At 32.4% G+C, this 61,018-nt stretch overlaps 6 protein-coding genes across 9 annotated transcripts; 2 read left to right on the forward strand and 4 right to left on the reverse strand.

Moving 5' to 3' along the window:
• Positions 1-5,073: 5,073 nt before the first annotated feature.
• Positions 5,074-8,412, forward strand: LOC118042860 (uncharacterized). The gene is made up of 6 exons (XM_035050589.2): positions 5,074-5,210; positions 5,355-5,460; positions 6,252-6,323; positions 6,679-6,845; positions 7,278-7,389; positions 7,949-8,412. The coding sequence occupies exons 2-6, from the start codon at positions 5,416-5,418 to the stop codon at positions 8,168-8,170; spliced, it is 618 nt and encodes a 205-aa protein (XP_034906480.1). The 5' UTR covers positions 5,074-5,210; positions 5,355-5,415; the 3' UTR covers positions 8,171-8,412.
• A 1,374-nt stretch (positions 8,413-9,786) lies between these two features.
• Positions 9,787-11,978, reverse strand: LOC118042859 (uncharacterized). The gene is made up of 3 exons (XM_035050588.2): positions 11,626-11,978; positions 10,958-11,307; positions 9,787-10,182 (listed from the first exon to the last, which is right to left on the reverse strand). The coding sequence occupies exons 1-3, from the start codon at positions 11,871-11,873 to the stop codon at positions 10,025-10,027; spliced, it is 756 nt and encodes a 251-aa protein (XP_034906479.1). The 5' UTR covers positions 11,874-11,978; the 3' UTR covers positions 9,787-10,024.
• Positions 11,979-17,478: 5,500 nt separating this feature from the next.
• LOC118042858 (COP9 signalosome complex subunit 3) lies at positions 17,479-22,210 on the forward strand. Of its 2 annotated transcripts, none has more exons than XM_035050586.2 (11): positions 17,479-17,719; positions 18,090-18,205; positions 18,324-18,567; positions 19,306-19,363; positions 19,466-19,555; positions 19,829-19,897; positions 20,500-20,589; positions 20,681-20,839; positions 21,035-21,156; positions 21,825-21,897; positions 21,991-22,210. In XM_035050586.2, the coding sequence occupies exons 1-11, from the start codon at positions 17,535-17,537 to the stop codon at positions 22,057-22,059; spliced, it is 1,275 nt and encodes a 424-aa protein (XP_034906477.1). In that variant the 5' UTR covers positions 17,479-17,534; the 3' UTR covers positions 22,060-22,210. The 2 variants fall into 2 exon arrangements, with proteins under 2 accessions (XP_034906477.1, XP_034906478.1); XM_035050587.2 differs by having other exon boundaries at positions 19,832-19,897.
• Positions 22,211-22,547: 337 nt separating this feature from the next.
• LOC118042857 (protein TPLATE) lies at positions 22,548-30,225 on the reverse strand. The gene is made up of 7 exons (XM_035050584.2): positions 28,922-30,225; positions 27,989-28,585; positions 26,836-27,197; positions 25,429-25,732; positions 24,629-24,751; positions 23,621-24,070; positions 22,548-23,368 (listed from the first exon to the last, which is right to left on the reverse strand). Exons 1-7 carry the CDS (start codon positions 30,050-30,052, stop codon positions 22,835-22,837), a joined length of 3,501 nt encoding a protein of 1,166 aa, XP_034906475.1. The 5' UTR covers positions 30,053-30,225; the 3' UTR covers positions 22,548-22,834.
• Positions 30,226-30,807: 582 nt separating this feature from the next.
• On the reverse strand, positions 30,808-32,674 carry LOC118042856 (4-coumarate--CoA ligase-like 5). Its single transcript, XM_035050583.2, has 5 exons — positions 32,357-32,674; positions 32,092-32,186; positions 31,911-31,978; positions 31,615-31,717; positions 30,808-31,189 (listed from the first exon to the last, which is right to left on the reverse strand). The coding sequence occupies exons 1-5, from the start codon at positions 32,361-32,363 to the stop codon at positions 31,061-31,063; spliced, it is 402 nt and encodes a 133-aa protein (XP_034906474.1). The 5' UTR covers positions 32,364-32,674; the 3' UTR covers positions 30,808-31,060.
• A 16,865-nt stretch (positions 32,675-49,539) lies between these two features.
• On the reverse strand, positions 49,540-53,237 carry LOC118042854 (uncharacterized). Of its 3 annotated transcripts, none has more exons than XM_073409281.1 (2): positions 52,043-53,237; positions 49,540-49,894 (listed from the first exon to the last, which is right to left on the reverse strand). In XM_073409281.1, exon 1 carries the CDS (start codon positions 53,143-53,145, stop codon positions 52,078-52,080), a length of 1,068 nt encoding a protein of 355 aa, XP_073265382.1. In that variant the 5' UTR covers positions 53,146-53,237; the 3' UTR covers positions 49,540-49,894; positions 52,043-52,077. The 3 variants fall into 3 exon arrangements, with proteins under 3 accessions (XP_073265382.1, XP_034906472.1, XP_034906473.1); XM_035050581.2 differs by having other exon boundaries at positions 49,540-49,939; positions 52,043-53,236; XM_035050582.2 differs by lacking the exon at positions 49,540-49,894 and adding an exon at positions 51,449-51,614 and having other exon boundaries at positions 52,043-53,236.
• Positions 53,238-61,018: the final 7,781 nt, after the last annotated feature.

Below are 61,018 nucleotides of genomic sequence, written 5' to 3' on the forward strand. Positions count from 1 at the left end.
TGAAACATTTTGTTGACACCTTGAGATCCCTATACGCACATATGGAAAAAAAAATCCATTAAGACCAATTACAAATCAAAGCAATGTTAAAGGAAAAAAAAAGAAAAAAAAAATTTAAGGACCAAAGAGCAAAAAGTCTTAGGTACCACAAAAAAAATAAAATCAATGTTTGAAAGAATAATGAATCTCTTCATAGGCTACATTGTTTCATTGATGCCTAATAGTTTTTTTTTTTATATATAATATAGTTAATGGTAAGAACTATACATTAACTTGTCTAGAATTCAATTTTTATAGATTAGGGATAACCACATCAATGCAGACTATAAAGCTATGAAGGTTATTGGTTGCTATGGTGATACTATTGATAGGCTTTTTTTAGGTTAAAGTTTACAACTTGAAGTCTAGTTCATGGATAAAAAATTAAGGGTTGTCCTTGTTATCATGGGTTCTAAACCTAGTTTGATGATCAACTAAAAAAGAACTTGAATTATTGGATCATTAAGTCAACTTGCTAGTCACTCAATCAACATGGATCAATTATTTTCTTAAAATAATATCATTTTGATTTATTTTTTCAAAAAAAAATGGCATTGACCCGACCAAGTCAACTAGTTCATGGCTTAACTCGGCTGGGTCAACTAGGTTTAGTTAAGTCAATGTCATTTTCAATTCAACTAGAAACTTAACTTAAGTCAAGCTTCTAATTGTGGGGTTTTTAGATTAATTTATCGAGACAAGTTTAACATATATGCTCTTTACTCTATTTTTTAGCCTGAGTATCACTGTTTTAATGAAAAGAATATGGTGTGTCTTCTAATTATATGGTTTATTATGCAGCAAGTGATACGATAAATGAAAGTATTTTTTTATTATTATTTTAGAGTTTAAGGGTTTAAGATAATACCTCAACAAAACATGATTATTTGGACAATGACCATGATTATTTTTATGTGGGAGTTTTAAGAGTGTCTATGTTTCTTTGTACTAAGAAAGGTTTACATATATAATTATAGGTTATGAAGGAATATGTTGAGAAGGATTCCTGGGCTAGGTTATGTAATGTTATTTTAGAGATTGCTAGCAATTGATCCATTTTGTTTTTTATGTTAGACCTTTAGTATTTGTAACAATTCAACTTTGTTTCTCTTTATGGTCTTCTTTTTCACTTGTATCTCTTTTTCTTATCAAGTCTCACCACATCATAGTTTATTGTAATGAGGATTCCTACAAAAATTTTAATGGTAAGCAACTATAGAGCCTTATAAATTTTCAAAATTTTGGATTTTTTCATTCTCACATCATACTAAACAAAAAGCTATTATCCAATTCCAACAGAACTTCATCCTCAAAGACCATTTGAACCAGTAAGTTGAACTTTGATGAAGTCTTATAAAAAAATCAGAAAAAAGTAGGGCTTTCGATGGTTGCATCATAGGATGTTGGTATGAATACGCTAGTCCTTGGTTGATGGGCTATACCTGAGCTTTATCTAATGGCTAGATGTTTGTCTGGAAAAAAAATCTCCTAAGAAACAAGAAACTCTTTGATGGTTAAATCAGTAAAACACAAGGGAGAGAAAATATAGAAAAAGAAAAGTATGATGAAAGTGAAAGGAATATGTATCTAAATGTAGTATAGAAGTGATTATATAGTCTAGAGTTGTTTATGTGGATGTGAATAATTCTAGCCTAGAATGGCCTGTATGTTGCTGGCTTTCAGTAGAGTTGCATGGCTTTTAATGGATAAGTGTAGCTTTATCTATAAAAATGGATAGCTTTGTATGGCGAAATTTTATAGAAGATTGTACGCCTAGACTTAGATTTCTTCCCCAATATCTAGGTGTGTTTATACACCCAGTTTTTAAAATTTCTTCATAGAGAAAAAGGTATGTGGAGAAGTTTGTTCTCACTATTTGTTGTGGAGCTAACAATCAATTGAAAAAAAATAATGTTCGTTAGTGTTATCCAATGCTTTTCACATAACAAGAAAATATTGGCTAGCCATGGTGGTCTTTGATTATTTTACCATGATGTTGTTGTTATGTCATGCGCTATTGAAACAAATTTTGTTGATGTTCAATGCCTTGGCATGGAAGATGATGTTGCACTACATAGAAAAAATTGTATACGTATAAAAAAATATTATGTGCATGAAAAGTTTGTAAGTTGAAATACATTAAGGTGTATGCCAAGCATAAAACTGAGGTGAGGTGTCAAGTTAGGCCAAAGGTTGAAATTTTAGTGGCCAAACAATGACTATAAAACAAGCTAGCCCCATTTGTTTATGTCAAGCTTGTTTGTGTGTGTGTGTTCAATATAACCAAACCCTAAACATGTTAACCCTTAGGTAGCTTCTATTATGAGATATCTCATTGTGACCCAAAACTACAACATTAAAATTATTTAATAAAACATACTATTAAAAGAGAGAGAAAGAGAGAAATGATTCATTTTTATATATTTAAAATGATATAAGTTTCCAATTGGTCTTTATATCATTAACTAGAAATATTTTATCTTTATAAAATGACTTAGTTTTCAATCTATCATTTTCTTAACTTTTTTTTTCCAACATAATATAATCAATCATGTTGATGACTCAATGTTATACCAAAAAAGACAACATCGGTGGAAAAGAAGGGGTTCATTAAAAAAAAAAAAGTATGGATAAAGAGGTTTCTAAAAAAAAAGGGGTATCGATTGTGTGTATTAAAAAAAACTCTTTTATTTGTTATGTATTTTGCATATGATTAAAATATTTATAAAACTCAAGGCCATTTATAGTGTAATATTAAGTTATATGTATGACAAAGTTCAGTTAATTTAGACAAATTTTTTAATAAAAGAATAGATTGGAAAATTGATTCAATCAAGGTTATAAAGACATATTAAAAAAATTGATTTAATAACATTTTTAGCCCTAAACTATTGGGTTGTGGTACATTGAGGTTCAATTTGGTCAATTGCCTCTTATAACTATCATGTTTTAGCCAAATACTATATTATTTTCTTGTGTTACATTGTAGATCATATAAAAAATAATTGAACATAAAAAAAATATCTAGGTGTTGCTAATATTTTTTTTTTTTAGAAAAAAATAATTGTGTGAGGATTGATACAATATAAATCAGTTGACTTGGCAAATCCAAAGACAACTGAGATGACTATAAAAATATAATCTATCTAAAAAATACATTCAAGACGATATATATATTTTTTTTAAAAAAAAATATCAAGATGAAAATATATTGAATTGACCTTAATCAATCCAAGTTAACCTGGCATATCTACAGTCATGGTTTTGATATCATGATAACCTCATAATAAAAATCAAAATAAATTATGAAAGCTTATTTTTCAATCAATCTAATGTTAAATGATGAAAAAAAAAAGAATAAAAAAAATAAAATAATCAATCTAGGTTAACCTATCAAACCACTACCTAAATCATGAGACTGAAATAACCTTATAGAAAATAAATCAAAACAAAATCAATTCTCAATAAATCTAATATTAAAGAATAAAATTGAAATAAAATATACAAATAAAAAACACAAAAAAAATGATTCAATTTAACCTAGGTTAACATATTAGGTTACAAGATTGATATAACCTTGTAAAAATCAAATTACAAAAATATGAGATAATCTAGATTAACCTACCAAACAACTATTCATGTTACAAGGCTTGGATGACCCCATAAAAAAGTAAATTGAAATAAATTTTGAAAGCATAATTCCAATCAACTCAATATCAAAGGGTGAAATTAAAAAAACAAATTAATAAAAAAGAACTAAAAATGACTTGAGTAAACTTGGGTTAACTCACTAAACCTGTATTTTAGGTCATAAGACGAGGATAACCTTATAAAAAGTAAACAAAAAAAAAACTATTGAACCTAATTCCTAATCAATAAATATTGAAAGATGAAATTTAAAAAAAAGGTAATCAAGAAAGGAAAAAAAAAAACTCGAGTCAACTAAGTTAACTCACTAAATTCGCAACTTGGATCACAATGTTGGGAAAACTCTAGAGAAAAAAAATTGAAACAAATTATGAAATTTTATCCCCAACAAACAAAATATAGAGGAATGAAATTAAAATTTTTTTTTTTTTAAAAAAAAAAGAGCAAAACAATATTGAATAGAGTCTTGTGAGATGATGCATAATAAAAGCATCACATCTTTTAATATTTTGTGAATTTTTCTCCATGTTGATCGTTATTATTAATAAAAAAAATCATTAAAATTTTTGATTTTTGGTATTTTTGAGTTGAAAATTGTCACATATGCTAATAAAATTTAAACTATTTTTAAAAATAATTTTTGTTTTTTTAGATCAAACAATATATTTTTTTAATTTTTCTTAAAAAAATAAATATTTATAAGTTTAGAAATATAGAAAATGATTTGGAATGATCCCAAACATTTTTGGAAGCAAAAAGAATCATATACATTTATTTTTAGTATTCGAAATAGTTGTGTTGTCAAATGCATAGCAACAACTTAAAATAGATTAATTTTAGAAACTCGTATATAAATATTTTGAAAACCATAATAAAGTTATATAAGTAAATTAATATAACCTATTTATATATTTTTAATAATTTATAGATAATTTTATTTTTACTTTTATGTTTTTATAATGTTATTATTTTTTTGTTTCTCAAAAAAAAAAAAAAAATAATACCAGACTTTTTAAAAAAATTAAATTTCTTATAAAAAAGGTACTACTTTTTTTTATTCATTTATAAAAAAAATTCATCTCAAAATACTAAAAAATAATTTTTTTAAAAGTGGTTTTTGATCAATGATAAAAATTAAACAAGACGAAGGGAACAATATTTATCCAAAATAAGATAATTTACAGATCAAATATATCAATTTGATAGTAAAGGCATTAATGTGCTATAACCTCAATAATTTAGTGACAAAAATTTCCAATAAACCCATAGGAAACTCAAATAAGAACTAACTAAACTATTTCTAAAAAAAACAAAAGAAAAAGAAAAAGAAACAAAGTTTGAAACAACGTTAATGAAAACATGAGTTCAAGACTGTTCTAAACTTGGGCTTTCTCTAAGCCTAGGAGGCCCTTACTTATGTAGAAAAATAAGCCGAAGCTGAAGGCCCGAAAACATTTTGCCCTGCTCAATCGCTAAGCGAGCTTCTTTCTTCTTCCACCAAACAAACCCTTCTCGTTTTCAAGGTTTCCATCTTAAACCCTTTTCTAGTTTCCTCTTTTTTTTTTTTTTTTTTTTTTTATAAGAGAAATTCACTGTTTTTGTTTCTATGTATAATTGGGTAGATCATGTATTTTGTTTTCGTACTAATACTGGAGAATGATTTGCAGTTGAGAAACGAGAAATCATCTACTTAAATAGAAAAAAAGAAAAAGAAAGAAGAACAGAGAAATGGCAAGCCAAGCTGCAGCTAGCGCTTTTAATGGCAGCATGAAGGTGCTTACTTTGATCTTTAGTGAGCCTTTTCTCTTTATGTTCCATTCCTTCATTTTCCATGGAAAATGAAGGTTCTTTTGTCACAAACTAGTTGAGAAATTAGACTTTCCTTTTCAGCACACCAAGTGTTGTAAAATGTACTATATGGATTTTAAATGCCTTTTTTTTTTTTTGTTACGATTTGATGCATATATGTTCCGCCCGCGAATGTTTTTTATGCTTGGTTTCTTTAGAGCTGCATAGTTAATCATTCAATACAGTGTATGAAAATTAGATTTTCTAGTTTATGTGTTCAATTTTTTGTTTTTTGTGGAGTGTTTTCCTGTGGAATTATTTTGACCCCTTGTTATTACCAGAACTACACTCACTATTCACTCTCCACCTCTAAATCATCTCCATAATGTGTGGCCACTCCTAATTGAGGTTGTCTTCCAAATGGATTTAGGTGGGCTGCATAGTGTTTGCATTCAATCTTAGCCTCCAAGTATATATGCCTGGCCACAAAATATTTCAATGCTGTGATGTGCGCTTCATGTCCCTAACATCTGGCCTTAGTAGATGCAGAAATGCCTTAATATGACTAAAGTTGGTACTTTAGACTTAGGATTTCGCTAATAAGAGATAAAGGAGAGGAACATTCACTTCATATACATGCTTGATGGATTCTTTGTGATGTACTTTTAGGGCGAATGACAATGCATGTGTTTAACATCTATACCTGTTGTTTTATGACTTGATAATTGGCATTGGAAATGGTAACAGAAACTGTTGTTCTGCATGTGCACTTTCAGAAAGCACATGCTGGCCTCAAACGTATCAATCTGGAAGGTCTACGGTGGAGAGTATTTGATGCCAAAGGCCAGGTGGGATCTCCCTTTTTTTCCAATATGTGTTCCAAGATATTATAGATTTATTATGGTAGGAATGTTTTCCTTGTTAGGCAACTTGTAAGGGGAAATAAGATAATACTTGGATTTCAATGCCAATACTTCTCTTTCTTCCTACCCTCATCTGGGAAATAAAAAAAGGGCCCATGAGTTAATTGTTTGTGAAACAAGTTGGGCAGGGGGAAGTTGTAGGATTTAGTGAAGGAAATGGTCCACCGATTCTTTTTTCATGAAGATGCATTATCATGCTGGATTTGAACTGGTTTATACTGCCTTTCTTATTTTTTAGTTCTCTAAGTTTGAAATTGTGACAGTACCCCCTTTTTTATAGGTTCTTGGAAGATTAGCATCTCAAATATCAACAGTTATTCAAGGCAAGGATAAGCCAACTTATGCTCCTTATCGTGATGATGGTGATATGTGCGTTGTGCTTAATGCAAAGGATGTCTGTGTTACGGGGAGAAAAATGACGGATAAGTTTTACCGCTGGCATACAGGGTATCATAACATTTTCCTATTTCTGACTTCCAAGTTAATGTAGAATGTGGGATTTCAAGAGGACAAGTGATCAACTGTCATCTTTTCTGATTTTCACACTCTGAAAACCAAAGTTTTCATGTAATATAAAATAGCATAAGAAAATAAATGATCTCATGGTGGTCCCTTAATAGCTGGGAAATTATTTATCAGTCACTCTAATTAAATCTCCTTGTAATCGAAGATGAGTAAACATTTTTAAAGAGTAATATGAAGTCTTCATGCACATCTTTTTAACTGACAATGAAACAAAGATAGTTTTGTGTTCCAATTTTGATATGTAGAGAGGGACCAAATGCAATTTCTGATATAGTCTATAGTCTTGCAATGCTGCTAAGCTTATCCCATTCTTGCATTGAAGTCCTGTGTTGATTGATTATATGTTTTCTGTAGGTATATAGGCCACCTCAAGGAAAGGAGTTTAAAAGACCAGATGGCCAAGGACCCTACAGAAGTCATCCGAAAAGCTGTTTTGCGTATGCTTCCAAGAAACAAATTGCGTGATGTGCGTGTTATACCAGCCACATTATATTTGTTTGAAACATTACTCTTTTCAGTTTTTTGACATTTTTTCTTCTGTTGAAATGTTTGATTCTCAATATTTTTCCTTCTTTCCTCTCACGTACAGCCCCCCCTCCCCCCCCCCAAAAAAAAAAAAAATAATATATATATATAAAAGAAAAAAAAAAAACTAAAGTGCATCTATAGGGATACTTGTTTTAGTAAGGATAGCATTTGTCGTACGTGATTTGAGTGTAGTTGATGATTCTCTTTTGTGGTTCTGAAATGCAGTTACACAGGAGGATTAAGACACCTTTGATGCTTTTCTTCCATCTAGAAAAATTATTGTATGTGATTTGGCCCACGATGGAATGAAACGAAAATAATAATAATAATAATGAATTTTCTCACTGCTGTAAGCACTGCCAATAAAAGTAGAGTTTCAACCTTGCCTTTATTTATTTGTTTGAGCAGGCATTGGCTTTATTAATTTTAAGCATTTATCCTGAAATATCTGTTACCTGTGATAAAACTGTCTTGACAGTATTAATTTTTGCATGCAGGATAGAGATAGGAAACTGAGGATTTTTCCTGACAGTGAGCACCCCTTTGGTGATCAGCCAGTTGAAGCATATGTGATGCCTCCCAGAAAAGTGCGAGAAATGCGACCTCGTGCTCGAAGAGCCATGATTCGAGCTCAGAAAAAGGAAGAGCAACTGGAACAGGCCGGTAATGATAAGAGAAAAGGCAAGAAGAGAGAAGTTGAAGCAGATTTGACCGAGTGAAAAGTGGGCAGAGCTTATTTCCATATCTGACAGTTAAAGCGTTCTTATTTTGCATCTAACAACCCTAATGTGGTCAACTGGTCATGGATCACCAGCTGCTTCAGCATTTCTTGCCTGGCTCTTGTCATTCCTTTTAGGTTTACAGACATTGTGAACCCATTTTAGTTTCCGCTGTCTAAAGTTTCTCAATGGGAAATGAAGATGAAGCTAATGGACCCTTTGGCCTGTTGGAAGTCCTCAAATTTTCTTTTTGTTGCTTCATAACTCTTGACCATTGTGCGATGAAAAGATGAATGTTACAAGGTTAGCCAATAAGAGCATGGTGGGAAATGAGCAAATGAACAAGAAATTAGAGTGGATATTACACATCATTTAGGTCACGTAGACATTCATGCAGTATAGGCGGGGGCAACAGCAGGAAGGTCTCAGTAATTAGCCATCCTTGTGCATTGTCGGTGAAGCTTGAAAACTTATGGAAGCCCCGTACTGACCAAAGCAATGACTGTCCTTGTAACGAGTATACATACATAAATGTCGACACACACGGAGAATCCAATAGCTGCGATGACACAATTGCACTTGTAAGAGTCTTTGGTTGAGATCAGTGCTCTGTGGACAATTCCACAGCCATCTCAAAGCACCTAGAATATCAGCAAATAAACTCTGAAATCAGTTCCTCTGACTCCTAAGAGAAATCAGGAAAAAAAAAAAAAAGGAAAAAAAAAAACAGCAACAGGGAAAACCATTGCAGCTACAAATTTCAACCGCAACAAACCCAATGGCTAAAAAACAAAACAACAAACCGATCAGTTCAACTAAACGCAACCAGAAAACCAGCACCTTAGGGCCGCCACAGACGATAGTTTTCATCTGCATAGGCTGGAGTCCAATATGAGCAAAACAATCAAGGCAGCCTCATAATTACAACCGGCAGAATTTCTTGAATAGAGGATAGCCATAACTAATACGATAACCACTGGCATATGAGATGTTCAACCACAACTTGCTCAAAACTCAGATAGCAGAAACAGAGCACCAATGAAGTCCAAACACACAGGAGGGCACTGTGGCAGGACTTCTATAATGCAGGATCACCTGTCACAAAAGCATCCATCAAGTCAGCAGCTCTAACATAGCATTTCACTGTTGTTTTGCCTTGGTCTGTATTTATGCTTTTGAATACGTACATTCAACTTCCTGCACAATATACAACCCCGCGCTAGAGCGAGAAGTTTCATGCAATTGTCTGCGGATTTTTCTCAACCTTTCCATGCATGCATCATTGGCATTCAAGGCCTCCCAATTCTTTATTGTTGACAATACGTGACTTTAAATTATATAACGGGAAAATTACTCATCCCCTTCGAAGGTTGGGGCATTGAGGTGATATTATATGAGAAGGTAATTTTTTTTATTTTTATCAAAATTTAAAATTATGCAGACCTGCTATGTAAAGTATAATTTCAGAAACTACAAGGGAAAAGGGAAATTGCGTGGATAGTCAAGGTAATTTTCCCTTGTATAAATAAGAAAACTCTCCTAGAAAGGACTGAAACCAATGAAAACGGCGAGGAGCAATATTTTTAAACTAAGCTTAAAGCTTGAATGAAAATTGATTGCAGACAATTAAATAAATACTTTCAAACAAAATTCTTACAGAGTAATAAATATCTTCAAACTAAATTTTCAATATCAACACATCTTGGTTTCAGAAGACTGACAAACCAACAAGCTTGATTGTGAAACAACAAATATCCAAAAAGCAAAGAAGTTACACTGCTTGCATACAACACAACTTTCTTTCTCTCCCTCGCAGAAACACAAAAGAGGAGGGGAGAGGAAAAGCTAAAAGTCCTAATCACTTGATGATCCATCATCATCTTCATGCTCCTTCACAACCTTCTCAATGAGCTTCCTCCGAACTCCTTCAATCACAGAATCTCTTGATCTATCAGTTCCACCCTGACCATCATTTAGTACAGGATCTGATTGGCAGAGAACTAAGGCAACACCTAGTTTGAAAGAAAAAGAAGAAAAATTGGCAGTATCAGGATAACAGGTGGGATAATAATAATAAAAGGGGGGGGGGGGATAGTCATCTGTTGCTACATGTCCTGCCAAGAGAATCCTCTCATGATCTTAAATCTAACAACGCTTTCATCCAGGAATTTTTTTTTATAAAAAAAGATTTTACACTGAAAGAGGAACTTTGATTTCTACCTTCTATACTATTTCGACCTCAGGCATTTTGTGACGTAATCATCATTGCAAGACCAGATAGAAATATGTATTGTATTATGCTTATCTCTATTTAGTACAAAGCATGGAAAACAAGGTCAAAAATCAATCATGCCACTTACTAGGGGTGCTCACAAAAATTAAATATTCAGAAATGGCATCGCTCAAACATCCATAGCTTAGATTTAAAAATGCATTTTGCATAAAAACTGCAAAATCTATTAAGTCTCATAAAAATGTTTCATTCATTTTGGTTCACTAGAAAGTTCATTGTCGATCTTCCAGAATTTCCTTTCCTAGACAAATCAGTATATGACATCATGGAGAATTACAATCACTAGACCACATAAGATTTTATAAATACAGGATATTCTCGCAGAACATGCCTGAAAACTTTATTCGTAAACACTCATGAAATAATTTTTAGATTTAGGGGATACAGGTGTTATAACAAAAGCTGATAAAATGAAAAGGAAGCACCAAACAACAGAAAGCACAGATCTTAAGCACTCAAAAACAACAGATCAGAGGCCAAACATGAGAAATTACCTTCAGGCGTGCATCTCCGTCCAAAACTCCTTAATCCGGCATAGTTAGCTTTCACAGCACCATTATTATAAACCAACAAAGTAGGAAGATTATGATCAGGATAATTCGGTATACAATCAGTAGACACAATCTTAACAAACTTTGTCCCTGGATATTTCACTGCCAATTCTTCCAAACATTTCATAAGCACACCACATTCCGCATACCCATCCTTATACAAAAGCACCACAACCCAAACATCCGGACCTGCCTGCGACACTTCCCTCACAAAATCCGAACCCGATATCGGCACCACTGATCCAAACCTCACAGTCTTTGTAGCCTCCCTCATTTCTGTCAATCTCTTCTTCCTATTAGGAAAAAAAAAAACTTTGTATTAAATTTCAGCGACAATCAGTCAAAATCAAAGTTTTTTTCCCCTAGAAAAATCAAAAACAACTTAGCTTGCAGACACATTCTTACAATAGCAAGAGTAGATCTTTTGCCAATCTTCTGTCTTTTAACAACAAAAAAAAACATAAATAAAAAAATCTTCTAGTCCGAATTACCCACTCAGCATAGAGTAATCCTAAATCCCAATGCATGTAATTTTTTTTTTTCAATGATTCGAAACCCTAGACAGAAACAGCAAGAAAAACTTAGTTGAATGAATTGATAAAAAAAGGGACCTGTATTCTTGGAGGAAGCGGTCGTCATCGAGATCGAGATCATCTTCAAGGAACTCAAGTTCCTCTTCAGTTTTGGAATCAATAAAGGATTTGTCTTTAGGGATAGAATCTTGATCAGAAGCTGGAGTGAAAGGCGGTGGCTTAAAAGCAGGTGGTTTTTCTGGCAAGTTTCCAAGCTTTCTCTGTATATCATCCCATTGTGTTGAAGCTCCTTCTACATCCTTGTACACAAAATGATAATCTCCCATTTTCTCTCGATCTCCTCTCCTCTCTTCTCTTCTCTAATAAACACAATCCCTTTTTATTTTCTCCGGTTTAAAGCCGTAAATAACTGTCTCTATCCCTTCGATTCCTTTTAATTTTGTTACTTGAATTTAATATTCTTACAAGACCTAAATTCGAAGCTTTTAGTCCTCAATTTCTCAAAACAAACATCTTTAGTCCTTATATTAAATCGTTCTATCAACCAGATCCCTACATGTCAAAAGGTAACCATCCCCCAATTGAGATCACAAAACTACCCATTCCCCCCCCCACACACACACACACATATATATTAATTGTTATTTCAAAATAAATTTATTTAATTATGTTTTATATTGATTTAATATTTTATTAATATATAACTCCCAAAGTCATCATGTTCCAAACTTGATTGACATTAGGCGGAGACGAGAGCTGCGTTGTCATGCATCAAAGGAGAAACAATGTTCCTTTTTCAGGATAAAGGTAATTTACTGGTACCCATACTATTTTGGGTATCAATTATTAGGCTCAATTCTAGCCCAAAATGTTTAGTTGTATTTATATTAGCAATAGCACGCGATACGGGCGGGGTGAGATTTCAAGGTATTTTTAAATCAAGAAAAGAATGTATTGGTATTGTAAATGTATCTTCTTTTACCGCAATTAAATTTAATTAAGAATTGGCAAGTTGATAAACGAAATACAATGAGAATTAAAAAAAAAAAAACTAATACACTGTAAAATAAGTTGTGAATATCAATTAAATACAATAACAAAAATGTTAAAAAATAGATGCATGTTCCATCTCATGATGTAGAGTTCTCTTCAGATTTATATTTTATTTAATTATGTGTCTATAAAATGGATTCTCATCACAAATGTAATATTTAAATCTTGTAGAGAAATGATAATTGTTATTATAAATTTTTTATTTTTATTTTTATTATTAATATTAATATTAATATCTTTTTAATTTATCTTTCTCTATCCATGTTGTTTATTGTATATAACGATGAGTAATTAAAACCAACGTTGAAAAGAAAATAACAAATTTAAATAGCTCTAAAAGTATCATTTTAATCCAATCCACTTTTCTTAATGCGTGCTTTTTTATAAAATAAATTTTTATTAGAAGTTTTGTCTTTTAAATAAAAAAATTATTATAATATTAAAAAAACAAGCTTTAATAAAATAAAATAATAAATAATAAATTCATAATTATGATGTGAATGTACTAAAAAGATATAAAAAAAAACTAATATCAAGAAAAACCGCCAACATTTTAAATTTTGATTTTTAAATTTTTTTAAAAAAATTTCAAGCTTTGAAAAAATAACCACCAACATTTTAAATTTTAAAATTTTAAATTTAAAAAAACAATGACCGCCAATATTCTAAGATTTCAAAATTAAAAAAAAAAAAAAAACAATCCATCTATAAATATTTTCATATAAACATTTTTTCTCATCATTTTCTTCTCTTCAATATTTTTTATATTTCATTAAAATTCATCATGAATTATTCTAATTTTAATTTTTATGATGCTTTTGATTTTGATGATGACACTCCCATGTTCGCCTTTCAAGTTGCTATCGTTGTGGTTACTGAAGAAGAATCGAATAATCAAGAGCAGAGAACAGGGTATTGTGGCTCTATTCTTGGTCACAATATTGTCAATCGTAATAGAAAGGAAGGTGAGTTAAGTCTATATAATGATTATTTTACTGAAAATCCTAAATTCATTGAAAGTCAATTTTGAAAAAGATTTAGGATGAGTCGTCGTCTTTTTCTTCGGATCGCAAATGCAGTGGAAGCTCACAATCCATATTTCAAACAAAGGACAAATGTTCTTGGTGTTCTTGGTTTATCTTGCTTTCAAAAGGTAACTGCAGCTCACAAGATACTTGCATATTGTATTCCTGCAGATCTTATTGATGAATATTTTCGAATTGGCAAAATCACTGCGATAGAAAGTCTTAGAGCTTTTGTCAAAGCAATCGTAGAAGTTTTTGATGATTGGTATCTAAGGGCACCAAATGAGGTTGATATCTGTCGATTATTATCAATTGGAGAGTAGTGTGAATTTCCAAAGATGTTAGAGAGCATTGGCTATATGTATTAGAAATGAGAGAAATGCCCAATTGCATGGCATGCGATGTATACTGGTCATTGTCGTGAACCAACTATAATTCTAAAGGTGGTGGCTTCACAAGATCTTTGAATATGGCATGCCTTTTTTGGAATGCTTAAATCATTAAATGATATTAATGTTCTTGATCGGTCACCTATCATCGCTGCACTTGCTAAAGGTTGTACTGCTCTTGTCAATTATACAATTAATGGGTATGAATATACAATGGGATACTATTTAGCATATGAGATTTATCTTAATTGGTTAACCTTTGTTAAGACAATCCCAAGACCATTATAAGCAAAGAGAAAATATTTTGTAAGCAAGCAATAGTCTGCAAGAAAGGATGTGAAGCGGGCATTTGGGGTGCTCCAATCTCGTTTTGCAATTTTACGTGGACCTGTTCGATACTGGGATGAAGAAACGCTTGCAAATATTATGAAAAGCTTGCATAAGAATGTATAATATTATTATTAAAGATGAAGAAGCAATGAATCTTGGATTTGACCATGAACGTGAAGTCAATTCTTTTATATCAATGTTACATGGTGAAGTATCAGAACTACATGATTTTCTTCAAACTCATAATCGAATCAGGGATAGAGCAACTAGCTCTCAACTACAATAAAATTTGATTGAATAATTGAGGGAACTATATGGCAACGAGTAGAATCATTAGATTTGACTTCTTATGTTATCATAATTTTCAAGTTTTTAAATTTTTTTCATTATTGTTGTTATCTTTTAAGTTAATTAATCATACTTATTATTGTTAAGTGTTACAAGAAATTCAAAAAAGTATTATGAATTGATATCAATTTTATAACAATATATTTAAAATAACCAAGAAGTTTATACATATTTAATTAAAAATACATTACGTTACAATAAATCAATCAAGTTAATTAAAAAGTAAACCTCCTCTTTTGCATAATTTCTAACTTTCTATTTTGAAAATACGCTACAGAAATTGGATCCAAATTAGAAATATCCATTTTCATAATTGTTCTTCTTTCCCATTCCTGTCCAATTATTGTTTCTTTTGACTTTGTTGAATCATCATGGCTTGTTGCTCTAAAATAAGTTTCCTATCTTGTTTCTTCCAATCCTTAATTTCAATTAGAGTATCCCTGAATTGTTATAAGAGATTTGTTATAGTTACCTCCCCAACTTTATCTTTTCCATGTCTACGTTTAAGTCATTTCTTTGCAGTCTTTTGACCAATTGGTCTATCTTGATAAATTAATGGTTCACTATCTTCTCCTAAACTAACAGAATCAGGGGTAGATGGAGTTGATGAAGTCGGACTTGCATTGACATGACTTTTTTGTTTCTGCTTGACCTTTGATGTTGACTTACACGCTCAAATTGTCATTTGGATTCTTTTATTAAGATAACACAACAATGTTCTAGTTGAAATCGTTTGCCAATACAAGAAGTATACATTTGCCGAGCATCATTAATCTGATAAAAAACTAAAGAAATTCAATAATGTTAAAATATGTGTTAAATAATTTAACATGAAAATGAATATTAAAATTATCCTTGATCTTTGATCATTCCACTTTGCTGACGATTTTCAATTTGAGTAACAAATCCAACAAATTTACCGACTTCTCTATTTATTTCTTGCCATCTACTTGAGATACTTATTTGGGAACGATTATTCAAGTTTCCTCCATTATCTACAAAGTATGCATATACTCGAGCCCATAATTGTTTTGTTTGTTGTTCAACTCTTGTAATTGGATCATTTCTTGTATTTAATAATGTAGAGACAAGTAAATAATCTTCTTCTAGTGAGAAATTTTTACTTCTTTGTGATTTTTTTTTATTGTATGGACATTTAAATTTGAGTATGTTAAGTCATTAATTAATTGATTAGAATCACTTAGTTGAGAGAGAATATCTTCTAACTCGCTCATAAGAAAGTTGGTAAAAAAGCTTGGAAAATTTGAATCCATCTACATTAAAAAACTAAAGTTAAAACCTTATAAAAGAATGTAAAGGAAGTTCACATTCAATGTCTAGCAATTTTGTAGTTTCCATACATATGAATTAATAATAAGAATTGCTTTCTACTTGTTCCAATATTAATCTAGTCATACAACCATTATAATTTGATCATTTTTTGGAACTAAAAAAGGATTGATATACTGGTTTAGTTACATTTTTAGCAAGATAAAATATAATTGACCTTAAATTAAAATAGGCAATCAAAAATAAATTTAAGATATGTCACTCCATGTCTTTATCAATATCAGCTACCATCATTACTTTCTTTCAATTTTGTCAAAGATAACAATATAAATAAAAATTGTCTTCCTTAACCCATATCAAAAACATAAAATAACAAAAAAATAAAAATCATCACAAATAGCAAATTAACAACAAAAAGGTCTCAAGAATCAAGAGATGCAAAAGAAAAAAAAATATAAAAAGTCTTTAAGCAAACATACCTTTTGATTTCAGCTAATTAACACAATCGATGTTATTAATTAACCGGGGGATAATTGATTCTTGTTTTTCTAAATTAAAAAAAAAAGGGTGAGGCATAATGCAGGTTTTGAATTTTGCAGGTAAGTTTTCTAAATTATGTTATGCTTTTAAAAGAAAAAATTAAACGTTGTTTTCTTCCTTTTGTTCGTTCTGCTTTTAAAAGAAAAAAAATTAACGTTGGCAAACATATACAAAATAAAAACGTTGACCAACAAATATAAATCAACTGAAAAAAACAGTAATCAATACTGTTATTTACTTTTGTTTTTTGCTATAAAAAAATGTAGAAATGACAATTATTGAGTTCAACATCTATTTTTAGCTATCTATTTAGCTAACCGGTTGGAGTGTATAAAAACAAACATAAAAAGCTAAAAATACAACATTTTCCTTTTACCTGTTCTTTTAGTTGCCTCGTTCGAGATGCTCTTACCTAGATATTCAATGTGCCAATCGTTTGCCTTCTTCTCCGATCACCCAATATGGCTTTATAAAATGAAAAAATAGTATTTAAATTTTTGGTCTAAAAACTTAGATCTCAACTATTTTTTTTACCAAAAATATATATATATATATCCAACGAACCAGTATAATATCATTTCTAACAGCAAAAACATATTATAACAAGTGTAAAAACTCAAAATCAAATAATTTTATTTTAAAATCTTGATTTACTTTTCAATATATCAATGAAGGGGGAATCATACATTAAGATTGATGTATTGGGAAATAGGAACGCACCGAGCTTGTTCAAATTTTTCAAGAAACTTTCTCCAGTCAATCTTATCTCAAGATCCAAAAATCAAAATGTAGAAAGAGTGAAGTCTGGGACCAGAATAAAAAATCAATACATAAGAGAGACCAAATATAAAAATACTTAAACTTGAGGGCTCAAAGTGTAGATTTACAGGGCGTATCGAACAGTAAACATGGGAAAAAGATTGTGAAGTATTATAAATATCAAATTATCTTTATGTTTGGTTTATTTAATTATTTAATTAACTGATTGAAAACGAAGAAATAGATAGAGACGATGGCTACGCTAGAATCGCTGGTGGCGCAAATCCAAGGGCTATCAAGCAGCGCTGGGGATTTAAGTTTGTTGTTGACTCACTTGAAACAAGCAGATGAGTTTCTGCACAATGAGTCTACTCGGCTTTTGCCTTTTCTAGAACAGCTCGACCCGACTCTTCACTCTCTTGGTTATCTTTATATTTTGTGAGTAGCAGCATTATTCTTTCCTTTCCTTTCTGTTTTTTTTTTCCTTTTAAATTTGTGCAATCTGATATGCTTAGGGTTTTAGTTTGTTAAATTATTATTATTATTATTAGGGTTTTGTGGGTATGTAATATTGTTGTGTGTTTTTGAGATATTTTTACTGCTTGGAAAAGGGAAATTTAGGAAGTATTGTGTCTTCGTTGCGATAGAATTGGATGATTGTTGAAATTTAAGAAAGATGAGGTTCTTTATTCAAATTGATACGGTTAGGAAAAAAAAAAAAAAAGGGTGTGATATTATGTTGATTTAGTGTAGAGAATGGGTTACTCTTGTGGGATTTTTTGTTTGAACTTGTGTATGTGGGTGGCAGAGAGGCATGCACTTCTTGGCCAGTTACCAACGAGCAAGCGAGAAGACTGGTTTTGATCCTTTCCAGGTTTCTCACATCTTGTGTTGCAGATCAGATTCGTTTGGCGCCTGAAAAGTGTACCAATCTTTCTTCACTCTGGATTAAATTTAAAATGTGTTTGATTTGTGTGTATTATCTTGTAGTATTGTTTTTCAATGCACTTAATTGATGCTAGTTATCTTTTTGAGTTGGTAGTCATCGCTGTCTGTAAGAGTTTCAAAGACCAAGTGCTGATGCTTGAGGCACCTATCCGTGGTGTGGTACCTTTGCTGGAAGCTGTGAAAAAGCTACGCTCCTCCGAACATTTGACTACTCTGCATCCAGATTTTCTTCAACTTTGTTTGTTGGCAAAGTGCTATAAAACTGGTCTTTCCATTCTGGAGGATGATATTTTTGAAGTTGATCAACCAAGGGATTTTTATCTCTATTGTTATTATGGGTGACTTGCTCTCCTTGCTGCTAGACCTTCTGTGTACTGTTTCATTTGATGTCATTGTTACTTTCATTATGCTAAGCTGCTTTGCTTGTGATCTCCTGCTGTTCAGTTAATTATTATTGTGTCTGGTTTCTCTTTGTTTGTGATGTCTTTAGTTGCTCTGTGTCAAAGTGATAATCATTAGCCTCGTAGGATTTCTTGTTGTTCATACGGCTCATACTTTGAAGATCATTATTTGTTTAAACCAATCAATGGATGGCATTTGCTACACTTTTATTTTTTACGTATGCATTTTAAATTAGCAATTTAGTTTACTAACAAGAAACATAATAATTTGTGCTTGTCTACTGAATAGTTAGCATTTTTACTATTTTTGATAATTATGTAATTCAACCATGCCAGGATTGCTTTTTAGCTAAGCTAAGGTTAGAACATCTGCATGGTAGTTAGTTGTATTCCCATGGAGGAGCCTGAATCTTAATTCCCTTGGAGCCTCTTTAGACTTCAATGGGTTTGCTGGTGTGCCAAAACCCTTGAGTCTTAAAATGGTGAAATCAAGAATTTCTCAGTTCACAGCAAATAAGCAGACGTGAAAAGACATGGGAGTTTCATGCTTTTGATTGTTAGATAGCCTTAACCTCTCCCAGATACAAATCATTTAAGCATCTTGCAGCCAATTTGTTATCACTCATATAGACGAGGAATTTCTTTGAGTGCATCTAACATTTGACATCATGACAGGGGGATGATATGCATTGGACAAAAGCGTTTTCAGAAAGCACTGGAGCTTCTACACAATGTATGTGATCTAGTTATGATCTGTTCATCCACTTTGGCTATTCAATAATATTGTAATGGTTTGACTTTATTACTGTTCCTAATTGCATCAAACTCATTTCAGGTTGTGACTGCTCCTATGTCTTCTATAAATGCTATAGCTGTTGAAGCATTCAAAAAATATGTATTGGTTTCTCTAATTTACAATGGACAGGTATGCCGTGTTCTTTTGACATTTACCAAATGAATTTGGGATGCAAGGTTATTCAGAAAGATAGCATACTCTTAGGAGCTGTTTCTTGGAAATTGAATGATGCTTGTGTGTGCTTACAAGTAATTAGTTTTCTAAGGTCATGTTTTTCTTACTCCAGTATTATTCTTCATTGGCTTGGATGTGCATCCTGACAAGCTTCGACACCCCAAGATCATCTATAATTCATTTCTCGTTTAATGTCTTTGAAACATCATTTTATGTTTCTTTTTTTAGCAGTTCTCTACCAGTCTACCTAAGTACACTTCTTCAGCAGCTCAGAGGAATCTAAAGACCATATGTCAGGTAATTTCAAATTTATGTTGTACATTGCTGGAAGTTTTTTGTTTAATTGATTTATAGTTTTTGCATTAGTACTTTAATCAGCCAGGGTCATTGCATCCTTGAGAAAAAAATTGAGGAGTTGCTTAACTGAATTTGTGACATAGCTTGCAAAAACAATAGAACCATAATTATGCTTTTTTATGTGTGAGTGGATAGTGTGAGTGGAAAGTAAGCACCATTTTTCTTTCTTTTTAAGTATGCATTTAAAAAAAAGACCTTTCTCATGAACCTAAACTTATCATGCGACTACCCAGCTTCCTATGATGGAATTCTAGTGTAATTTGCCCAAATGAAAGCTGCATTCACCATGGATATGCTTGGTTGAATCTATTTTAAGATGATATGTTCCATATTGATCTCTGAGGTTCTCTTATGTCTATCAAATGAAATAAATGGAAATTCTTTATTCTTTTTTAGTGAAATATTTGTTGTTTACACCATCAACAGTGTTTGTGTCTTTGCATGCAGAATTGTTTTGCAATCATATAGATATATGCAGGTGAGATTTGAAGTTTTAGTTGGGTTCTACTCTCTTAACACGTTTATGTTTACCCTTTGAGCAGCCCTATATAGAATTGGCAAATACTTATAGCATTGGAAAAATTTCAGAATTAGAGTCATACATTCAGACAAACAGAGAAAAGTTTGACAGCGTGAGTCTACAAGCACACATTTCACATTTTCACTTCCTAAGACAAATAAGATCTCTTCATCATCTAAAATTGGCTCTATCTTCTTTTTCAGGACAATAATCTTGGATTGGTGAAGCAGGTTGTATCATCAATGTATAAGAGAAACATTCAGAGATTGACCCAAACATATTTGACTCTTTCCCTCCAAGATATTGCGAACACTGTGCAACTCAGCAGTCCAAAAGAGGCAGAAATGCATGTGCTTCAAATGGTAGTACCTCATGCAATTATCTCTGATGTTAAGCACACAGCATTTTCACACACACACACACACATATATATATTATTTTTTTCATTTCTTGTGTGATCCATTTACTGCAAAATACTTATAGTAACTTGATCACTAATAGTGCACACCTATATCTTATACCATAATACAAATTAACATTTTTATTTCAAATTGTAGATCCAAGATGGTGAGATATATGCAACAATCAACCAAAGAGATGGTATGGTTAGATTCTTAGAGGATCCGGAGCAATATAAAACCTGTGAGATGATTGAGCATATTGATTCTTCTATTCAGAGGTACAGTAGCTGGAATTTTAAATTGTTATTTATAAGTGAAATACTTTCATTCTGCCAGTAGTTTCCAGTGAAAAATATTTGGGGATAAAATTGAACCTGCTCTAATGGCCATTGCTACAATCAATGTCAATAGTCTTAGACCTGCACCCTCAGACCTGCAACCTGAGGGTGCAGGTTGAGTCTTGTGAACAACTACACCATGCCCATGTGATGAAAATTGGACTATCTGCAAGTACCCGCTCTCAAATTTCCACTTCAATGGAACCATAACCGTGTACTCATCTGTTAACACTGAGCAGTATGTTTACCTTGAAGGAATTGTAATTATGGAACAAAATCTCATAAATCTACTTAAGCACATAAGAGCTATATAGATGTCTTTGTCAAAACTGGATTGAAGTCTCCATAATTTTATTTTATTTTATTTTCTCTTAAGAGTATATTGATTGACCTTTGAATAGATCATGATAAACTCACTATTTGTGCTTTGCATCTGATGGTTCGGTAAACCATAAATATAAATTGCATTATGTTATTTTCACAGTAATAAATGACAGGATAAATGACTTTCAATATCCAGCCAAACCTATTTACTAGATTGTAGCTGCATTTCAGTCTCGATGAATATTTTGGTAATTCCTTATCTTCCACCATGTTTGTTATACTAGGATAATGACACTGTCAAAGAAGCTGACCGCAATGGATGAACTCATATCATGCGATCCTTTGTACTTGGCAAAGGTGAGCTTATTACATCGATTCGTGTAATACATATAAGCTGAGCTTGTTTAGGTTATAGTGTGCACTAACCAGTTTGTTCCTGTGTTTGTCTAGGTTGGAAGAGAGCGTCAGAGATTTGACTTTGATGATTTTGACCCTGTTCCACAGAAATTCAACATATAAGGGAAATTGGAGGATTGTGGACTGCAAGTGATATTTAATTGAGAATGATGCTATGTTACTGCCTATAACACTCTATGTTTAAAGAGATGGAAAATTTAAACCCTTGTTTCACTTGATAAAAAAAAGGACAAGCGATGTCAAATTCTTCTTCTTTTTGTGCCTCATTTCTTTATATTTTTCATGTGGAGGTTTGGGGTGGACAGGAATCCTGATACACTGTTGAGTTTGCCTCTACCTGGTGTTTGTTGCCAGGATGAGAAATCAACAGAACTGAATTCTCATGACTGCAAACATATAATCTGTGGAAAGCGTTTGCAAAACTGACAAGGCTATCTCCTGTTTCTCTAGCATGACTTGAATCTTTTCCCTCAATCAATTCGTTCAACATGGGTTACTGTGTCATTACAACCACTGAGAAGATGCCTGTATTAGCACAAGATAAACCTGAACGTAAATGTGCTGGCGCCACTGCCGCCAATCAAGTCATCAACACAAAATTTCAACTCTTTTTCAATCCAAAGCTTGCAAAACAATTTTCTCTCGAAAATGAAAAAGTTGTACAGAACAATCCGGGTTTCAAAGCAGAAAAGAGCAAACTGAAACACTGACAGGCCGGCGCGTGATGATGTACAAGGGGGTATCCCCATAAAAGAAAGGGAGACTAAAAAATGAGAAGACGCTCGGTAACCAAATTTTGCAGATGTCAAAACTAGAATTCTAAAGGGTACAAAGAATGCTATCTAACTCTCTTCACAATCATGGCAAAAGATTGTCATTAATTTACTGTCGAGCTTCTTTCTTTACACAGAACGTGCCATTCTTGGAGCACGGCTGTTTGAAGAGCCATGTGCTCAACCTCCTCTGCGGTTAATTTTGACAGGGTTCCTTTTGGTTTTTTACCATCTTCCTTGTGCTCTTTCTTATCGCCATCATTCTCATTTTCTTTCTTTTCCTCGTCATCCTCTTTCTCCTCCTCTTCTTCATCATCAGATTTTGGAGTTTTGGGTGGTGGTTGGGCTGCCTTAAACAGGGCTATTCTTTCCATTGAAATCCTAAGCCTTTCAGCAGCAGCCTCTTTCACTTCATCTTCAGGCATGTACTCCACACCTCCATCAGCAAGGTCATCCAACCAGCTCTGCAAGTCTGCTTCAATCTCCTTTGTGATTGACGCATCAGATGCTCGGACAACAAATTTGCAGATCATCGTTGTTGTTTCATCACCCAGATCAACATTTCTGCTCATTTCACTGGCTCCAAATATCATCATGCCCAAGAAGCCTCCATACCAAGTTTTGGCAGCATAGCAAAGCTGTCACACAATAGGGAACTTCAAATTTTATTTCACACAACACATTAAATAGTTTCAGAAAAACTACACAAGGTACAATAACATTGGCTTCTTTCTGAGTTCAAGCTGGTGAAATATGATAGAAACTGGCCAATTTAAAATTGAATGTAACTGAGGTGAGTTGTATAGTATGAGCAACGAGAAAGGGATGAGTTCTAGTGGACAAAACTCAGCTCTAATAGTTAAAACCTCAAACAATAGAGAGAGTCCTACCTGAAACCCTGCCACTGTCCGGATGATGTGTGAACAAACTCTGTGGAAAGGCTTGGAAGACAAGGATTTTAGTCCACCAAGGAAAGGAGAAGAACCATATTGCTGCGCAGCAGTGGCCTTGAAGCCACTTCCTTCATAAATGTATGTGCCAGTATACTCTACTACAGCTGGTAAACTAGGCCATAAGCGGAAGAACTCAACAGGCGAAATTTTATGTGGCAAAAGAAGTTCAGTCAGCGGAATTTTGTAAGGCTGGCACCTCAAAATCACAGGTTCTCCTAGTTCTGGTCTCGAGCTTCTCTTCTGTTTCATGATCTGTTGATCCTCCTCAGCATAATCACCATCATTTATTGCACCCCTTCCATAGAATGGGTAGTATAAGACTTGAACCCAGAGGGCACATCTCTCAAAATGGGACACACCCAATGTAACACTGCAAAGTACTGGATCCTATGCACAGAATCAATTGCACAGATCAAAGATTCTGAAAGTGAAGGTATTGCAATAAAAAAAAGAACACTGAAAACAAACAGTATTAGCAATGGCGTAAGAGGAATAGCATCCAGTGCCACAAAAGTTACGACCAGAAACCCACCCCACCCCCCATGAAATTCAAGAAAGATCATCATTTCACCTCTCACCTACAGTTTTCTTGCTACAGTTAGATACAGCTCAACCACAATTTTCAGAAAAATAGTCAAAGACTTTTTCATTCCTACACCACAGTTAAAAATAATGAAAAGTGGGACATGAATAGCAACTAGAACACAACATCCATTAACAAAAAAAATACCCAGAAGGAAGGTATTTGGCGGCAAAAGGTCATTTCCTTCCAGAATGAACACCCAATCAATAACATTTATAAATTTGCTTTGATATTTTTATAAAAAAAATTGCCTATCATATGATAAAAAGAGCTTAAGAAAACCACATTGCAAAGCCACACACGGAAAAGAAACAGTGCCAATTTTAGGAAGAACAAGTATTTGAGACGGTACAAAAAGATACCTGTGAAACAAGATTACGCAACTGTCGCACAGCTTGAGTAGATCCATCCATAAAATATAATCCACCGGATAACCCAACTCGAATATCCACCCTATCCAGTTCAAGTTCAGTCAAATTTAAAACCTGCAAAGAGTTCAGAGTGAGTATGATCAACAAAAAAAGAATGTATCTCCATAGCAACATCTACAGAATAGGAAAAATGTGAGAGATTACTATGCTTTTAACTTCTTCTTTTTTGATTTCTATGATGTATAGAAACTAACCTCCAAGGTATTGCGTTCTTAGCTTACATAATAACTGCAATATTAGTAAGTTGCTATGCTGGAAAAAAGTTATTAGAATACAAATAAGTTTGACTCCTCAATCAATTGCAATTAGCACAAACTACAGACCAAGTGATCCAAACACAACTTAAAACTTTCAACCCTAATATTGACAGGGGGGAGATTGGATTTCAATCATTAAATCAAATATTGTTGCGTAAGCACAAATGCTCTATCAAGTAGAGTTCCTGAGAAACAAACTGCTAGTAACATGTTCTTTTAAACATTAATTTGGGTCCAAGAATTTGTATGAAGTGAAATTTTAGTTACATCTTAACTCTTATCCACCACTCTGTTTATTTTGTTCATAACATCCCTCGTTTTAGTGATAAGGAGAGCTACTGAGTCATGATATGGAAGTACTTGACTTCAAGCTTTTAATTACCAATTCATTCTAAGCTATATTATACAGAAAAAAACTGCTATATTGGTCAATGGAAGAATCCAAGACTGTTATGAGTATGAAAAAGGTCTAACCTTTAGATGAAGAGTAATCCTACCATCGCCCGAGTCTGCCAAATGATAAGCTTCAACATAGCAAGGATCGCTACTACCAGTCAAAGTATGTGCAGTAGGCTGAAGCTTGAGCAGTGGAGAGTCAATTCCTTTTGTCAACAAAATAGTTAATTCACTTGGATCTGGTCTCCAAAGCTCCAAAATAGCCCTGTGAACTAATCCTTCCAATTTTCTGTCCTGAGCAGCAGCTGCTTCATAAAACTGAACAGTAAGTTTGTGGTGGCTAAATGGGTAGTCTCCTCTGGCTTCGCTAACGCCAGTCCACCTGAGAGAGAAATGTCACATCTCAATTCCATGCATAGCGAATTTCTCTTTCTTTTGTTTCTTTTTTTGGTTAAAAAATGAGTTCGCATAACAACATTATTACCATGTGTTTAAGAAGAAAGGCCGGTGAGAACTGTAGAAAACAGAGTGAAAAATAACTGAACTTAAATTATTTCTAGTTTACTACTACCAAAAGCATATGCTTCAAATCAATAACTAACAAATTGCTAAAATAGAAGAAAGGAGAAGGTGAGGAGATGCCTATGCTTGTGAATTCCCAAAATATCTTTCTTTTTCCTTTTTTAGTTTTTGAGTAAAAGAAGATTCCCAAAGAAAAATTGGGAAAAAAAGGGGACATGTCTAGCCTAGGCTTCCTTGTATCGCATGAATATCATGGACAAGAGAAGACATGCAAAGGTCTTCTCATGTACCAATAAAAACACCATGCATACATTGATAGAAGCGCACAAAATTGCATTTGCAAACAATTTTGTGAGCTTCTATCAATGTATGCATGGTGCTTCAAAAGAAATAATAATTGCATTTGAAGACATGCATAGGTCTTCTCATGTACCAACATCATCTTTGAATACCTTAAGAAATAATAATTGGCAAGGCTTGAGAAAACAGCTTTGAAAGATTGATTTCATTAAAGCGTATGGGGAAAACGTGTGCAAAAGCCCAAGATGTGCCATGGGTGAAAGGACTGAAGGAAGATTCAATAACTGTGAAACTAATGAGAATTAAGGCACTTTTGATCACAAGGACAGGAATAAAAGAATTCATCTAGCTAGAAGCCTAATGTAGAAATATGCAGAGACACGTGCATATCCAACATACAGGAAAACCAACTGGGTTTCACCCAGTTCCATGTCATCAAAATGATGCAGCACATTACAGCTCAATCTGGAGAAAGCATGAGGAAATAATGTATGGAAAGCACATTCTTGGATACAGATACGAACTAGGGAAGATTCAGGGACAGAACATCATACACCGTGTTGCTATAATATTGAATATCATTAGCAGGTTCAATAATAAAAATAATATCAGAACTTTGTCACTCTCAAATTCAGAATTATGGTAATGAGGAGAAATGCACACCTGCTATCAGGATGATTTTGAACATATTTAATCCTCTGCAATATCAAGCGGCATTGGTGCTTGTTGACCGAATCAGCCAAACCATTGTTTCTAAACTCTTCAAGCTCTTTAGACAGTAACTGGCCAGCCCTAAGGCTTCGTGATCCCAATCTCTGAGCACTTAAAAGAACTGCCTGAACATCTTGAAGCCTATTTGATGTATTTGCAGGCGAATCAACATTAAATAGAACCTTGTGGATATTTGATATAATAATGTTCAGTGGATCATCAGGATCATCAGCTAGAAGTGGATCCAAACCTTCTAGATTTATGTGTTCAGAAATAGCCCAAATAAGACGGGCATATATTCTTGGGGTGTTTACCTGTTAAATTGACAGAGAAGTAAGATAGCAGATGATCATTGAACCTTTGTCAACTTGGAATAAAATCAGTATTTTGAACATGAAAGTAGAATGGAGGAAAGGAATAAATAAACAAACATGAATTGAGAGAGTTTAACATTGAGGAAAATAAATCCATCGAGAAATAACAACCATATAACATTAATTTTAACTACATATTTATCCAAATGAGTGTTTCTTTAGCTCCTGACATTCGCAGAAAGCACCCACAAATAACAATAGTTGATCCATCAAGAACTTGGAGTTCCAAACATGAATAGAGAACTCAATATTCCATGCCACAGAATTTTCAAGCACCATCAACAGAGTATGAAACGGGTAACATGAAAAGCGCTGCTAACCAGCTACAAAACTGATAGTTGAAATCAAGATGCATACACAGAAGAAGAGCTAGCTACTCTAGCATTACATTTGTTAATAAAAGGCCTGGTGTCACTGATGAACATCAAGCAAGCAATTAGCTTTTTTATCTCATATAACCAGAAAGCTTACACAAGCATGGTGCTGCACAAAATTCAAAGAAACATAAAAGTCTGAAGGCAATGGTTGCCAAAAGCCAGACTGTTGTTTAGTCCACATATAAGTGATCAAGTTTACCAATTTGTTAGAAAGAAATACTATCCCTCTTATCAGCTGCAAAATCACTAAATGTTATAAACTGGAAAGTGCACTGCAAATCGCGTGATATTCATGCATGGCTAACACCTCAGGCTTTCAGCAAATTTGGATGATATTCAAAGAAGAGTGCATACCTCTCGTAGATCTTTCACAAGTTCACGTTGCAAATTTTGCAACCTTGTCTCATTCAAGATTTGATCTTGAGAAGCACCATCTTTAATAGTTTTCACTCCTCCCCTGGTATCATATATATGGCACAACCTCACAAGCAGCTTCAAATAGCAATCAACTGCATATGTCCTGCCATTACAATCCCATTTGACACAAGGCCTGCACACTTCAACAACTTCCAAAGCTGGCTCTGTCCAGTTTAATGCACCATAACCAGTTCCATAAGCCAAAGCTCCAATAACTCTGCTCTCCATTCCTGAGCTCTTTTGTTCAGGCAAAGGTAGAGACAACTGAAAGCAACTTTCCACTAGTGATGCCACCAACTCCTCCCTAAATAAGCTTTTACTTCTCACACTATTGAGATCATCTCTTATCCTTGCATCCTCAAAAAGAGAGGCAATATCAGTGCCAGCAAGAGGTTTCTGACCTCTTCTAACACTTTCTTTAGCAAAAAGGTCAACACAGAGTGCTGTTCTACAAATGCAAGCTAAAGCATGCATACGGTCTGATTCAGCCCTCAGATTTCTCACCATAAGCAGCAGCTTCTTAAACAATGAAACCTTCAAGCATTAAAATTTACCACATCAATGAATGACCAAAACTAGTTAACAAAAGACAAGATATTACTAAATGGTTTTACTCAGAGGATCTTCTTTGACCTCATTTAGAGAAAATATTCCAAAATGTAGTTAAAAAATCACATCACTTAAACAATGCATTTCTTAATCCTACATTGCTTCCATTAGAGCAAATTAAGTCTAAGCAAACTTAATGCACTCTTTTCAGGGCACTACTTACTAACTACTAAGAGCAGTGTTTTGAGCGCTAGTCAAATGTTATTCTGCCTCATTGCTCCCAATATACGGAATTAGTAAATATAAGAATAAAAATCTTACCTGCATATGAAGATCAAGTAGGTGCAGATTTGTAACAACAGCTCTAACAATACTCTCCCTTGCAGAAGAAAACTCTTGCCTATCCCAAAGTGTCAAAATTGCAATAATAGACTGTGAAGCCCACTCTGGCTTCCCTCCAGGCACATCAGCCAAGTACAACATATTAATCCCCACCTCAAAAATCAAAACCGGATCCAACGATGACACCAAAAACGGCGCCAAGTGTGTGACCACATCCGAAACCCCAACCAACCTCTCTGCATTCGAGTCCACAACACTTCCATTAACACCACTGCCTGTTCCTGCTTTCGAAAGCTTCCTAATCACCTCCACACTCCCAGATGCCACTGCCTTCACTGAAAACACAAGTGGAAAAACCGTAGCCCTAAAAGTCTCTACTGGTAAGATCAATGATCTCGACATCAACGCATTCCTTCTCTTCCACACAAAATCCACCATTGAAGAGACCCAATTCGACCTAATCGCCAATGAATTCTCGCTATCAACTAACTTATCCCCCGCTAACCGACTCATCCTCTTCGAATCAAACTCTTGAAACAACCTCCCAACTGATTCAAAGGCAACTTTCGAAACCGCATCCGATTTATCCAACATGTTCCCCCCCATCCTCACCCACCAATTCGAGACCTTATCTAACAAATTCACATTATTCTCACACAGCGTAACCAAATCATCACGTGCTAAAACACAGCCTAGGGTTTCAGTAATCGAGAATCTCAAATTATCACTCTGCGAATCAAAACAACCAGATATTTCCGCGTTGGAATCCGTAATAAGCTTGGAGAGAGCATGTGAAGGCAATGCAGCGAGGATGGATATAGCAGCAGCAGTGACGTCGGGATCAGGGAAGTGGAGATCGGAGCGGATACCGGAGAGGACAGTGTCCCAGAGATCGGCGGTGAGGCGAGAGGAACGGATTAAGTCGAAAGCGAGTTTTTTACAGACTGCGGAGGCAGGAGAGGCGACGATCTCTTCAACGGCGGATTTGGCGAGGATAGAAATGTCGCGACCGGCTGCGGATTGCTGGAGAGCTTGGAGAAGTGCGCCAGTCTGGCGGAGAGCGTCATTTGAACGGAGGTCTGCTTGGATCTGGGCGTAAAGAATGTCCATATCGTTGGAATTTTATAAAAAAGAACTGGGATTTATTTCTCGTTTAGTGTTTGGGTGATTTTGGACATGAATGAATGCTTGTTGAATCGAGAGAGAAGGGAGGGCAGGCGGTGATGGGATGACTAAACGACATGCCGTTTGTTATTTCTTCCCATGATAAACGGTAAATTCTGATATAAGAGTAGTTGATTAACATTTTTTTAAAAAAAAAAAATTTCCAACGCAAGTGCGCATGTGAAGTTTCATTTAATTTATGCTAACACGACGGTTATATTGATATGATAACGTGTTTGTCATGTGGACGCTTGGCTCTTTATTTTATTTTTTATCAAGTGTTTGTTCCTGTATTTTATTTTATCTTGGTGTTTAAACTTTCAAAAGGAGTTTGACTGATTTTTTTTTAATATTTTTATATTTTTTTTAAAAAAATAAGACTAATCTTATTTAAGGTTTTTAGTTATCCCTTCTAATAAATGTACTTTCTAGATATTTAACTTGTGTTATTATCTTTACAGAAATATATGAGTGTCTTAACTATTAAATTAATATTTTATTAATATTTTATTGATAATTAAAATAATATAAAATGTGATTAAGAAAATTAATTTTTTTTTAGTAATTATTCAAAAAAAAAAAAACTATTAAGTACACATCCACCGCTATTTAATGTTTTTTTTTTCCTTTTATCTCATATAATGATGTCAACAAGACACTTAATAAAAACATTAACTAATAAATTAAAAAAAAATGCATTCGATTAATAAATTATTAAACATTGAGATGCTTAAATAAAAATAAATAAATATAAAAGCTTTTCGCAAGGAGTGCTTGAGCATTTTACGCAGGAAACAATGTTCTCCTCGTTTACTGATTGTTATTATGTTACAGTCACCGGTCTGCTGTCTTCAGCTGTAAAAGCATTTAATTTAATAACTCATCCTTAGAGGATATGATGAGAAAGATCAGCACTTCCAAATATTTTTCCAGTATTTTGAAATCATCTGCAAATTACATCTTCGATGGAGGCAGTGCTGGAAAGGCCATGTTCCTCAAATCCCTCCTCAATATTTTCCCAGCGGGGCTCCTTGGTATGGAACTGACAAAGGCTGCGCGCCTTATTTTCTTGTATGGTGCGACCTGTTCTTGAGCAAAATATGTCAGCAGAGCATTTTTATGGATTAGAATCTTTAATACAGGCAGGATAGATGATTTGATGAGCATAAATAGATTAGACCAGAGGCAGACAAATGATATTTGCAGATCCTCTGTAACTCTATGATATTCATGCACACAGAACCGAAGGAGTCTGCAGATAATAGCTCCATTCAACTGGAGATGATGTTGAGGTTTGGGAGATGCATCATCTCCCTCCCTCTCCGAGAAGATTTGGGAACGGTATCTGCAGAACTTTTGGCTCCTATGATGCCTTCAGGATTTGATGGCAGCACATTGTGATGTTCTTGCCATCCATCCCAAATCCATGAATTCATGTTACAAAACCAACCCTACCAGACAGTAAGCTCAAAAGGGAAAATAGTTACAAGCATTGAGATTAAAAACACCTGCTTCGAAACAAAATCCATTATGCCTCGTTCATCGATGCTGCTCTGAGGCTGTTTCACCAGAAAAACCAAGGGAACCTGACCAGCTTCCTCATCAGGGTATCTGCAAATTCTTCAGTGTATCAGAACTCAGAATCTATTGATTGAGGACCATGATTAGTAGACAGTGCAACAGAATCCAGCAAATTCTTTAATCCCTCTACAAATGCAGCACATAATCACTTGCTCACTCTAAATCATGATAAAGGGAAAAGGGAAAAAAGGACCCCCATAAACTCAAAAGAGTGAAAACTTACGGTATCACGGCGGCATCAGCTATCTCTGGATGGGACTGAAGCCATTGCTCTAGTTCAGCAGGAGCGACCTGCATATATAGTAATTCCAATTGTTTGCGGAATTCAGTTTATGCTTAATTCTAATTCCTTGATATGCTTCGAACCGAGCCAGAAACTCTGAGATCGATATTACAGAGTTTACCTGATATCCCTTGTCAATATAACAAAGATCACCAGTCCTCAACCAACCATTTGGTTCCAAGGTAGCAGAAGTTGCTCCAGGATCTCCAGCATAACCTGCAGCGACATCACAGAATCTTAGTCTCAGTAAGGTTCAAGGCACTAAGTAAAAATAAGCAGAATCTTACTTTTGATCATCAGGCAAAATATTTAAATGCATTCACAGATAATTAGTCGTTCATGTGCGTGCTGCGCGGGATGTTCCTAATTGAAATCCAAGGTTTTACCTTTCATTATCGTGGCTCCTCTAATCCAAAGCTCTCTCAGGCAAGCCGTCACTTGTATCAGGATCAACAATTTTTGCTTCGCAACTGGGTGTCAGCTTTCCTGCAGAGCCCCAACGGCGAATTTCTCCTGGACCATTTGACCAGGACACTGGCCCAGTGGATTCAGATAGCCCATAACCCTTCATTTTGTAATAATGAAATGCAGGTTAGCATTTGTAAAAGGCATACCGATCTCATACGAGTCAATGTGGATGACTCTTGTAATTTCTAATTGAAACAACATGCTAGCCAATGGAAACTGTTCGAGAGCTTAATATATTCTCCTTTTAATTTTCAAGTTAAGAAATGAAAATAGTACCCATCTCTATCAGCCGGGTTGGATGAGACCAATCCTGGCCGTTTAATCATATTACTGTATCAAAAAATTATTTTAATTTAAAAAGTTTAAGGAATTGCCAAAATAATTTTATATTATTTTATAACTATAAAAATGAATCATGTGAATGATTATTTGCATGCATCAACACAATATTCTTTTAAGAAAACTCCTATTTGTGCACATATCAAATTGTGTTAATCTCAACTATACAATATATTGTTATCTATTTTTGACCTCATAAGAAAATAAAAAATAAAAAGAAAATTCAAATATACAAAAAGATTTACATGAAGAAAGCCCAGAAGATTGTCCAAATTGGTGGTGAAGAAACAAAATAACAAGTGGAAAAGTTAGAGGACCAAAATGATAAGTGAAAAAGTTGGTGCCTCCTCGATCTCGATGTCCCGCAACGTCATGCACCCATGTGCAACAGAATAACAACTCCACAAAAGGGATTTCTTTTCCTTTTTTTTTTTACAGTCTTGGACCAAGCTTTATGTGTTTTATGTGATTTATTTGATTTGATGTGTTTAAATTTTCTCATTTGGCTTATTTTTTTTATCATGTTTTATCATGCTCATGCATGTATGTTGGATATGGATGAATGTCTTCATGTATACTAGTTTATTTATGATATATTGCTTTGGAATGCATACTCATGGAAATTTTAGGTTAGGCAAGGAAGTGGCAACTTACTCTATGACTTTCAGTCAAAGTTTAAATTTGTGAAACCATTTAACTCTTTGTTAAGTGCTCGAATTGATAGTGATTGATATACGTACTATCTCATTACTTATTGAACCCTTAAATTACCTTCATAAGGATAATCATTAGGACAACAAAAGATCCTTTTGAGATTAGATAATGCCTCCCTCAATATCTCACGTAAAAGGACATTTATAAAAAGTATGTTCCACAAATAAATATTGTTGCATTAAGACATGTTCAACCCTAAAAAAAATCTTGAATTACAGGATTTAGGACTGATAACATGACTACCATTAAATAAAATGACCTCTGTTGAATATATATTGGATTTTGAATCCCTACAGCTATTAAAAAGGGATTTGCTTGAGACTGAATGTTAGTATATTGCCACCCATAAAAAAAATATGAATTGCTCTGGAAACGACTTGAAGAAACTCATCTCACACATGAAAAACATCCATGATGATGGGCTTTTAAAAAAATATATATGGAAGGATAGAGGAAATCATGAAGGTGTCTTTGCAGAATTTAGCAACTAAGACCTTGATGTATTTTTTGGAGCATCGGTGCTTCATTTCTAGGAATATAGACATGTGTTCTATTTTGTAAGAATATAGTTTACTGACTGAATATCCTTGAAATCTATACAAAGTCTTCTTCCAATAAAGGCGCGAGAAAGTGCTAACTGAATTGGCTGAATTGATCAAAGTTCCAGATCACCCTCCCCTCTGACTCTTGATGACGATGAAGGGAGATGAAGAGGGGGTCTCATGCTATGGAAGATCTTTGTTTTGGGGTGGTAGCCACTCTTTGGATCGATGGAGGAGTTGGTTTGATCCATATTTGATCAAGTTTTTTATTGGTGTTTTAGTGCTGGAACAATTGGGTTGATTGGAGATCAATTACTGATCATCAGCTATGGGTTGAAGAATTTCAGTGACCGGCAGCTGATTGTCATGTTATTGAACATGCAGGGTACATTAAACATAAAAAAATGATGAAATAATATCTTTTGAAAAAAAAAAGTCTTATCTTGTTTAGAATAATAACATTTAATAAATATCACATTTCTAAAATGCAATAAGATAAAAATTCAATCATCATGCTCATCTATAGGCCGGTTCATAATCGTCAATGAAACCAGTCTGTTTTTACATTTAAAGAACCGATGGTTTGCATAGCGACAAATTGGATATAATAGAACAAATGATCTTCAAAAACTCCTGTAAAAATATGACCACAATCTAACAGTCGGATAAAAAATAATGGCCCTTTTAATATGTTATTTTGGTCTTGCACAACCAAACCCTTCTTGGTCCTAGACCTGTCTCATTAGTTTATAAATATATTTTTTAGGCCATCTATATAATCTATTTGAAACAAATCCTCATTTAGTTATGGCAAACTAACATCTGACAGCTCAAAGTCACTCTTAATCACAAATTTGACTATATTATTGACATTGAAAACAAAGGATAACTACTATGTGAATAATAATTTTTTGATATTTTAATTGGAGTCTATTTTTTAGTCTAGAAGTTGGATAAAAATGTTTATTTTTTAGTATTTTCTTGCTTCATTATAGCAACATTTAATAAATATCACACTTCTAAAATGCAATAAGATAAAAATTCAATCATTTGACTCAACCTGTCAACCGGTTTATAATTGTCAGTGAAATTGGTTGATCGGTTCTGAAAATAACAAGGTAGATCTCAAAGCTGCCAAATTCGGGGGGTCTCGGCTAGATTTTTTTATATTTAAATAACTGACGGTTTGCATACCAACACAATGGATCCAATAGCGCAAACGACCTTCAGAAACTTCTGTAAAAATCTGAGCACGATCCAACAGTCAGATAAAAAATAATGACCTTTTTAATCTGTTATTTTGGTCTGGCACAACCAGACCTCCTCTTGGTCCTAAACCTATCCCACTAGTCCATAAATACATTTGTTAGGTCATCCATGTAATTTGTTTGAGGTGAATCCACATTTAGTTATGGCAAACTCACACATAACTGTTTAAAATCACTCATTATCACAAGTACGACTACATTATTAACATTGAAAACAAATGATAACTATTGTGTGAATAATAACTTTTCAAGATTTTAATTAGAGTCTATTTTTTAGTCTAGAAGTTGGACAAAAAATATAGTTTTTGACTCATAAAACATATTTGAAAGAAAAAGGTTCATAAAATTATGGTTTTTATGTAAAACGGTCAACCAATTAATACAATTAGATCCAACTAATCAACTAGTTGAGCCAGATAATTGGACTTTCATCTTGTCGCGCTTTTAAAGCCTGACAAGGTGAAAATGTGTCATTTCACCAAATCTTGTTCAAATGGTGTTACTCCACCAATATTTTATGTTTATAGTTCTAACTAGTATATTGGTTCACGCTCCGCCGTGGATTGGATCATGTTTTAAAAAAAAATGTAAAAACAATATTAAGCGCTCAAAGAATTTTTTTTTTTTTTTTTTAATAGTATTATTAAACCTAATCAAATAGGTTAATTTTGAAACCTCTCAACTCAACTTTTTTTCTAACTCAAATTTTTAATTAAACCATGTGAGAGCTAGCTCGACTTAAATCGATCAGTTTTATAGGTCCAAATGCAATCTTGAAAATCAATAAAAACATGATTTAGCTTTTTAAAAAAATTTAAAATGATAATTTTTTTTAAAAAAATATTGACATAATAATCGACCTCACCCCTCCACAACCCGGGTCATGGACTCTATCGAGTTTAATAATATTTTTTATATATTTTTTTGTTTAATTATATGATAAAAACATATGCTTATAAAATTGAGCACCAACCTAAAAATATACATTTATTTGAGACAATTATCCCTAGAAAGCAAACAAAAATCAATAATGCAGTCCATTCCTCAACCAATCCAATATTAAAAGATGAAATACAAAAACAATTAAAAGACCTACAACAAAAAAAGCATATCATATTGATTGGTAAACTCGTCAAACTTGTGAATCGGGTAAGTCGGGTTAGTACGCCAAATCTGTGAACTGGGTTATGGACTCTACTGGATTATAATTTGTTTTTTTTTTCGAATCTATTTTTTATTTAACTATATAATAACAAAAATAAATTATTGCGAAATGATATACCAACTCAATATCGAGATTTTTTTAGATCATGATAACCTCATAAAAGGCAAAACAAAACTAATTATGAAATTGAATTCCCAATTAACCCAATATCTAAAGATGAAAAAATATAATTTTAGAAATTTAAACTTATAAGACCACGAACCAAGTTAACCAACCAAACTTGTGAATAAGTTCATAAACTTTATAAAATTTAATAACAAAACTTTTTTTCTGAAACTTTTTTTTTTTTAACTATATGAGCAAAAAATATACGATAAAAAAAGTCAAGTTCAATATATATAAAAAAAAAAACATACTCCACTAAACTTGTAAACCAGGGCAACCAAGTTACGCTGATAAACCCGCAAACCATGCTAACTTAATAGAAAGGTAAAATAAAACAAAACAAATTATGAAGCCAAATTCTCAACCATAAAAATATTAAAAGATGAAATCAAAAAAAACAAAATTGAAAAAAAATCATAATAAAAATTAAAAAACATGAAGAAAAAAGAAAGAAAACAAAATATTATGGATTACTATTGTCATTCACAATGCAATATGTGTTCTTTAACAATGGTTTCCTCATATTATTTAATTTTTATTACTTTATAAATTTTAATAACATGACTATTTTCTAAAACTATTTTTGTAACTATAAGAAAAAAAATAGACTATAAAAAAAGTCAAGTTTAATTATATTTAAAAAAAAAAAACCCACCAAACTCATAAACCAGAATAACCTATGTTACCTTGGCAAACTCATAAACCATGCTAACTTTATATATATAAAAAATAAAAATAAATAAATTATGAAGTTAAATTCTTAACAATCTCAATTTTAAAAGATGAAATCGACAAAAATAAATTTGAAAAACAATCATTACAAAAATTCAAAAAAAAAAGAGAAAGAAAGTGTGGGTGTTAGGTGAATAATGATTTCCCCCACATCCTTTATTTTTTATTACATCATAAAGTTTAATAACACAATTTTTTTTAAACTATTGTTTTTAACAATATGAGAAAAGAATAGACTATAAAAAAGTCAAGTTCAATTAAAAAAAAAAACATCGCATCTATAAACTAAGGCAACTTGTGTTACCATGACTAACCCATAAATCACGCTAATCTCATAGAACTATAAAGTAAAAGGGGGGAAATTACAAAATTAATTCTCAATCATCTCAATATTTAAAAATAAAATCGATAAAATTTTTTTAAAAAAAAATTATAATGAAAAAAAAAACAATGTGGAGAAACACTATAGCAATTAACAGTGTTTTGTTAGGATAGTTACAGTGCTTTCCCCACATCATTTAACTTTTCTTAAAATGCAATACTTAGTGCAATGGGTGTTAGGTGAATAGAGGTTTCTCCCACATCTTTTATTTTTTGTTATTTTATAAAGTTTAATAACATGATTTTTTTTTCTAAAACTATTTTTTTAATAATATGAGAAAAAAAAAATAAATTCAATAAAAATAAAATTACAAAACTAAATTTTTAATCATCTCCATATTAAAAAAATAAAATCAACAAAAATAATTTTTTTAAAAAAATCATAAGAAAAAAAACAAAAAAAATCATGCATAAAAAATATATATATAAAAATACTATAGTAATTCATAATATTTTTATAATAAAAATTAAAATATTTTTCAGGTTTTCCACGTTATTTAGTTTTTCTTATAACGTTTTTTTTTTTTAAAAAAAAAGAAAAAACTAGCCGTGTAACTTATATATATAGGCAACTTATAATTCTTGGGAACATCGATGGTCCCCCTAGTAGGATAAATGAAAATTAATAACACAAAAGTGTCTTTCAATGTTTCATTTATCTGGTCTTTTGGTATTCTTTGGTGGTTTTGCCAGTTGTAACGTAGTTTGCTTAAATGGACGAAGATGGAATAATGTAAATTGTATTTAATACCTGTTGTGAATGGTTAAAACAATATATATATATATATATATATATATCAAAGATAGAGTTTGATTTGCATATTCGAATAATTGGTCATTTTTTAGGTTTGGTTATGTAGATAAAGATTGTAAAAATAGAGAGAATGTACCTCTTCTATATTTCTTATTTTAAAAATAAATTTATTTTATATCTTTTTTTATTTTACTAATCATGTTTTTTTCTATTTTTATTATATTCATTTTTTAAAAATAAAATTAATACTTTTTATCAACAACAATTAAAATGTTTTGTTAAAAAACAAATATAATAAAAATAGAAAAAAATAAATGTCAAAATAGCATTGGATGAAACTTTTTTGTGAAATAGTACAATTTGATGATATCATGATTGAGAAACATGACATTTAAATAATATCATGGTTTAGAACAATAACATTTGATATATATAATGTTTCAAAATTGCAACACTGATATAGTTGTTCACAACTACGATATTAATAAAATATCATGTTTCTGAATGACAAATCTAATTAAATATCCATGATTCAATGTTGCGGATTCAAAACCACAATATTCTTAAAGAAGATTGTTTTGAAAAATGACTAGATATTTGATAAAATGTTTGGACAATAGCTTATAGTGCGGTGAAAGTTATTTTTAAAAATATTTTTTGTTTAAAAATAAATTAAAATAATATTTTTTTTTATTTTTTAAAATTAATTTTAGACATAAGCATATTAAAACAAAAAAAAATACTAAAAAAATTAATTTAAAAAATAAAATAAAATTAATTCACCCAAAACTCCAGACATGGCTATCAGGTTTAATAGGAGGTAGCAGCCACAGAAATCACCATTTCCGACAGATCTGTATATGACAATTAACAAGAAAAAAAATTATTTTGCTAGAAGCTAGCTTTAATTTTCAAGCTAATATCGGTCCAACATGACATTAAATAGAAGAAATAATATTTTGAGAGCATGGTTGGTCAGATTCCAATTGGAGATCAGTAATATTCTTAGACAGAAAGAGTGTGACTAAAATTAAAGGTTATACCCTAAATTATATATTAGTCCCTCTTATTTGAAAAACGAATTAAATATTTTTTTAATTAAACATGGTCAAAACTGGTCAAGTAACTAATTATTTTGTCTTAAATCTAGAGAGACTATTTAATTCGTTTAACAAAACTAAAAGAACTAATTTATAATTTATCAAACCTTCTCTCAAGCAATAGCTAGTTACTAGGAAATATTATACCATGTTCAATCCTTTGCCTAATTCCTTTTAATAAGGACGGTATTGTCATTTTAATGACCAAGTTGCTTTTTATAATTATAGTACACTTTGGACCCACTTTGGTATCTTCCTTGTCTCTTGTTTTTTTCTTCATATTTTTATTATTAATATTAGCAAAAGTACAAAAAATGTGGAAAAATATTATATATCTGTATCCAATATAACATTACAGTTTATAATAGTACACAGTATTTTATAAAAAAAATTATTTTTATCAATTTCATAGAAATTAAGATTTAATTTTATAATTATTTTTTATTTAATTTTTTTTTATATAAAGTTAGTGTGGTTTGTGTGTTTGCAAGGATAACCTAGATTGCCCCGGTTTACGGGTTTCGTTGGGTATTTTTTTTAATTAAACTTAATATTTTTAATATTTTTATATATAATTAAAAAAATAGTTTTTTTAAAAAATCATATTATTAAATTTTATAAAATCCATGAACCTGATCACAAATATGTATTCAAAATTATATTATTAAACTTTATAAAACTATATATATATATATATATATATTTCATAAAGCTGTAAACGTCGCACAATTTAATGATACAAAATCATTTGTTTGCTATAGAAATTTAGAAATGGTATATTCAATGTCAAATTTATGAGATGTCAATATCCTATTTGCATATAAATATTTTAAAATTATTTTTGTATTATAAATTAATTTTAAATCTAGATCTATTCTCTTAGAATGTAAAACTAGTATATTAAACTATCTCTCTCTCTCTCTCTCTCTCTAATAAAAAAACCTCTCTTAGTTATCCTTGTTGGAGTTGTTATTGATGACACCCTAAAATCCTCCTCTTCTTGTCTTCTTAAATTTCTTTTTAATAAAACAATTATGTTTTTGTAAAAATAAAAATATATTAAGTAAGAACATGAAAATTCACCTAGTAAAATATATTTATTTTTTAAGAATTTAAATCATTATTTCTATTTATAAATATCTATTTTCATTACAATATAATTAAATAAAAAAATAATTTTAAAAACTATCCTGCAACATTATGCTGGCAAAAAGCTAGTCCGGTTAATGAGTTAGGAAGCGTCAACCAAATATGTCCATATCTAGCCGGATGGGCCCAGTTTTGATTTTAAAATATGCCTTTTAAAATTTTTATTTCTTTACAATCTAGTCCTTAAATTGTTAATTTTTTCCACTTTAAGTATTTTAACATATATTAGAATATAATCCTTAAATTCATCAATTTATCATGATGAAACCAACATGCATTAAAGGAGTCGCACCTTCTGTATTATATGATTGCAATTCAACACACATATCACCAGCAATTGTGATTAATCAATAGTTGCTTGCAGTTTTTTTAAGAAAAATGAGTTTATATATAAATTTTTTGATAAGCTAAAAACAGTATTTTTTATAATAACCAAAAATTAAAATTAATATTGTACTTTGATTATGAGATTATATACATAAAGGATATGAATTAGTAACTAATGAATGACATATTGGGGACACGGACTAGTATTTGTTGATATAAAAAAAAACTATTTTAATTTAAAAACTTAAACTGTTACATAAGATTTAAAATATGATTTATATTATATTAAACCCAGATCGTCCCGGCAAGTCTACCCGGGGCTGAACCGGTCCGGGATTGTCAAAAGATCGGCCGGTACAATGACTCGATCAAATCTGGTCGACCCGACAAGTCAACCCGTGACCCGGGTGTAACCCAAGTGAGACCCAGTTTTTTTTTTTTTTTTTCTAATGTGGAATTTGAAATCCATTAGTATATATACTCTATGTTCCCAAGAAAAAAAATTATGTTTTTTCAATATGGGATAAAAAAACCTTTTGGTTTAAATACTTCAATTTAAAAAGGATAACATAGTATTTTTTTAATGTGAGATTTGAAATCCATTAGTATATAGACTCTATTTTCACAAGAAAAAAAACTATGTTTTTTCAATGTGGGATTTAAAACTCATTAGTATATAAACTCTATGTTTTTAAGAAAAAAACTTTGAAACTCATTAATATATATATATTTTATATTCTCAAGAAAAAAGTTATTTTTTTTTCAATGTGAGATTTGAAACCTATTAGTAGTATATACTCTATGTTCACAAGAAAAAAGTTATGTTTTTTTAATGTGGGATTTGAAACCCATTAGTATATATACATATATTTTTTTTAAAAACATTTTTCTAGGTTAACCCATGAAATCCGAGACTTGTCTGCTTGGCCAAGTCAACCCCCGGGCCAGGTTTAATAACTATGCTTGAAACTAATAAGAGTGGTCAAATTCGAACTTGTGGTCACTTGGTCAATTAATACCATAATACAATTTATTAATAAGCTCAAAGAGTAGGCTCGCCCAGTAACCTAGAAGGAATAAAAGACATAGCACTATAATACAATTTAAAACTAATGAAGTGGTCATATTCAAACTTGTGACCACTTGATCAATAAAAATCTATTATCACAATACAATTTGTTAATAAGCTCAAAAAGTGGCCTCGGCCAGGATCCTAGAGGGAATAAAAGGATTACATACAAGAGCTTAGAGAGAAGATGGACTTAGTGTAAAGAAAGGCTAAAAAGCCAAGTTCAAAAGACCTAACTCATCTTAAAAGACACTTTAAAAGATACGGATTTTGGAGATTATTATTGATAAATTAAACGTACTCCTAAGCAATTCTATAATTCACATAAAATAAGTTCATAAAATATAACCAATTACATTAATTCATAAAGTCCATTTCCTTAATCTATAAAACCTGATCAAAGTTTGAGAGAGAGAGAGAGAGACGGTGTTTCGGAGGACAATTAATCAATATTATGATGTGAAAAAATATTTACCCAATTGCTTCCATTGAATTCACGACAACAAGTATTGAATTCATGACAACAAGTATGAAGGCACAGGGATATTACACACTATTAAAAAACTATCTTAAATTAATAACTTAAGTTTTTTAGGTTAAATCACTATAAGATTTCACAGTTTTACCAACGGAAATATTCTGTCGGTGTGTGATCAGGAGTTCGTCGGTAAATTATTTACCGACGACATACATCCCTCGGCTTTCCTTTCATCGGTGATTTCCATATTTCCGTCGCTATATCGGTCGGAAACACAAAAAAAACATTTGCCAATGGTTTTACAAACAGAATTTGCGCGCCAAAAAAAAGTTTCCTACTTGAAATATACCGACAGATTTTATTCCGTCGGTAATATCATAATTTACCGACGGCCACGTACCGTCGGTAAATTTATCAGTGAATGTTTGAAATACCGACCGAATATATCCGTCTGTAAATTCATCGGTACTTACAGCAGCTACTGTCAAATGCCGATGGATTAATTCCATCGGTAAATCTGTTGGTGACTATATGAAATACCAACCGAATATATCCATCTGTAAATTCGTCGGTGATTGTTATTGTCAAATGCCAATGGATTCATTCTGTCAGTAAAACCCTTTGTAATATTTTTTTCTAAATTTGTTTTATTAAAAATTATTTAGAATACATAATATAAAATTATATAAATTAATGGTAATAAAAACCAATTATGCAAATAAAATTTATATTAAACATCAAAAACAAAAAATCAAAGTTAAATAATATTCATTACAAAATAAATTTGTTTCAAAAAATTATTAAATGAAATTTTAAATGTAAATAATGTTTATTACAAATTAATATAAAGTAGAGCTGGAGGAGGAGGAGGTTGGTGGTTATACGACCAAAAAGAATTCAGCGCACATGTTCCACTGTGTACCATGTTCATGATCATTTTGCAAAGCTGTTCATAACCCGCTTTTTGATGTTCAAACTCCATTCTTTCTTGTGCTTGAGATGCTTGGAGTTGTACGTACGCCTCTGATAGGTGGTCGTATTTTTCAGTGAGCTGAGTCGTGTGTTGCTATAAGGCCAAGAACTCCTTAGATTGGGAGCTCCCAACGATTGAAGCACTACAGGCCGACCGCAAGTTGTCGGCTATAATGTTGAAGAGCCTGTAAACCCGATTTTTATCGGGTCCACTTGACGAGCCAACCTCCATCCATAAATTCAGATCAAATTTCGGATGGGTCAAAGGATCGTCCCCGTATCTCTCCCTCAACCGATTATTATAGGTCTCCTAAAAATAAGAAAAGTTATCATCATATTTGATTCAATAAACATAATAACTTACAAAATAAAATGGTTGAACAAACATACCATGAAATGTTGAGCACGGTTGTCAATGAACTATTACACCCCCTTTTGGCGGTCTTGACTCCGTACGTGCGTCTCCACAAACAGCTTCATTGGGCTCGGCTCACGTCTAATAGACATAGCCTAAAATGAAAAAAATTTATTAACAACAAATTAATTGAACGATATATTTCATTTAAATTAATTTTACCATCTGTTTCGCATGTGTAACAAATGGAGCGAAGCCGCCCGTGTGTGTTGTCACCGAGCCATGAATTGGCCGATTCTGGTTGCCAGCACCAAACTGTGAGCGTCGTGTGAACCGCTCAAACATCACGTGCTCAAGATAATGTGGTCATATATCTTCCGGAATGTATATCGGTTTGAAATCCCTCTAAACCGCAACATCATTCCAACCTTGGAACCCTTTATCCCTCCCAGTTTTTTTTTTTTTTTCCCTTTTCTGTGCTTCGTACCAAAAATCACGCAACCTAGTTGCCGCGTGATTTTCCCACATCCTCCTCACAATAGTGTTATGGTCATTGTCCCAGTAGAATTTGTCATGTGTATAAATAATTAATTTTAAATAAAAATAATAATTTATTTACAATTATATTAATAATTTATTAGAAATAAGCTGAAAATTATAATTAACACCAACCTCAAATCTGTCAAACCATGTATTGATTTGAGACATCCATTTAGGATGCCTAGATATTTGACTCCATTGAAACAATGGAATCTCCATCGACGATTTAAACACAGATGATATTACTCGGGCGACCTCAATGTTTGTGAACCTGAAAATAAATAAAATTAATGAAATAGTGATTACTTCATAAATTATGTTATAATTTTTTTAAAAAAAAATAACTAAAACCTTAACAAACTTACATTGAAAGGGCATCCTTCCATTGTGCCTCGTACTTGCGGGTAAATTGATTTCGCTGCGAAGGCACGCCGCCTCTACGCTGTGAACTAGCATTGGAAGAGGCAACATCGATTGACGGCGTAGGTGGTGTAGATGCCTCTTCTTGAGAGGCACCTAAGGAAATATCATCCTCGCTACTAGACGAACTAGCTGCGACCGTACGTGAACGACCAACTCTAGTTTTCATTCTACGCATCTATCCAATTTTATACAAATAATTATATAATTAAATTCAAATGTTAAAAAAAATTCGACAACACCTTCCCTATACTGGATACTAACCAAATCCACCAACATACAAATATTAATAATAGTCATAACCAATTGACCCAATCTATACTAATTATTCAAACATATTTAATTTCTAATCTTAAGGTAAATTCAACATTAAGAATTACAATTCAACAAATTATTCAATAATTATGCCAATACAACAATAAAATATATTCAATAAAATAGATTCGGTCAGGTGTGAGTTATTGGAGAGCAAATATTGTACATGTTGCCTGCAAGTGATAATGAGTGTATGATATTACAATATATAATTAACAATATATTACTGACAAAGTTTAATTAGTATTACATATATATAAACTTACCGAATAAAAGGTCTCAGCTTATCATAGTTAAATAGAACATAGTTGTGTGCTTGTTTGAACTCTATTTCCGACAAATATCTTCCTCTTATGACATTTTTAGGTGTGGGTCATCTAGTATTGGAGAATATTGACAAGTTCCTATTAGAAAGCACTTCACCGCCATCATCATGCCATGGAACGCGATTTATTCTTGTTCTTAGATGAGGTTTGAAATAGTACGAGATAAATGTTGAGATCTCCTCAACAATATGGGCCTCACATATCGAAGCCTTAACATACGCCTTGTTCTTAACATTTTTCTTGAGATTAAACAAGTACCTGCATTGAATTACAATTCAAGTATTTTCAATTAAGAAAAACATAGAAAATACTTTTTATATATGAATTACATTGCAACTGTAATATCTAATCGTTCGAATGGGTACATCCATCTATACTAGACTGGTCCTCTAGCTTTTGCCTCAAACGGTAGATGTATAGGGAGATGCTCTATTGAGTCAAAAAATGATAGAGGAAATATCATCTCAAGTTTACATAGTGTCTCGATGATATTCGTTTGAAGCCTCTCAATGTGCTCAACATTCAACTTGTTGGAGCATATATATCTCTAAAGAAATGATTGATCTCCATTAGTGCATCCCATATTCCCTTTGGCAACAAATCACAAAAAGCTAATGGGATGAGTGTTTGCATAAACATGTGGCAGTCATGACTCTTCATTCCATACAATCTGCAGTCCTTTATATCAACCAGCATTGATATGTTTGATGCATGTCCATCCAAAAAACGCAGACTCTTAAGCCATTTGTAGACTAGCAGTTGTGTGTTTTTCTCTAACACGAAGCTTGCCCTTAGTTTTGCAACCTGTGACTCATCATAGACCAACTCTATATTTTTATGGTTACAGTATAAAGCTATATCCAATCTAGCCTTGATGTTGTCCTTTGTCTTCCCCTTCACATCCATGATGGTGTTGAAAATGTTCTCAAACACATTCTTTTTTATGTGTATGACGTCAAGGTTATGGCAAAGCAGATTGGTCTTCTAATAAGGAAGCTCCCAAAAGATACTTTGTTTTACCCAGTTATAGGTCAAACCAAAACCAAGAAACTTTTGCTTCCCTGATTAAAGGCCAAACACAATGTCACCGTATTCTGATACAACATCATGCAATTCTTCACCAGAAAGACGCGGGGATGCAACATCTTTTTCAACTCTGCCAACAAAAAAATCTTTTATGTTCTTTCTGTACTTGTAATTAAGTAGCAATAAGTGACGATGATAGTAAAAAAAAAAAAAGAAGCTTTACCTCCGTTTGCTAGTGTGAATGCCTTGTTGTTTTCCATGCAGTATGGACATTCGAGTTTCTCATGCGTGCTCCAACCAGTAAACATTCCATAAGCTAGAAAATCATTGATAGTCCACATCAAAGCCGCCCTCATAAGAAAATTTTGTTTCCTTGATATATCATAAGTTAGAGCTCCGGAGGACCACAATTGCGCCAACTCATCAATCAACGGTCGAAGACAAACATCTATATTCCGCTCCGAGCTGCTTAGACCGGGTATGACAATAGATAAAAACATGAACTTCGGCCTCATACACATTCCCGGTGACAAGTTATAAACTGTGAGTATGACCAACCAACAAGAATAGGGAGCAACAAATGACCCAAATGGGTTGAATCCGTCTATACATAACCCAAGACGCACATTCCTTGATTCAGCTAAAAAGTGAGGATGCACACTGTTAAAGCGTTTTCACGCTTCGTCGTTTGAAGGATGCACCATCATACCATCAACCGCATCATGTGCGTGCCATGTCATGTGCTCAGCAATCCTTGGTGACATGAATAACCTCTGTAGTCTAGGTGTGATCGAGAAGTATCTAAATTTTTTATATGCCACTAGAGTCTTTCCCCTGCCAGTTCTAGGTTTGTAACGGGAATGCCTGCATGTCATGCACTTGGTTATCTTAGCATTTTCAAGGTAGTATAACATGCAGAAGTTAAGGCACATGTCAATTTTCTAGTATCCTAAATCGAGGGGTTTCATTATGGACTTCACAGCATAAAAGTTCTCTTTCAGCCTGTTCCCTTTAGGTAAAATGCTTCTCGCCCATTCAATAATTTTTTCATACCCGGCCTCACTCAACCCGTGATCTGACTTGATGGTGAACACCTGTGCCACGGCCGATAATTTACTGTGGTTTGTGTAGCCATCCCATAATGGTTCGTTAGAATCTTTCAACAAATCAAAAAACCTAGCTGCATCTGCATTATGTTCTTCTTCTACAATTGGACATTGACTACCATTACCTTGATTCATTCTCATTGCATCCATAACCATATTTCTGTAAGGATTAGTGTTGTTATTTGCCGCTTTATGCACGTTGCTAGCACTAGAAGTTGACCCAACCACCGTTTCTCTCATTCTCTGCTTACTAACAAATACTTCTCCATATGCATACCAACACTGGTAATTCTCCATAAAACCTTTATGTGGAAGATGCATCATTACAACATCTGGATGCAGAAATTTTTTATTTTGACACTTCCTGCATGGACACCTAATACCGCCTCCAGTAAAATTTTTGGGAATAGATGTTGTGGAATTAATAAAACCCTGAACCTCGTTACAATTAATCATCCTCCGCAATCCTTGGAGTGAATCTCGATACATCCATGAACGATCATCTATGACTTATATCAAACCTTTATAAAATTATGATGACATCATGTATTAATTAACTAAGTTAGGTAAATAAACTTCCAAAAATATTACTTTACCTCGAGATTACCAACAAACCAATCACAACTTCTCATAAATATTAAATATTCATTATCATTTATCAACGCCCATACAAATTAATATATATAAATTTAAAAAAATTACCAATCCGCAATACCATTGATAAAACTGAAAACAAACCCATTAAGCAAGCTATTAATTATTTCAAAACAGCACATGTAATTCGATAATTTCATAAAGTTTTAATAATTTACAAACAAATACAATCTTACAAAATCTAAAACAAATAATAACAAGTATAAAATTATACATTCATATACTATAAGTTTGTCTGAAAAATAACAATAAAACATGTACATTTACTAACAAAATACATATACTAAAAAAACAATAAAATTGACATTTAAATGTTAAAATTTAAAAAGATAGAATTACTTACAAAAATTGATAAAATCCGTCGGCAAATCAGAACACGGATATTGTGACCACAAAACTTCAAGAAATATAACTTGTTGTGCTGAGATGAGGGAGATTTTTGTTTGGAGGTTGGTTGTTTGCAGATGGGGAAAGTTGGTATTAGAAAGAAGAAGGAGAAATAGGGGAGGAGAGGGTCGGCAGGCAGGGAATTATATTAACTTTTTCCGACGGTTTCACTGACGGATTATTTCATTTGTGAGTCCGTCGACTATTCTGACGAAAAAATCAACACGTCACCGTACAGATCTGTCATATCTAATCCCTCGGTGATTTCGTCGGCATTTTAAACGGTGAACCGGTCACGTCACCGTACGGGCTTGCCGTTTTGAATCTGTTGGTGATTCCGTCGGAAAAAACCACCTCGCCAAAACCTTCACATCAGCGACCCACATTTTTTTTAATTCTGAACTTTCCGTTCGTAATTCAGTCGGTAACTACAGACAAAAACTTTTCGTCGGTAGTTACCGATTGAATTACGGACGAAAAAAAATTTGTCAATAATTTCAACCTCAAATTACTGATAGAAATATTTTATCGGTAAATTGGTTACTATTCAATGAATTTCTAATAGTGATTTCATCGGTAAATCCGTTGCTTTAAGCGAATTTCTAGTAGTGAATCCCAAAACTAATTTTATATTATTTTCTAATACATTTCTTCAAATGAAAATCCTACATATTTGAAACTTATAAAAAATTAATGCTTAATTTTATGGATTAAAATAAAATGATGAAATTCAAACTCGTAACTATTTAATCATCAAAACTATAATATCATATTAAAAAAACCATTTTAATCCAACAACTTTAATTTTTAAATAAACTTCCAAGAATAATTATATGATTTTATATCACTCTCGAACCCATGTAATGCATATATTGTTCCAGGACATGTTGTCATGAATTTTGCATTAACAATCAGTTCCTACAAATTCACTGGTTGACTATATCAACGTGCATTGTCTGCAGATTTCTGCATACCGTCCTTTAATCTACGTATTTCCTGAACTGCAGATCTTTACATGACGTTGTAGTTCCAGCATTGTCTGCAGATTTCTGCATATCGAACTTGAACTTGGAGTAACCTGGCTGTTGTTCTTCCAGCAACTACAGTGCAGATCATATATATATATATAAAAATATATACACTTCCATGACTTTTGCATAGTAACTCATTTCCTGTCACCGTCAAAAAAGTATTTATCTTTTTTTTATAAGAAGACCCTGTAACATGAATCAAAGAATAGTTAATGTACATGTAGAATAAATATAGGATCAACAAGGATGGCGGGTAACGAGTTAAAAAGGAAGCTTTATCTATTATTGTTCAATCAAGATAAATATATATGCAGAATATAGAATAGTGAGTCAGCTAGCTTCAAGCAATATTTCATTCTTGTTCTTATCCTTTAGGAAGAAATTAATATTCAATCTGGCTTGAATATATAATTGTATTCGAAGATGCGTTGATGCTTGCAAGCATTTCGAAATTCCATATAATATATATATCCTTCTTTGATTCACTTCCAAGGGTGTGGGTTTGGTACATATAAAGGTGAAAAGAAAGAAATTGTTAAAAGATTTAAGGTGGAGAGTTAAAGATTTTAAAGGGATTGAGTTTTCTTTATTCTTCAAAACTTAAATAATTTGTTTCTACTTTACATACAGCTTTCGACTGTATTACCATCACCTTACACACACACACACACACACACACACTTGGTTTTAAATTATTATTTTTTTGGTTTTAGAGTTGAAAATTATTTAATTAAATCTCATTTTATCATTTTTTGAATTACGATATATTTAATAAATAAATTTAACAAAGTGATCAAATTAAATGGGAAATTAATCCACTCATTATAGACTGAAAAATAATCTGTCAGCAGACACCTATCTCACCTAAATAGAAGGGAAGAGACGGTAGAGCTGAAATACGGGATGAGGATGATTTTTTCTTAATTTTACGGGATCCAAGATGTATGATATTATTTCCTAAATAGAGTTCGAGTTTTACTCTTGGAGAAAAACTTGCCCTGAATAGAAGGGAAGAGACGGTAGAGCTGAAATACACCCTACCACCCGAATCAGGGGTGGAACCAAAAGTTTAGAATTGGAGGAATGAATACGAAAAATAATTTATTTTTGAGGATGCGAAACATGTAAAACTGAGGGGTATAATTAAGAGAATCCAGAGTTTTAGTACTAAAATGTAACATTTTTTTAAATTTTGGTATGTAGTTTCGCATAATATAAAAAATAAACCTCAATATTTAGAGGAGATAAATAAATAAAATAATACTAATTAAGTTGGAAACAAGAGGGAACATAGTGATCTAAAAACAAAAATAAATATAGTGATCCATGGACAATGGTTAATTTATATGATGTATGCACGCATACATCGCATGAGTGTCTCTCTCTCTCTCTTAATTAATTTTTGAAGTCATTTTATCACAAAATAATACTTAATTTTCGGTTTGAGTTTGTAATAACCAAGTAGCTTGTGTACATTTTAATTAATGTGTATGAGGTGTTTAGGTAATGAGGGCATTAACACTTTGGTTTTCAGTTTTTAGAGAGAATATTTATTAATTTTGTTCTGTTATATATGTACACACACCACCATATAAAACTATTATTAACTATAAAGGATTTATTTATGCATAACTTAATAACAATTATTCGTGAAAAATTAATTTAAGGTTGTGTGTGTGTGTGTGTTTCATTTTTATAGTGGCGAGGGACTCCACATGAGTGATATAAACCTCTCAGAAGATAATTGCATTGTTAATCAATATGTAGTGTAAGCATAAGAATGCATGATCTCATCTTAGAAAGTAGATGATACGAATATGAGAGTTGGGAAAGGTGGGCCAGCTGAGTCCCTTTAAAATACCTGGAAAGGAGCAGAAAACACCCAGTAAATACTTAATGATTCTCACATTTTTATAACGGTGAAACTGTAGTTTTTTATTTATTCTTGGTTGGATCTTGATGTTGTTTTCAAGCTGAATAACTTTTGTTGTTACAGCCTAAGTACTCGTCCACCTGTCCCTAATGTTGTCGTTGTTCTTGATTTCTTTTCAGCTTTATTTTGTTTTCACAAATCCCTATATATATCTATCATCCCTGGCCAATAAAATAGCTACATTTAATAAGGAAAAAGATGGGTGAGGGCCTCTGGTTCCCGCTCTCGTTTGCCATATTGCTCTGATTGAGAAGCACTAATTAAATGACCGCTTGTTTTATGAATTTTGTGCTCCAGTTTATAACCATTTAAACTCCTTAAAACCAAAAAAACACAGTAATCCACACAGTAATTACCTGTTTATTTGTCGACGTTTGATCTGTGCTCTTCATCAACGGCCCAAACTGAGTGCAGAGTCGACATCCAGTCTCCATGCAAAACCTCCACAATCCATTCTCCAAACATCACAAGGAACAACCGTCTGTGAGCCCTTCTCTTTCTGCCACGAATTCTGTAACCTAACCCGGCAGCTAAACGCAGAGGCACTGTCCACAAAAGGCAACAACTTTTCCTTTATCACCAACCAAACCATTACTTCTGGAACTGTATCATACAGCTGTACTCTCTCTTTACGATCTTCTTTCGTTACCATCTCCACCATCTTCTTGTAAGCCCAGTTTATCCATTGTACGTGATTCAAACCGTCCGATATGAATCCGGGACACGTGTCCCCCTCCAGATTCCTCATTCTCTCCACGTCTGTACACCCTAATAATATAGCTCGACCATCCATGCATGTACTGTATATGTCTGTCACGCACTCCACCGTCACCCAGGATTCCGCTACTGTAGTTTCCCTCTTTTGAGGAAGCATCACGAACATCTGATCTGGTTTACCGTAACCCTCAATCATGGGCTGCTTTAACTTGAACTTAAAACACATGGGCTGTTCTTGCTTTTCTTGATCATCGACATATTCTTTAATATTATCTACGGCAAGATCTTGAGAATTATCATTATTGCACCATGTATTTCCCATTCTTTCTAATTGCGACTCATCATCCTTCGATTCACTTCTCTCTGGTAATAACTGTAACGTAACAACACTGCTGAAATCACCTTCTTCTTCTTCTCCTTCTCCTTCTCCTTCCCCTTCTCTTTCCTTTTCTTGATCTGACGATGGTACTCCCGGAACCCTTTTGCTTTTCTTCAATTTATTACTCTTACAAACCCTAACATACTTTCTCTTTCTTCTGGCTGTCTTGAAAGCTACCAATTCTTTGTTGCCAATCACTGAAGAGCTAGAATATAGATCAGTACCGGCAGCCGGCTTCGGTGCAATCGGTCGGAATCTATGCATTATCCGGTTGATTATCGTTTTATCCTGAGCACCAGCACGACCACAAGCGTCAGCAGCAGCAGCTCCTCTTATCACATGCCAGCCATTACAACCATCCATTTCCTTTTCACTCTCCCCCTCTCTCTATAAAAAAGACTCTCTCTCTCTCTCTCTCTATCTATCTCTATATCTGGAGATAGCTTAGCTCAGACGATAATCATAGGTTAGACGGTGAGAAGGTGTAAAAGCAACACGTGTTAGGGCAAGGAAGAAATATTTAGGAGATGTTATTGGGCAGAAGTTCTTGGGCATGTGGGGTCCAGTGAGGGAGAAAAAAAAAGTTGCGTAATTGAGAGCGTTGAGGATGGTCCCATAGTCAGGAACCAATTGGAGAAGGGAATGTGTAGAGCATTGCCGAAAGGATGGGGACACGTCACACGTAGCCTAGGCTGTGAAAGTAGAGTCACTGTTAACTGAAGTGGAAATGCCACAAAAAGCTGGTTCTGTTAGGTTCGAGAATGGGCACACGTGGTTTGCTTCTATTAGCATTTCACATAAAAAACTCGTTCAGAATTTAATTCCTTCACGCGCTCTCCCTCCACCATGTGATCAACCCCACCAGGTACTAGACTAGCCGGTGTCTACAAGGCTTCAATTAACTTTGGTTTGGTATCGTTAAGTAAGGCTCCGTTTATTTCCAGAAAAATAATTTTTTTTTTAAAAGTAAATTTTAGGGAAAGTAAAATTTAGAAAAGTATTTTTTGATGTTTGGCACTGTTATAGAAAATGAACTGGAAAACACTTTCCAGTGTTTGATTATGTTATGAAAAATGAACTAGAAAATAATTTATTAATGAATTAAATTTTTTTTCAAGTTTATCTATAATATATAAAATATTTAATATAAAATATTTAATCACTTACAATAAAAAAAAAATGAAATCTAAAAAGTATTTATAATGATGAATTTTTTTTATTATATCCTATATTGATACATAGCTTATTAAAATAATGATGAACAAATCTTACAAATTAAAAAGTTGAATGAGAATGAAATTGAAAAAAATATATATGATTTCATAAATTATCTCAAATAAAATAAATAATAATCAAAATAATAGAGATCAAATCTAAAATATTTAAAAAAAAAAATGAAAGATGAAGAAATTAAAATAATAATAATCAACATTTCATAAATTATTTCAAATAAAATAAGTAACAATCAAAATAATGAAGACCAAATTTGATAAATAAAAAATTTTAATTAAAATATGATAAGGAAAAAGCAAATAGCAATTATAAAAATAAGGATCAAAGTTAATATAAAAATAAAATTTTAAGAGATGAAATTGAAAAATAAATATTTAAAACAAAATATATATACCAATCAAAAGTTTGAGGATTAAATTTAATATAATAAGCAAATAATGACATTTCTAAATTTTTTACAACTTCCGAAAAGTGTTTTCCCCCCAAATTTTTCAGGAAAACACTTTCCTGAAAACCAAGCCAAATTTTTCTTTTACTGGAAAGTGTTTTCTATTGACCAAGTTTCCTACTAGCAAACAAACACAAGAAAGTTTGGAAAGTGATTTCCCAGAAACCACTTTTCGGAAAACAAACACAGCTAAAGGGAAAACACTTTCCTGAAAACCAAATCAAATTTTTCTTTGACTGAAATTGACAGGAAAGTGTTTTCCGTTGACCGGAAAGTATTTTTCGTTGACTAGAAAGTGTTTTCCGTTGACTAACTTTCCTAATGACAAACAAACACAGGAAAGTTTGGAAAATAGTTTCCCAGAAACTACTTTCCAGGAAACAAACATGGCCTAAAACAACATAGTTATTACACGCGCTCCAAATATTTTTTTATGTAAAAAAAAAAATGGTGGAGTAAAGAAAACTCCTCCTCGCATTATTGATTTGATTTAAATAATATAAATATAAAAATATAATAAAAAAAAAAATTAAAAGAATAAGGTTTGAGCCTGGAAAATCTATTACCGTGGGTATAAAACTAAGATAATTTTATAAAAAAATTTGAATAAATCAATTTAAAAAATAAAATAAAAAAAGTCAACCTGTGTTAATTTTTGAGGTTAGTGATTTTGGTCATAAACCAATAGCTAATATATTAGAAAGCAAACCATAAAAAAATAACAAAGCAAATCTAAAAAAAAAAAGATAACAAAATGAGAAAAAAATCATATTAAAAAATATATAAAAAACACGTAAATTTATAAGAACATCCTAAACCTGATATAATCTCTAAAACTTATAACCACGCTACGCACCTACTTCTAAGAAAATGATATGACGGTCATCCACATGTTACGCATGTGCCAACAATTATTTATATATATATATATAGTTATAAAAATATCATGAATAACCTTTGAATTTACAATAAAATCAATGTAAAATAATAATAAAAAAAGCTCTTGTAAGATTGTTATGTTGATTTTGTCTATAAAAAAATCAAAATAATAACACTATTTTGAAAAACAATTGGAAAGACCAAAACACCCATGAGTAATAAGTATTATTTTTTTTAATTCTAGGGTTAAATTAGTAACTTTGCTATGCAATAAAATATAAAAATAACTATTTTAACTCTATATAATTTGTAAAAAAAAATTTGTGTCATGGTAAAAAGATAATCTTACTTCTCATGTCTAGTTCAAAGTTTTTTAATTAAAAACAATAATGTCATTTCACTGAAATGTTTATTGGACTATAATAACTTCTCCCTCTTCTTTATATTTTTTTTAATCCAATTCAAGATTAATTTAATGTGAAATCTAGATTATAGGTTAAACAAGTTAATTCAAAATAATTAAATTTTTTAATAGTTTATTTAAAAAATCAATCTTAATTTTTTTAAAAAATTCAAATTTATTTTTTAAACTTGTTAATTTATCAAATTAATCAAGTCAAGATATATAAACTTTTAACAAAAATGTTAAAAGAGAGTTTAGTTCAGCATTATGATGATGGGGAGGACACACACACACACATATATATATATTTGTGGAAGAGTGTCACGCGCCAGCCAGCTGGTGTGGAGAATGTGAAGAGTATTACTGTAAGAAGAGGACGCAAGAAAGATTTGCTAGATTTGTTGTGCCATCCTCTTTCTTTAAAGGGTAACGACCACGTGCAATGATCGGGTTGGTTGCTTTCGGTATGGCACCCTGCATCCTTTCTTGTAAATCCACGCTTCCCCGTTTGTTTGTAGGAAAGTAAATTTCTTTTGGAAAATGAATTTCGGGAAAAGTGAATTTCAGGAAAGTATTTTCCGATGTTTGGTAGTGTTATGGAAAACACTTTCCAGTGTTTGGTTGTGTTATGGAAAATGAATTGGAAAATAATTTATTAATTAATTAATTTTTTTTCAAATTTATCTAATATATATAAAATATTTAATCACTTACAATAAAAAAAATAAAATCTAAAATGTATAATGATGATTTTTTTTTATTATATTCTATATTCATACATAGCTTATTTTATAAAATATAACTATGTATATCATATCATATTATAAAGAAATAAGCTTGTGAAATATTTTTTACTATTCTATGAAACCATTTATAATTTCATTATGTACGAAATACATCCGACAAAAACTATAGTTTTAATAATATTTTTAGCATGTAATAAAATTGGATAAAATATTAAGGTATAAAATTCACTCTAAACTATTTTTTTTTAATGTTAAAAAAAAAAAAAAAAGTCCCCGCAGGCAAGTGAACAGTGCACTAAAACTGCACTGTTCACTATTTTTTAGTGAACAGTGTATACAATACACTGTTCATATTAATTGCACTATTCAATGAACAGTGCAATTACACATGAACAGTTACATAAAAACATGACAACGCAGCATTGGCCCACGCCAGGAAAGTGTTTTCCGAGAATTAAAAACGGAAAACACTTTCCTTATGTTAAACTTAACATTTTCCTTTGACTGAAATTACATTTCCTTTGACTCACTTTCCATGTATTGCCAAACATGGAAAAGTGAGGAAAATGGTTTCCAGGAAAGTGAATTCCTGGAAACAAACAATGCCTTAAACTCGAACATCTGGTCGGACGATATCTATTGCACAAGTAATTATAAGAATAACTTTATAGTAAGTGGTCTATTGAAAGTAAAACCGTTTGTTTTTTTTTCTGTAATTTCAACTTTGAATTTTATAATTGTTAATATAATAATTATTAAAAAAATTATATAATTATCAATTTCATAACTTATAAAATTAATCAAAATGCACATAAACTAACTTAAATACCTATATATAAAAAAGAAGTATATGGATTGCAAATTCAACAATATACATATTTATTAATCATTTCAGCATAAGCTTAAATTGTTTTTGCAAAAATAAAAATAATTAAGGGTGTGTTTGTATATATATATATATATATATATATATATATATTATTCTATCTAATATTAATAATTAATGGAGGTATTTTAGTTAACAAAATAAAATTTCCATATTCTTCACATTAGTAGATGTAATTTTTCTTATTTTTGAAGAGCATCACATTCTTTGATTTCTAAGGGATGTAACATCTTCAAAAAAATCTACATTCCTTCTGTAAGCAGATATATTTTCTAACATCTAATGTCTTTTGATATGAAGAATTAATTTGAAATTCTTCCACAGAAAATTAACGCGCACACGCGTTAATAATATCCAAATGATATACTGCGAGCTCTAATTTTCTCTTGTCGACAAAAATGTGTCTCCGTCATATATGGAGACATGGTTGACAATTATTGAAAAAGATCTTTCTTTATATTTATTTTTTGTATTTGCTTGGAAAATGTGATTCTCAAAATTTTAGTTTTATTGGGATAAGAATTAGTCTTCGAGCTAGTAAAAATCTTTTTCATTTTCTCTAGCTAGTCGGGTATATTTCTCCCATTTATTATCATCCCAGTTAATAAATCAGGAATTTCTCAAAGAATGAATTTCTTTTCCAGAAAAAACATAATATAATAACAAGAATAAGAGGATCATTACCCATTCCCACATGTTAACATATATATATATATATATATATATATATATATATAATAGAATGCACGCAATGCTTATGCACCTAAAGTCCCATCCAGTCACCGCTTAAGCTGATCCTTAATGACTCAACCATTTTTTAGATTAATCACCAAATCTGCAGTAACCTCCGGTCACTTCCCGTCATCTTGCTGGCTCACCATCACCATCGTCGTGTACGCATCATTAACCCACTGTACCCTGTTTAAACCATCCGAAATAAACCCAGAACACGTGTCATTCTCATATTCTCCACGTCCGTTCTAACCAATGACACCGTATCCATGCACTTGTCTGCCACACTCTCCAGTACTGTCAACTGCGTCCCCACTATTCTCTGTCCGGTAATGGGACCTGACATTTCTAAACCACCCATATCATGCATCAAGCAACTACTGGTTATTATTGACGCCAAATAATAAATCCTCATCTTTCCTTATGATCGATGGAGAGCTGGGACTGAAAGAGAGAAACAACAGTAACCATCTGACAAACATCGCTTTTCTGGTATTAGATCAGTAGTTTCTAATCAGAAATCAATTGCAACGTTAGCTTGAGACCATGAGTTATGTTTCTCTGACTTGATTTGATTATATTGGTATCATCTTTTGCCTTCCTGTCTTCTGATACTGCTCCGAACTATTCTTCTTAAACCTAACGTACTTTCTCTTCTTTCATCCTTAATAAACCAATCCATTCTTGGTCTCTGACTTCCAGTTACTGGAACTTTAGTCTCCTTTGAACAGTTTTGAAGCAAATTGGCTCGAATCCGAGCATTATCTGATTGATTATTATCTTATCTTTAAGTCTGGAGGACCAAGCTTCCACGGGCCACCCATCTCCACCATATATATCTCCTCTTCCACCACCACTTCCACTCACTTCCACTCTGTCAGACAATCACTATCGCTCGCTCTCTCTCTCTCTCTCTCTGTGTCTGACTGTAGTAGAGTAGGTTATCTCCCTGACGATAATCATACAAGGGCATCAGGGTGGCTAGGTCTACATGCACCACGTGTCTAGGGCTCCCACAACACAATGGAGATACCTGATTGGTTGATTTTCTTTCCACGGGACCCACCCAGAAAGTACTAACAACGGAGTTTCTTTATGAACCATGTTAAATCATCCAATCAGAGATGACGACGTGTCGATGTTCCCTTGAAAGAAGATGACACGTGGGCTTTGTTTTGCGGTAGCATTAAGAAGCTGGTGTTGGAGTTGGAATTGGATTTTCCTAGGGGTAGGTTCCAGAACTCGCACACGTGTTTCAATCTTATTAACTTGGAAGTTGGACAAGTAATTTAGATTTAAATAGCTGAACTTTATTTTGTTCTCCTCCACTCTCTCGATTTAGCGCGTGGCAGCTTTGCTTGAAAGAAGATTATTTCTGAAGATTGGCGAAGTTTTTTTTTTTTTTTTTTTTTAAATTAACTCTACAATAAAAATATTTTCAATTCTCACTTGGTTTTTAAAAAATCATAGCAGTTGAAAATCGTAGCTCTCACTTACAGTTTTCACTTATGAATTTTTTTAAAATCACAGAAATTAAAAATTTTAATTTTTCATTGACCATTTTATTTTTCAAAAATGATTTCTACCAACGTTATTTTTTAAAAACTTTGTAAAAACAGGAAGCAGCATTGTGATGGTAAGGGTTGTCCACGCACTAGGTAAGAGGGTGGGCTAAGGTTTCTTTTCCTTAAATTCGACATCTGTACTAGAGGACGCGTGGATGGTCTGATAACTAATCAGATCTTAGGAAAGATATTGCGAAAGGGAAAAGTCGTTCTCGTTTTGATGGGTTTGGCTCCTTTGGTCCAGTAATTTGCGTCCAATGTCCTCCAATCACCGTTCAGATTCTGCAATGTCCACATCATTTCAAAAAGGTCACATCGATTTTCTTTCCCTTGTCCTTTTCTGTTGAAGCATCAGACTAGAGTTCATTTCTCCCTTGCTGATTAGCTCAAGCTTTATAGCATATTTATTATAACTCTACTGGTTTGACTCGGTTACCAAACAATCCTGATCTAAATTAACTTATCATAATAATAATAATAATAATAATACTATTTTAATATTTCATATAAAATAATTTAAAACATATTTTACATTATTATACTTCATATGAAAAGTTTATATAATTATCCCACATGAGAAGTTAAGGAACACTTCATATAATTAAATGTTATATATATAATTATTCTACATGAAAAAATTAAAAACATTCCAATGAAGGCTATACATATAGTTGTCTCAAGTGCAAAAATAAAGAAATATTCCATGTGGATTTAGGCTATAAATATAATTATCTTACATGAAAAAATAAAAAAAAAAATTATAAATATATAGATTATAAGAAAAATATATGAGGTCAGGTATTCTATATTTTTTGTATTTATTAAAAAAATATAAAACAAAGATTAGGTATAACAACCCCAATATTTGTATTCAGAATAGAAGAGCAAGGACATAATAATTCAATTAAGATAAATGATTTTTTTTTCCTGTAATTAATAAAAAATTCGACAGAGTTTTCTCTATATTTTTAGGTACCAAGTTATCGATTATTCTTCCACAATCCCCAATTAACAAATCTCTTACTTGTCCTATCATCAAGGACATCCTCCTCTCATTATAGCACAATTTCTCAATAATTAAATTCACCCATGTCTAAACAATTCAGTATCCCACATTTACATGGATGCAATCTAAAGAATTATTCTAAAAATGGTAACTGAAGTACATTACATAATTCAAAGATTGATAAATAAGGACCGTTAACGAAATTATAATCAAAATAAGTTCATAATTAAAGAAGAAATTCATAATTTAGATTGTACGACACAAAAGAGCTTTCGATAAATTGTAGACGCATTATATTACATAACAAAATGATAAATTCATTCATTACAACATGATAT

The sequence above is a fragment of the Populus alba genome, chromosome 1 (genome assembly GCF_005239225.2).
Source record: "Populus alba chromosome 1, ASM523922v2, whole genome shotgun sequence".
In the NCBI taxonomy this organism is placed as follows: Eukaryota; Viridiplantae; Streptophyta; class Magnoliopsida; order Malpighiales; family Salicaceae; genus Populus; species Populus alba.

Bases quoted from the DNA above. Each gene is read 5' to 3' on its own strand.
- LOC118042860 (XM_035050589.2), top strand. From the start codon at position 5,416: ATGGCAAGCCAAGCTGCAGCTAGCGCTTTTAATGGCAGCATGAAG. The intron at 5,461-6,251 runs GTGCTTACTTTG...GTGCACTTTCAG, and splicing joins CTTTTAATGGCAGCATGAAG to AAAGCACATGCTGGCCTCAA. The intron at 6,324-6,678 runs GTGGGATCTCCC...CCTTTTTTATAG, and splicing joins TATTTGATGCCAAAGGCCAG to GTTCTTGGAAGATTAGCATC.
- LOC118042859 (XM_035050588.2), bottom strand. From the start codon at position 11,873: ATGGGAGATTATCATTTTGTGTACAAGGATGTAGAAGGAGCTTCAACA. The intron at 11,308-11,625 runs GTCCCTTTTTTT...TTTTCCTAATAG, and splicing joins CGCTTCCTCCAAGAATACAG to GAAGAAGAGATTGACAGAAA. The intron at 10,183-10,957 runs GTAATTTCTCAT...CTTTCAAACTAG, and splicing joins ACGGAGATGCACGCCTGAAG to GTGTTGCCTTAGTTCTCTGC.
- LOC118042858 (XM_035050586.2), top strand. From the start codon at position 17,535: ATGGCTACGCTAGAATCGCTGGTGGCGCAAATCCAAGGGCTATCAAGC. The intron at 18,568-19,305 runs GTGACTTGCTCT...ACATCATGACAG, and splicing joins TATCTCTATTGTTATTATGG to GGGGATGATATGCATTGGAC. The intron at 19,898-20,499 runs GTAATTTCAAAT...CCCTTTGAGCAG, and splicing joins ATCTAAAGACCATATGTCAG to CCCTATATAGAATTGGCAAA.
- LOC118042857 (XM_035050584.2), bottom strand. From the start codon at position 30,052: ATGGACATTCTTTACGCCCAGATCCAAGCAGACCTCCGTTCAAATGAC. The intron at 25,733-26,835 runs GTGTGCATTTCT...TTTCTCTCTCAG, and splicing joins CAAAATCATCCTGATAGCAG to GTGGACTGGCGTTAGCGAAG. The intron at 24,752-25,428 runs GTTAGACCTTTT...AACTCTTTGCAG, and splicing joins GGATTACTCTTCATCTAAAG to GTTTTAAATTTGACTGAACT.
- LOC118042856 (XM_035050583.2), bottom strand. The intron at 31,979-32,091 runs GTAAACTCTGTA...CTATATATGCAG, and splicing joins ATATTGACAAGGGATATCAG to GTCGCTCCTGCTGAACTAGA. The intron at 31,190-31,614 runs GTGTTTTTAATC...GCTCAAGAACAG, and splicing joins TGGATTTTGTTTCGAAGCAG to GTCGCACCATACAAGAAAAT.
- LOC118042854 (XM_073409281.1), bottom strand. From the start codon at position 53,145: ATGGATGGTTGTAATGGCTGGCATGTGATAAGAGGAGCTGCTGCTGCT.